Consider the following 72,089-nt stretch of genomic DNA (forward strand, 5'->3'; position numbering starts at 1 on the left):
TTGAAATGAATTTATTTTGTGTAATGTCACCTCAGACAACTGTGTTCTTTCAATTTGGCTTAAATTTCATTGAAGTCTTCGGTACAGACACCAGATTTGGCTCTCAATGCTAAAACCAGAAGTGAAATACTTTCAAAATAAGTATTTGAAATGGTTGGGACAGAAAAAGATGACCTGTATTCAGATAGTACAAAACCAAACAGAATTGTTATCACGGGTAGAATCCTTTCTCTTTTCCCAAGAGGTTTTAATTTGTTCTCTCTATAACATTACTGCCTGGTCACTCAAATGACATCATTATTGAAAACCAAACAATTAGTAAACCCAAGCCCACTGGTCTTTCAAAGCCCTTTAACTTCCTGAAGAATACATTTCCTTCTGCGGAATGATGTTGCACTTGTGTTTCATTGGAATTAGAGCAACATTTTGCATTTCCCCCATTTCCCAGCTTCAGGGAAACACTGGCAGGATCTACAGCCTCTCACCCTCCCACCAGCTCTGGCCTCAGCAAATTCTTGCTGCTGCCTTGTCTTCAGGGAAAGATGCCTTAGATGTGCAGGCTTATCTCAGTGATTTAAACCCAGCTACCTAAGGATGTGATGGATTTCCTTTGCTTGCAGCCTCCCAGGCAGGAGCTGATGGATATCTCAGGGACATGTTACAGCTCAGACAGAGAGAGGTGCCTGATGCAGAAATTACAGGGTCAGACTCCCAGACCTGTGTTATGTGGGAGGTCAGGCAAGGTGAGCTGGCACTTCAAACCCGTGCATCTGCACTGTAAATCTCAAAGATGTCTGCAGAAGGATGACAGGCACGAGGAATTTAATGGAAAGCACTTACTTTTTCTTTTTTGTCCGAGCTGTAACCTAAGGCTTTGCCTTTCCACCACGTCGTTTTGAAAGGAAATTAATTTCCCTGCTCACTGGTTTTACTGAAAATTATTCAAAGCACTTTTTCAGCTACCACTTAGTTGAGCATAAAAACTTAATGCCAAAGCTCTCTCATTTCAACACTTCCCTCCAGAGGAGCTCCACCTGAAACAAAATTAATTTCTCTACCTTTCAACTCAGGACTCCCTATTCAGCTTTAATTGTAACTCTAGGGAAGAAGATTTCCCTCCCCTTTTTCTTCATCTTTCTTGTACCATGCTTGTTATATCCAAACATCTTCTGAGCACCAGGCAAGGACAGCCTGTGCCACATTGAACTCCTGTAAAAGATTCTGTGGAGGAAGAGTGGGGACAGAGGAAGCTGGACCTTGCTGTGGGGTCATTTCTGGGCTTGGGGAAGCTCAAAAAGAGAAGGAAACAACTCGAGAAAAACAATTCTCCAGCTTTGTAACAAAACAAGCCAAGGAAGTGCCAGGTTATCATGACGTGGAAGTAGCTGAAAAAGTGTGAAAGAACTGACACTTGCAGTATGGAGAGAAGAGGTCATTCCAAACACAGTGCTAGGGGGGAAATAGGAGTCTTGTAACTCTAAACAGGAGTGGGACCAGGCTGGTTACCTGCAAAAACACAGCCTGGAGAGCTGAGAGCTGAGCAAACCTCAGTGGGGTGGCAGCAGCTGCCCAGATTTGTGAGCACTGGGCCTTTATGAGCTGAGCATTTAATGAGCATGTTTTCTTTAGTGTTTATTTTCACGGAGTCAGACTGATCTCATGTTCCAAGAATGAAACCTTGGCATGGAAGTGGCATATCTGCCAGTTAAAGTCAACAGTTGATGTGCCGAGAGCAAACAGGATTTCATGTTGTGGTAAAAGTTGAGTTACTATTTGCTCTTATTCTGTTTTCTTTGTGTCAGACATGTTAAGAGTAAATAGTGAAAGAAATTAATTTTTGCTTAAAAAGAAAAAAAGACAAAAATACCCTAATTCTACAAGTTGAAGAAAAATGTTGTGATGTTTTCCTACTAATGAATAGGTTGAAATGTCCTCTGCAAAAGGTATCATAATAAAAGACTGGTGATTTGCACATTGCTGAACTGTTAAGGAGGGGAAGAACACACTTAACTGTGGATGAACAGAATGAAAACCCTCCCTGACTTAAACATAGGCAAGGGCAGATTAAGTTCTCACACCAAGCAGGTCCATCCAGTGTCTAAATCTCACCAACAATAGAACCCCTGCCCTGTGCGAGCAGCCCGGCTCATCCCAGGGCTGATCACACGGATGATCACAGGAGATCACACTTCCACGCATGATTTCCCAGCTTTGGGAAGGACTGGGCACTCTGGGCTCCCACTGCTCAGAAGTGAGCTCAGAACCAGCGGGGTTCAGTCTGAGGCTGAAAAATGCAGTGATTAATGACACCCAGCACTGGCACAGCCCTTCTGAGACACCTGTGACACGTCCCACCCTGGCAGGGAAATGGAACTGCTGACCCAACAGCCCTTCCCACCCCCAGCTTCTGGGGTTTTATGGATTGTCAGTCACACCTCGGGCTGATAAGGCTGTAAAACCCCAGCCAGGCAGGGAAACTGGCAGAGCAGCTCTGTGGTTTTAGGCTTAGCTCTGAAAGACTGAAAGGAGGTAGAAGGCTTCAGGATTGCTGTTGACAGTTGCTTTCAAATATAGGCAAAGACAAAAATCCAGTTATGCAGACAACAAACTCACCTGGAGTTTGGAGGCTGTAGGACAGACGCAACTGAAAAAAAAAAAAAAACAACACAGAAAAAAGGAAAATAAACCAAATTCCCTCTAAACACCACCTGTGCGGAGGAGAGACTGACACAAAGGTGTTCAAAAGGTTGGCAAAGACTTCTCTGTGTTGCAGGAGGTCCCCAAAACAAGGCAGGGGAGCTCAGGCAGGCTCTGTACCCACTGCTGGCTCCCAGTTCAGTGGAAGCAATTGAACCTGGCTTATCCACACCACCTACCTGGGCACTGTGACCCCGACACTGGGGCAGAGCTCCCTCCTTAGAGCTTGTTTCTGCATGAGAAACCTTCTTTGTTTCAAGCACAATAAGTCTAATACAGTAATAGAAATACGTATGAAACAGAGAGACAGAACTGGTTTAATCTTCCCCTCCAAAATCCTGTAAAGGGAGACGGGAATGCTGGAAAGCAGGTTTTCAAACCATACACCAACACCCTAAACCTGAGACTGCCCTTCATCTCACTGCATAATCATCAAGAAGCTCTGTTATGTTGTATTTATGTGGCATGGCACCTGTATTTGTTTTAAATCGTGCTCTAGACGAGGGCCATTCAAACTGCAGAGCTGGAAAGCTGAGCTGCTGAGGCACTTTAAATGAGATTTCAGACCAGGTCCCTCTCCACCACCTTGTCCTGTTGGGAAAGGGTGTTCAGAGCTGACACGGCTTCCCCAGGTGTTTCCTACAGGGACAGAGTGTGGAGTGAGCAGTTAATCATGAGTGCATTGCAGTGTCCTGGGGTCCTTGGGTGAAAGCTGTCACAGACGTTGAAAAAGTGTTTAATAATCAGAGCCCCATGTCCTGAGTGCAGGCTGGGTTCACAGGAGTTCACACACCTCTGAAGAGCTTCAGGCCAAAATGTAAGGAGGAGCTGCAACTTCAGGGGTTGCACCTCGCTGGGACTCCCTCCCAGGAAAGCCCATGGGAAGTGTGTCCAAACTGCCCTTGGAGTGACCCAGGGAATGCTCTTGAGATGCAAACAGGTCTCAGAAGGTGCCCAGGGAAACGCCCCTGCAGATCACCACCCAGGGATCCCCATCCAGGGACACTCAGCTCGATTTTCATTCTGCGCATACAAAGTTAGAGTTGCTCAGTTCATAAAAAAAGAGAAAAATGCTTTTTATCACAACTAACTCACTTATAAATAATTAGTTTTGAGAATCCATGTAACGACCACCCTCATGAGAAATCAGATTAGGGGCTTCCAACTCTCTGGAAATGCACTGGCAAGTCAAAATGCCTTTTTGTGCCTCATCTGCGTTGTGCTCTCATAAAAGGGAACTGGACGTATGAAGGCATTTTTCCACTGGAGGAGAAGTGAGGATGAGGAGTTTGTTTCTCTCTCTCTCCTAATCTGAGGAGGGAACAAATTCAGCAGGTCCTTCTCGCAAATACAGATTGGGTTTGGGAAAGAAGGGAAATTAAAGCCCATCCAGTGCCACCCCTGCCATGGGCAGGGACACCTTCCACTGTCCCAGGCTGCTCCAAGCCCCAGTGTCCAACCTGGCCTTGGACACTTCCAGGGATTCAGGGGCAGCCACAGCTTCTCTGGGCACCCTGTGCCAGGGCCTGGGCACCCTGTGCCAGGGCCTGCCCACCCTCCCAGGGAACAATTCCTTCCTAATATCTGATCTAAACTTACTCTCTTTCAGCCTGCACCTTCTCTCCAGTCCTGGTCTGCACCCACTGCTCTCTCCTGAGGGTGGAGGTTCCCTCCTGCCCCAACCCCAACCCTCCTCCTCCTGCTTTAAAGGCTGGTGAGTGTTACTTGCAGGCATTTTTTGCAGTGTATGATGAACTCTTGCCCACCTGCTGCACACAGGTTTCACATCCCTGTAGACAAACTCCTCTACACCGCTCTGAACCATGCCATGGCACTGGCCTCGCTGGTTTGTTTTTTTTTTTCTTTTGCACATAAACCTATTAAGTATTAAGAGAAGTTAATCATTAGCTGGCTGGTTGGGCATTAAGACAGAATCCCTCCTTTGTCTCTCAGCGTTATTAAATGCCTTCTGCTTTGAAATGCCACATAAAAGTGATAGATGCCCTTTCCTTAAAAGCCAGGCTTCCAGTCAAGCTATGCCTGCTATTAGCTCAGCCACAAAGAGCCCTCCTTGTTTAAATATAGCAGCACGAGGCAGATAAGGCTCAGTCAGCCTGGCTGCTGTGCCAGGGCTGCCCTGATAAGGAGCTGCAGGGACAGGGGAGTGTTCCCTGGGCATGATCCCCATGGGGAGTTACAGCTGGAGACCAGGGGCAGCATGAAAAGTGATTGAGCTGAGGCCAGGGATGCAAATGGTCAAGTGCCTTTGTGATAAGGGGGTGGAAGGCTCTGGGCACTTTGAGAGATGGTTTAGAGTGGAAGCTGCTGCTTCAAATAGCATCAGAAAGAGCAAACTCCACCTGTGTAGACTGAGAAAGGGGTGTGTACTCATGTGTGGAGTTTATTCTTCTAGCTGGGTTTATCCTTCCAGTTCGATTTAACCTTCTAGCTGGGTTTAACCTTCTGGCTGGGTTTATCCTTCCAGTTGGGTTTAACTTTCTGTTCAACATCTGTGCTTTCAGAAGCACTGCCATCTCCTCAAAACACACACACACACACACACAGAGCCCTAAACAAGAAATGAGTGAACAGGGAGGCAGAAAATCTGGGCTGAGCGAAAGAGCAAGCAAATCCCCTTCCCAAATCACTAGGGAAAAAAAAAAAGTTTGTCCCCAGAGGAATGATAAACTATATTTTTTGCCTAGCAGCTTTTACAAGGCGAAAGTGTTGCTCAGGAGAATAAATGCCTGCTTTGTGTGGCCCCCCCTGGAACCAGGAGGCAGTCAAGTCTGGGCTCAGCTAATGTATAATCTATATTTGCATGTCAAAATCCCCCCTTATTTAGGTTCTTGATTTACAGCCCCTAGTTTTCATAAAAGTCACTCATTCCTAGTGAAAGAATGCAGAGCAGATTTATAGGATCTGCATTATGCCTTAAATCTTAATAGCATTTTTAAAGCATTTTTATGACTCGTCCTAAGTAATGTTTTCCCTCTGTTTTTTTCAAGGCATTACTGTGTAAAACCAAATACAAATCCTCACCTTAAAAACAAGATCATTTCAACCAACCCTGCTGGCATCAACCCTGCTGCAATGCCAAACCTTGGCAGCAATGTCCTTATAAGCCTCTGTTTTCAAGCATTCATAGCTTGAATGTAAAATGTGCTTTGCACCAAGGTTTGCCTGATAAGATCTCAACCTGCATGGGCAGTGAATTTGTTTTCACCATCACAGTCAAAATAAAATAAATCTCTGGAGGCTGCTGGGAGGGGGATGAAGGCAAAGGGTCTGATTCTCTGCCTTCTCCCCCACGCCAGGCTGCTCGTTGCTTTGATAAATCTGTTTGAAATATATGTCAGCTCAGGTTCAGCCCAGTGCAGAGCAGAAATATCCCAAGTCCATTAATCACAGGCACAGACACAAAAATGCTGGCTGGGCTCGTGTGTTTGCACCCATGGATTGGCCCGGCACTGCAATGTTGGTTCTTAACCAGCTCTCTCAAGAACTCTCAACCTTTAGACAGAAATTTAAATATTATCAAAGAAATCAATAGTTCAGTGGTGTGTCCCAAAGTGGTTTTGTAGGGAATGAATTTCTCGAGCATTTTTTTAGGAAACCAAGCAGCAAGAGTTAATATGTTTTGGGGAAGAGACCTCAGAGGTCCTTCCAGTGCCCAAGGGGGCTCCGGGAGAGCTGGAGAGGGACTGGGGACAAGGGCATGGAGAGACAGGACAAGGGGAGTTGACTTTAAACTGAAACAGGAGAGGGATGGGTGGGATATTGGACAGGAATTGTTCCCTGTGAGGGTGGGCAGGCCCTGGCACAGGGTGCCCAGAGAAGCTGTGGCTGCCCCTGGATCCCTGGAAGTGTCCAAGGCCAGGCTGGACACTGGGGCTTGGAGCAGCCTGGGACAGTGGAAGGTGTCCCTGCCCGTGGCAGAGGGTGGCGCTGGATGGGATTTAAGGTCTCTCCCAATCCAAACCATTCAGAGGTTCTGTGACTTCACCTGACAGAACCAACAGCGGTGGGGACCAAACGAGAGTCTCCAAAGTCTCCTTGGCCACAAGCCAAGGGTTTCTTTAGAGAATATATTCTAACCTTTAGTTACTTAACCTGAAAGTGTCCTAAGGAAATGGAAAATATCTGTTATACACTGGGTTATTGCAAGTTAAAGTATACGTCAAATACTATCAATAGAGAAAGAAAAATAAGTAGGGAACTGCAAATATTTCCAGTAAATTATAAATATACTTTAGGATATCTTGAACAACATTTTGAAGAACTCAGAATATTCTCCCAATATATCAAGTATTTACTCTGGATCCAGCCATATGAGAGTCTCATCCGCAGTAACTGGGTTCTGAAGGTAAAGACCACTCAGTTGAGTACACAGCTTTAAAGCCTGCTGTTATTCCCTTAAATGCTTTAAAATTAAAAATTTCCATTTACAATAGCATTGGATATGAGAAACAGGTTTTAAAACACCAGTGTCCATTCCAAGCTGATCAAAATTTACAGATAAAAATCAATCATAAGTGCAGCCATTACCCTGGTAATGGATATTTCAACAGACTTTGTTGAAGTGTATGAAATTTTGTGTAAACAAGAATTAAATTCAGTATGTACCATGCATAGAAAAATGCCATTAAAATAAACCATCGCATTGTGACAATTTATATTAAAAATACCTTCTCCTCAGGGAATTTATTAAATAGCCGTAAAGTCTAACCTAATGACTGGTAGGTACTGAAAAGCTGATCATGTTTTGGATACCTCATACCTCTTTTAAATCCCCCAAAGAGGTCAGCATCAACAAGTAAATAAACCCCAAATTCCTACCTCCTACATTCCCACTGACAAAAAAAACTTTGCTATTTGTATACAAACAGTTAAGCATATTCTAAGAGAAGCATAAATAAAGAAAGAAAAAAAGAAAACCCCGAGGACTTATCAACAGAGCTGAAATTGCTTCCAGACATCCAGCATTAATAATACACACCTGCTTTAACAGGTACCAACTTGAGCTGTGATTATACAACGTTCAGAGTTCTTGGCTTTGGTCAGCCACGGTTAAACAGACGCTGAAACTGGAATATGTGAAGAGTGGTGCTGGAACATCCTGACACTGTGTGCCAAACACTTGAGCTCTCCAGGCTGCTCCTCCAGACCTTCATTTTGCTGCTCTTCAGCAATTTCCAGTGACTAAAGTTAAAACCTGAGTGCAGTTTCTGTCCTTTGCTGCATCTTTGCGGTGAGCTGGAAACAAACAGGAAACCTGCCCCGTGTTTCCCGTGCAGGGCAGGCGGTGGGGGCCACACCAGCCAGAATTCCCATCTGCTGTCTCCCTAAAAGTGCCCAACAGGCTCTAGATCTTATATCAGTTGGATAAAGAGAGAGAGAAATCTTATATCAGTTGGATATCTTAAATCAGTTGGAACAGCTCCATTGGGACAGGCTGGATAAATAACTCTCCCAAAACAGAGGGGGCAAGTGACAAAGTTCTGCCCCCCAAAACCCAAAACTGTACATTCCTGCCTCTTCACAGAAAGAGAATTGCCTCAAAAGCCACCACTGGTCCCACTTTCTCCTGATTTCCAGTATCTAGAGCCAAGTGCCTGATAGAAATCTCTCCCTGATAAGGTCAGAGGAGCCGGCTGCCCAACAGGCTGTGAGCCTCCATCCTGTCAGGTTTCCAAGACCAGCTCTGCACATCCCAGTGTGATCCCAGAGCTGTCCCTCTCAGAGCAGAAGGTTGGACAAGAGCTCTCCTGGCATCCCTTCCAGCCTGAATTGCCCTGGGTGCTGAGAAATCATTCTCCCTCTCTCCCCTGTACTCCTTCTGCCCCCAAAATCAAGCCTTCTCTAGGTGTATTTTCGTTTGTGCCTTAATATTTTCTTCAGGAAGCCTGCTGACACTGAATTAAAAGTTCACTTTGAGAGGGAATTACGTCTTTATGAACGCTGTCAGCTATCTCACACTTTCACTGTTATTTCATTACTTTCACAATCCTTCCCCCCCCCCCCCCCAAAGTGAGGGCTGCCAGCTCCAGCTTCCAAATGACCATTGTAATGAAACACTTGATTTTCAAATGATCATTGGAGCAGGAAATATTATACACCCCCTGAACTTTCCGATAGCTCAGGAGCACACTTTTTCCCTCTTAACAGAAGTTTCTAGTAGCTCAGATGTGTGATCTGTGTGGAGGAGTTTCTGGCTGAGCACGTTGGGATACCTGGATGCCAACTGAAAGGCAACATCTCTTCAGATAAACTAGAGAACGTCATTTATACAGGCAGTGAAAATACATTTTTCAGACATAAAACTAGAGGGTAAGAGACCATGAGATGCCAGTCAACCTTCTGCCCTTGGACAATCAATCTCTGCTGCTCCCAGTAAATGTGCACCTCGGTTTCTTTAAAAATAAAACTTCTGTCGTTATAGATTCCAAAATCTCCCTTAGAAATTTTGAATTCAAGAGGCAAGGACATTGTAACATGCTCCGATGGTTTTGGCTGTTGTTGTTAGTTGAAATGTGTCGTTTTTTTGCTCTGTTTTCTACTTTTTGCCTGTGCACTATGCAGTGGGAGCTCGGACACCACCCGACCTTGTGCTAAATAGCTGTGATTAGAGCACTGCCTCACCGCCTGTGTACCTGGGGAAAGCTGTTCCTGCCAGCCTGGCAGCTGTGCACCGAAGGTTGAGCCTCTTGACCACTCAGAGCTGCACCTTCCCTTGGCAGGAGACAATCAGCACGGACAAGCAGGGGCAGGTAATGGGCCTCAGACACAGGACCTGTCAGAGCACGAGTTACTGCTGCTCTGGGACTGCATGAGCTCACACATTCCTCTCTTGAAAGCTTCTTTTTATTAAGTGTACACCGTGGATTCCTCGGAGCTAGCACTCCCTTTTCTGGCTCCATCCCATCTGGAGTGGGAATCAACCACTTCTGAGGAAGCTTTTCTGGGGATGATGAGGGAGCCGTAGGCTAATTCCTCGTGCTCCCAACCTTCACCTGCCGGCCCAGGGCTGACTCGGGGGCTGGGGATGTGCTGACCCCATCGCAGGAGCACAGCCTGGCTTTGCAAAGGTCTCCTGAGAGGTTCTGAGTCAGCAGAGGCACAGCAGGGCTCCAACCTGAGTCACCAACACAGCTACAGAGAGGCAGTCAGGGATTCCGGGCTGGGAGTGACAGACCACGGGAATTTGTCCTGCAAGAGCTTGGATGGGGGAATAAAAGGGGGTGGATGCAATGGCAAGGCCAATATTGGTCAGAGGTTTAACAGCTTTGGTGGCCAGAGTTCACTGTGGGGCTCCCAGGGACCTCCAGGCTTCCTGACCTGACTCTGGCATCCTCACCCACAGAGTTCCATCGCAGACACAACAGTTTTAGCTGCAAGATCTTGTTTCTTTGGGATGGGATGCCAAAGGAAACCTACAGGAAAGGTGGAGAGGGATTTTTTACAAGAGAGTGTAGTGAGAGAATGAGACAAAATGGCTTCAAACTGAAAGGGAGAAGGTAGAGACAGGATATTAGCAAAAATTTCTTCCCTGTGAGGGTGGGCAGGCCCTGGCACAGGGTGCCCAGAGAAGCTGTGGCTGCCCCTGGATCCCTGGCAGTGTCCAAGGTCAGGTTGGATTTGGCTTAGAACAATCTAGAATTTAAATTTGGGCTCAAAATGCTACCAGAGGAAAATTTTAAAGAGCAACAATCCCCAATAAACTCAGTTCTATAAAGATCATCCAATTGGTGAATTTCGTGTATTTTTTTGGCCAAAGTTGAGCCAGACAACACTGGAAGGACCAGGGCCAGCACAGTGGGCAGTGATTAAATGTGTGAGCAGGGGAATGGGGCTGCATCCACTGTGCCCACAGAATGTGGGAGCAGGAATTTGGGAGCTGGGTGTCCCTGGCAGTGGAAGAAGCTGTTGGGATCACCCTACCCAGGGGCCAGAGCTGCTCCTGATGCCTTCAGTTTGAGCTTTCATGTTTTCAGATTCTGTGCTGCCCAGGGGTGCAGTTCTGAGCCTCACATTCAGTGTCACTCAGCTCTGCACAGAGCAGGGAGACAAAACAAATCCTTTTCCTGCAAGGACCAAGGACAACTTTCAGGCCCAAAAGCACAAACAAGGGTGGGCTGGAGGGAGGAACAAGAAGGATGGGACCTCACAACCTGGAGATGTAACTGGACAATTATACCCCAATGTGCAAATGGACCAGAACTTATAAAAATGTAAGATCTCGTGACTGGGGGTCCATTTTGTGACCATTTTGGGTCCACCCTGGGTGTAGCCCTGTTCAGACCCTGTCCTGCCCAAGGTGTATCCTAAAGGCCTTTCAATAAATCCCTACTTTATTCTCCAGCTCTGTCCGGTCTCTGTTTCAGGTCAGCCTTCCCAGGCATCCCTCCCACCTGGCTTTGGCCAACAGAAGAATCCTCGGCTCCACTCAGGATGGATGGCTGCAAGCTGAAGCCGGGCCAGTCCTGTCTGGAGAGGCGGCACACAGGTTTTTAGCAGAAGTTGTCATTTTAAATGAGATTCTAAATCTGGGGAGGGCGTCTGAGATCTGACCTCCTGCCTGACCAGAAACGGGCAGACGTGGGATCGTGTGGCACCTTGGGAGACAGGCTGGCTTTTCCACCTCAGGAATTCATGTACATCAAATATGAACTTCATTTTTCTCCTCTCCCACTGTCCAGAGATGTCAGAAATCAGTATAATTGCACAGCCTGTCAAGACTCCCTGGGAATTATGTGTATTTTCTCTCTTTCTCCCTCATACAGAACCCATCTTTCCTCTGAATAATTACTGCCAGAGCTGAATCAGAGCCTGCCAACGTTGCAGAAAAGAATCCAACCCTTTTTCTACAAACTTTCAAAACAAATATGACTTCACTTTGCTGAATTTTTTTTTCTTAATTTTTTTACATCCAGTGTCATTTGATTCTCTTTTAATAACTTGAATGAAGCGTGGTACTCAGGGAATCTTTGGGCAGACCCTCAGCTGGTGTACAACTGGCTTCAGAAAAGCACTGCTCAGTTACATCCTGAAGATGCCTCACAGTGAATCTGAAAAGCTCTCTTGGAGATTATTCACCTCATGTGAATGCCACTGTTCCCACCAGCTCTGTCATTTTAAGGATTTTAGCTGGCAAGTCAGAGGACAGACAATAGGATGGGACAGAGCCCAAGCAATTAACTCTTCACTTGGTTTTATTACTGAATCCTGAACTGGACTCCCACAGGGAACCTGTAATATGTTAGTCAAAGGAAAAAAGGGCAAAACTTTAAATAATTAAAAGTTTGGAAGATGAAATGAAACAGCAGCCTATGATTTGCACGCAGAAACTTTAAGAAAAACCCAACAAAACAAAATAAAACCCCAAAAGACATTAATTAAAACCTTTAATCCTAGCAAAGTATTCATTCTGAGATAATTATGGCCATAAAAGCCTCTGACACTGACAAGAGAACTGTCTTCAAAAGTTCCATGCGTAAGGAGCTTGGAACCTGAGAGAGGAGCTGGCAAGGATGAAATCCTGCAGAGATGTGAAAAGGAGGGAAGATTTTGGAGGGAGCTGAGCCTTCCAGTGTTAGGTCATTCCTCTGTGAAAACATGTTTTCATCTATAAGAGACTGAAAGAGGAAAAGGATGGGGAAGGTTTGCCAGCAGTAAGGCAGTTCCTCCCATAAACAGGAAACCAGTGGGTTAAAAAAATTAAAAAAAAAAAAAAAAAAAAAAAGCAGCAACAAACTGGACCTTGGAAGGAATTTGGGACAAATGTCAGCAACACAAGGTGATTAAAACTGAAATCCCACAATTTCTTACTCATAGTTCATGAAGTGCAGCAATCTAAAAACCTCCTGCTGGGGTTCCTCTGCTCTTCCCAATTACAAACCTTTCTGAGATGCGCTAAATTAAGGTTGTTACCGTCCTCTGCTCCAGCCCTGCTCATTTTGGCAATTCCCCAAAGATGACAGCGACTCTTGGAGCACAGCAGTGTTCAGTCCCTGCTCCACAATCCTTGGGTTTGCTTTGTGCTCCTGGGAAATGACACCTGCTTTTAACAGAGACAAGGCTGGCTGAGATGTTCAATCACCTTCTCACCCTCTGTGTACTGGCTAAGAAGCTTCAGACTGACAGATAAATACTCCTGCCAAGATCCCAAAGCCTCTTTTCCTCTCCAGGAATATTGTTACCACCCCCCCCAAAAGCGCTGTCCATCAGTCCTGCCTGTTGGGAAATTTCCCTCTCCTGGGAAAATGCTCCAGTCCATGCTGATGTTGATTTCCTACTGATTAGTTATTCCTATATAAATTCAGATAAAAATGGCTTTGGCATCTTTTCCCTGAGCATTCCCTATGGCAAAGGGACGCACTCATCAGCAACTCATTTTGTTGACGTGTTTTTAAATGTTTTCAACAGTTACGTAGTGAAACACGTCTATAACAAATGAAAATTTGAAACAAAGCTATTTGGGTGTTTTCCCCTTTTTTTTTCATCGAGTGGGATTTTGTACTTTAGAAGTCACATAAATACTTGATAGACAGAGGGATGGTGCCCCAGGTTAATGCAGAAACAGTTTTCCTTCTGCTGCTCCAACACAGGACACATTTTGCAATTTCTGTGTGTGCATTAGATCTGCTCCCAGCACTCTAGGGAGCAAATCTCCCCTTTATTTTCAATAATTAAGAGGCACAAATCCTTCAGCACAAAAATAAACTGAACCAGACTTGACCACAACCAAGTTCTGAAGCAAACCCCATCTTTCTGGCATTAGACGCAAAACAAAGCTTTAAATCACACTTATTAATGCATTTTCAAGCATTTCCCTTTTGCCAAATCAGAACAGATTTCAAGAGAGGTGTGACCTTTAATGACAACACGAGCTCCTACTTCTATAAAAAAAACCTGGGCGCTCTTAATGCCCTTCTTTCCTTTCCTGTAGCTATTTGTAGCTGATGCTAAAATCCATATCTGAGCTCATTCCTGCTCGGTGCTGCCCGGGAGCTGCCAGGACTGAAAACAGGGAAAGAAAAGAAAGAGTCCTTCAGGACAGAAAATAGGGAAAGAAAACCCCGGCCCCTTTGGCCGAGGTGATTTCACCGTGCGAGATTCCAGCGTTCCCAATCCTCTCCATTCGCTGATCTCTGCTGCCCTCTCCTGCAGCAGCTGGAAACTGAAGAACTGAGTTATTCAGTGAAATAACCCGGTATTAAAGCTGGTGAGGTGTTTAAACTCCGAGGGGATGGGGCAGCAGTTTTAGGAGTAGGGAAAATTTAAGCTGGAAAATTTAAGTGCTCATGGCAGCGTATTGAGCACAGCAAGGGGAACAATAATGATAATTGCAATAATGCTAAAATTATGATAATGCTGATAGTAATCACAGTAATTATAATCAAAATAATAGGAACTATGGGAATAAATTAAATAATAATGTAAAGTTGGAAAAGACATCCAGGATTAACAAGTCCAGCTTTTGACTTAAACCCAACATGACCACTAATCCAGATTGTCCCCAAGAGCCACATCCACTTGTTTTTGAGCACTTTCTGGGCTGGTGACTCCACCACTGCCCTGAGGAGCCTGTTCCAGTGTTTAACCACTCTCTCAGTGGAGAAATCTTTCCTAATATCCGACCTGAGCCTCCCCTGGCCCAGCCTGAGGCCGTTCCCTCTCCTCCTGTCCCTGTTCCCTGGAGCAGAGCCCAACCCCCCCGGCTGTCCCCTCCTGGCAGGGAGCTGTGCGGAGCCACCAGGTCCCCCCTGAGCCTCCTTTTCTCCAGGCTCAGCCCCTTTCCCAGCTTCCTCATCCACTCTTTCTGGGACATACGTCCCTAAATTCATTTAAGATGTTATCACAAAGCTCTGGAGCTTCACAGAAACACAAACGTTTCAGAAGTTCATCAATCAGGAAAAAGTGGAGGAATGGGAAAGAGGAAAAAAAAAATGGGCTTTGCAAATAATCTTGTGGCCGAGCAATTTGCCTGCAAAGCAGTCATAGAGGATGAACAGATGGCTTCAGTCCAGTTCAAAGAATGTGCCTTGGCCTTTCTGATGAGATGGTTGTGGCATAAAATAAGAATAAACTCCCTCCACACTGGCTTGGTCCTACTGGGAGAGAAAGCTGCTACCAGAAAACATCACATCCAGGTGATCTCTGACAAATTCCCTCCCTGCTCTCTTTCCATATTAGCCAGACTGCTTTTCCTTGCATTAATCTGCCTTTCAGCTGCCTCTTAATCAAAGCCAGGCTTAACTTTGCAGTGGAAAAAGAAAGCAGATGCTGAGGTAAACCACAGAATAGAACTGGAAGAAACAGTCAGAAAGAAAAGACTCCTTGGCTTGATAAGGATTTAAGAACTATTTTTCTAGAGGGAAGGGAGAAAGAAAATGCTCCATTGTTTTCAGCCTGGAAAAACAGCTATGCCTGCCTGCTCTTCCCAAACGTAGGAAGCTCTTCCTTTGAACAGTATTTTGCATGTGCCAGCTCCTGTTTAGTAGTGCAACAGAAAAGACAAAAAAAAATCAATGCTGCCAATTTGAAAATCAATCTTCAGGTTGTGAAAATGAAATTTTTGTGCTGTCAGCAATGAAGAAACAAGCAAACAAGTACTCCAAACAAGCCAACAAGGACTCCAAATCAATCAGCTGTTCCAGGGAGGGATTGTGCGCAAACACCCAGAGACTGAGATCCACTGTTGCCATTACTGTAGGTGCCAGTTAAAATTCCAGATGCAAGAAATTATTGAAATAGAACATGGTAGGAAAGAAAAGACTCAGATATTTGAGGGGAAGGAGGGGCAGAGGGAGGGGTTTGTGTTGGTTTTTTTGGTTGGTTGGTTTTTTGGTGTTGTTTGGGGGTTTTTTTGGGGGGGGGTGTTTTTTATTTTTGTATTTTTAATAAATGTCCTCACGTACCCAAGGCAATTTTCTTCCACAAAAGAAAAGTGGTTGGTTACCAAAGACACTGAGCAAAAAGTTCATTTAGGAGCCACGAAGAAAAGACCAAAAGCTGGTCTTGAAAAAATGACATCTCCAGCAGCAACCTTGCTGGGGTTTCCCAGCACAAGCAGATGCTGGAGCAGAAGCAACACAAAAGAATTACCCAGTAAATCCAGAAAAGAGATACAGACCTCTGGAGAAGCTCAAAACTTTCTGAAATTGCTGGTCCTGCACTTTACATAAAACACCAGATGAAGTTATAAAGCATTACTAGAGACAGAAACCAAAAAGGTGAAAAGAGGTGCGTGTATGAAATCCACAAAATTCAAAAATGCTGGAAAAAATGTATTTCCAAAGGGTCACCAAATTACACCATTATTCATGAGCCTGTGGTTGGATTCCAAAAGCAGGGGGGAAAAAAAGATTTACTCTGCAGGGCCATAAATATGAAACCAGTTTGAAAAAATTACCACACCTAAAAACAAAAACAAAAACAAAAAAAAAAAAAAAAAAAAAAAAAAAAAAAAAAGCAGAAAGATGATCCTTTTTTTGCAACTGAAATTTGCTGCTTGTAGCTTTGTATTAGTTACAGCCAGTGGAATAAAAGCCAGACAAGCCTAATATAACTCTATTATCTCCTGCTACACCAGGGTGAAAAGTAGCAACACCGCATTATTTTTTTTTTCAAACCACCTGTTGGCACCTGTTTTGCTCAATGTATAACACTGCCACTCAATAAACCCCTGGAGAGCAGCCACAGAACCAGGGTTTGCCAGGGGGAACCTTCCTGACCTGCAGCCGCCCCTCACTAAATGAAGTAGCCGTGACAATGACACGGGAAAAAAAAAAATTTAAAAAATGTATTTTCAACTTGGGGATCTGATTTCCAGAAAGAAAACCTTTAAGTTGGGCCAAGAAAGTCACACTGGAGAAGTGTTTAACAGCCTCGCCTTCACCACCTGCTGGGTTTGGTCTGACAGGAATTTTGGATTTCCCCACAGCATCTGCTCATGAGCTGCTCCCATCATCCACAATTCCTCCTTTGGATGCTGCATTTGCAGGGAAGGAGGAGAAAACAGCAAGGTGGAGGGGGAAGTTTAACCTATGAACAATTTCAGCGAACAGCCTGGAAATAAACTTAGTCTCACCTAACTGTAATTGCTTCTCTAGGATTTTCAAGACCGAAATAAACTCACCTTCTGTGACTGCATTTTAAATGTGCTGCTCCCCTCCTCCGGGGATCCACACTTTTCCTTTTCTTCCAAATTGTTACAACCAAGCCAGAAAGCCATTTCAAATCTCAAAACAGAAAAAACCTCACACTAATAGCAAGTTAAACACAAAGAAATTATAGAATTTATTGAAAACCCCCACAACTTTAACAATTAAAATCTGGATGCTCTATTTCAGCTACATTTGCATGTTTCCTGGTTTTATTCGGCTGGAGCAGATGGATTCAGATGGATGAGGTGCCAGTTGTAATTCCTCAAAGTGTGCCTATTTTTTCCACCTGGATGTTAAATTTTACCTTTTCCTGTATTTCCCCCTTTAACTGGTCATTCCTCACCCAACTCATTATAATTTAATTTGCTCAGATGGGCTGAGGAGGCAGAAGGACAAGAGAGAACAGGGCAGAGTTCTCTACTCCAGGAGGCTGGGAGCTTTCTGATAATCAATTCTTTAGAACAGGCTGTGTTCACGCAACTCCAGCCCGTTACTGTTAAAATTTGCAGGAAATCAATTGTCAATTAAGTTGTGAGGATGCACTTTGGTAAGAGAGCTTGATTCACTACACATAGCAAATACTGGTCAGAAACCAGGCATGTTTCAAGAGGTGGATGGTGTCTTTTGACTAGAGCAAAATGTGTGAGAGAGGAAAGCACTTTGCACATGGACAGCAAAATTTGGCTGCATTTTCTGCCAAGCTCTGCCCATCCTTAGGGAAGGCAGGATTCAGAGCTGCAAAGGGAGTTTGTACTGTCCTTCCACAGAAAAGAACTTCAACGAGATCAAATCCACCAGTCTGCTTCTAAAAAAATTTGATTTCATGTTTTTAAGGTGTTTCTTTTGCCCTGGAATCAACAGGAGTGGACAAAATGCACTTTGCCTGTGAGGTAACTGTGACATCCCAGCTACACAAAGCAATGACAACACGCCACTAACTCGTGCAAGGGGGTGTGAAGTTGGAAAAGAATTGAAATCAGCTTGGGAAATGAACAGATATTGACTTTGCAATTTAATCTTTCAGTACTCCAACTTTTGCAGAGGTGAGAACACAGCTCTGCTGAACCCCAATGTGAGTACCTTGTATTAAAACTGTCACTTTTAAGCAAAATGCTTTTGCCTTGAGTATCTGCAAACACCTCCGCAGCATCCATCTCCTGGTTTTGTTTTTGCCATTCTCCCATCCTCCCGTTCCTTTTAATAAGGCTTCTTAATAAAAATAAGGATGGGGTAAGAAATAACTCTTTCCTCATCCTTATTTTTCCTCATTCTTCTCTTTCCCCTTCCTCATCTTCAGCGTTTAAGTAGAAACTGAACAATTTACTATCAGAATTCCCAACTCAGAAACACCAGTGGGTCACTATCAGTCTCATTAAAGAATTTTATGCCACTTCTTGCACCTATGGGTATAAGTTGGTTCACCCTGAACTCATTAACGAATGGTTCACATAAATATCGAAGTTGTGATGAATTATTCTGAGAAAGAAATAAATAATTACCACCCCCTCCCCCCCCCCCAACCCTGCTCTTTTGTAAGCTATTATTATTCTCCTTCTCCCCAGCAATTAAATTTTTAGTTGAACTTTTAGAACACGATTTGGGGCAGCAAGCGATCATCCAAACCAAATCCATTCCCCGTTGAAGAATCTGTGAATTGTCCTCATTTTCTGTCTCCAGAGTCAGCTGCACCAAAAATGATCTCTCAGATTATTTGCTCAGACACTCAAAATCAACACCGTGGGCCAGGTTTCTTGATGTATAATAAATGCCTCTCTCTGGCTGCTGCGTCTCTAAACTGGCAGACTGCATTTTAATGAAAGCAAATGATAAATAATTTGCAATACAGCACTAATCATTTTTACACTGCAATCAAGTATTTTGTGTTGTTGTTTTCCCTAATTATTCCCCCTGAACTAATTCTATGTATATGCGTGTAGATAAACACACCCACACACCATTAAACTGAATTTTTTGAGAAGTACTTCAGAAACTGACCCAAGTTAAGCAATTTTAGACACTGTTGGTCAATGTTTAATTTACAGGCTGCCTTTATTGTCAAACACAGCGTGATCCAATTAAAACTCTAATTAGGGCCTGCCTTTACTGAAGCTAAGCGGAAAGACCATTTTCTAGACTTTTCACTGACAGAATAAGTAAATCTCTTATCAAAAAACTGAAATAATTTGGACTTTTTTTGAGAATCACATCAGGAACTGAAAAGAAATAAGCCCATTTTTTAAAATTCAGCTCTGCCAAGAGAGTCCCATGACAATATTCACCGTCAGCTTCCCTGGGGTTGTACAAGCACCAGTGGAATGTGAGCACACAGAAGTGGAGAGAAACTGCCTGTGGGACTGACTGAGCTCCAGAGATGGACAAATTTCAGATGCTGCTCTGAAGACAATTTATGCATCCCTGCAGACTCAAGTCTTATGCTTTTTTGTTGTTGTTGATCATGGAAGGCCAAAATTACTCATATAAAACAAGGAGGGGGGTAACCAGCTCTAGTTGTGCTGCAAGATTTTCTCCAACTTGAAGATCCTCATCTAGACAACACAAATGGCCAAAAACTTCCTCATTTCCAAAGGTCTTCGCCTTTTGCAAAAGAATATTTAAACAGGTACTGAGTACTCTGCTCTGCTAATCAAACATCCCAGTTAATTAATTGTTAATTAAGTGGCTGGGGGTCAAAGACAAATGCACGAAGAATCTCTGTGTATTGACGTGCAAACACGATTTTACCATTTCCTCACTGCCAAGGATGGTCAAACACAGGTCCCAGAGTTATGGCTTCACTGCCGACAGAAGCTTCAAAATGCAGATTATAAACTGCAGGATTCACAGTGCTTTGAGGAAGGAATTCTCAAAGGGGTTTAAAGGAGTTAAAATCGTATTTATTTAAAAAAATCATTCAATCACTTTCTAGGCTGTGAGAACAGAAGGGGAGGGGGTTTCTTTCATCACTTATTTCAAAACTCAGGATGTGCAGACCGTGTCCTGCCCTAATTTAACCCACACAAATTTTTACGTTTGCTGCTAAAGCCTGGGAATTAATGCTGCTCAAACACAAAGTTTCATTAGAACTAATATGGAAAATGTGACTCAGATGTACAAAGGATAATCACTTCCTCTATTAAACCCAGCCCTGAGCATTGTTCCTGTCCAGAAGGCAAAATGACAACAGTTGCACAAGCAGCACTCAATTCCAGGGCAACAGATGATGGTTTGTATTAAATCAAGACACGCAGAGATTTTAAAAATACTTTTATTATTGTAATGAGACTGCAATATTATCTAAATAAACTTTTCAATCACTATTACACTCTATTTTTCTCATGAAGGTTCCAGTTGGGAATGACACAAAGTATCCTGCAACCTGCACACTTAAAAGTTTATAGAAACATTCAGTAATAAAAGGCCTTTGCAATATGTTGTTTTATTTTAAAAAAACCCATCAGAGTTATAAATCAAAGTGTACACTGAAGTCGATTTATTTCAGAGACCCACTGACAAACAGCTTCTGTCAAAGAACAACTCTGGGTGTGCTCACAACCACTCTGTGGGAGCCTTGACCACAAGGGCTGCTACAAAAGCAAGGGAAGGGACTGAGCAGAGTTGTAGCAGTCAGTGTGAGCCAGAATTTAGGCCACTGCTAATTACAGTTAATTTTGCTTAATTCTGTCGCTCACGTAATACTTAAGGCAAATTTCCTTGTATACTCGTTTTCCCAAGCTAAAGCAACAACATAAGCACAGTTCACAGCACACTGAACAAAAGGTATTTTATGGTTATTTTTGTAAGATGCGGCAAGAACAAACACTACACATTGCAGTTATAACTCCTACTTTTCTGCTTAGAATGATGAAATTCTTTTTCAGTTTGTATCCGAAAAGACTTGAACAATCCACCCTTTCCAATTTTATCAGAAATACTATTTAAGATTTGAACCAAAAGTTTTCTGGATCGGGAGATATCTCAAAGCTGATGGGAGTTCTCAATACAAATCCACAAACCCTCGAACAAAAGGAGAATCCAATGCACTGTTACTGCAAGTAGACAACACAAAAATTACATTCAAATGAGAGACATTCTACAGGATTCTTTTCACGACAACAAACTCAACTTCAGTAGCTCCAACAAGTTGGGAAAAAATGAGAACTTAGGTTTTTAGCCTAAATGCCACAGTCTTCAGTTTGCAACAGCAATGTACCATCAGCACCCACAACTCGGCTGTAAAATTTCTCCTCAGTAATACACAGAAAAGACACATCTGACATCAGAAACAGTAACACGAACAAGGATTGAAATACTGGCAAAAAAATCAGAAAAGAGGTTTTTGGTGGCATCCTTGTGTATGTGGACCATAAGATATGTTAGCAGGAGAAGTATCTCACGAAAAAACCATTGTTCTGGCTCTGCACAATGCTCTTTTCACCTTTTGTTAATCAGACATTCAATAACAAAACAGTGACTGGGGACAGCACCAGCACTGTCCTGACCTTGCTGCTCTGGAGGTAAAACCTTCTGCCATCCTTTGACAGGCAGAATTCAGTCCCCAGGGTGTGCAGGGAGTGCACATTGAAAATAAAATGAAATATAACAGTCCCTTAACCAAAAAAAGTGACATTTCCTGGATTTCTGGAATGTTAGGAGAGCAACATTTGTAAGTGAACCTGTTAAAAGATTCCATCCCAGGCAGTTATGGTAGTAACAATACAGTGAATTGATTTAAAATGAGAGTAATTTTAAACAAGAAACTGGACTGAAAAAACCATGATGGTCCCGGAAAGAACTGTGTGCTTTGTCATCCCTGTTTATTTTAAAATATATTTATATTTTTACAGTAGAGACTCAATCATTTTTTACATATAAATACAACAGCATTGAAGTTCGATTAAGATTTAATTCTTAGAAGTAAATGGACCAGACTTTTTCACAGGTGTAGAACTCTTTCAGAACTTTTTAAAATTTAATTCTTGCTACAGTTGAAAAAGTGGAAATATTATTGTATAATTTTATCACAAGCTTCTTTCCCCACTTGTGAAAGCGAAGACAAATTTACCAAAAGGCAACACCACAGTTCTTAGTCCTGACTTTGAACACATTTAACAGCATTTGCTCAAATCACACAGATCAGCTATTACAGTGATTCAAGAGAAAAGCGTATTTTCATCACCCAGTGGAATCCCAGTCTGCCAGAGAACCTCACAAACACGGAATCCTCACTCCTGGGTCACCTCCTCCTTTGGCTGTTTGAGCTCAGTCAGAAGCTCCTTCCCACTTTCTCCTGCTTTTGAGGCAAAGAGAGCAGCTCCCTCCTTAAAGCCCAGGAGCTTCAAGCTTCTGGCATAATCTGCATACACAGCATGGATCAGTTTATGTAAATGAAGCATTAAGGAAAATATAAATTAATAGCAAAATGAAACTCAGAATCCTTTTTTCCACCCTTCTTACTCCTTGGCTCTCCCCAGGTGAAAATGCTGAATATTGCTACCAATTGTGCTAATCCATTATTTGTCAGCACAAATAAGAAAAAAAAAAAGTTGGTTTAAATCCTCCATTTGAACTCATATTAGTATTTATAAATATGCAGAGTGATGTAAACCAAACCCAACATTTCAGATATGCTTAAGTACCTACCATGATATAACGGCAAAAAGTGCAACAGAAATTTTAACATCACAAGGATTTTTTCATTAATTAGACCAGAAGTTACCTACACGACTTATTAGTGGCATCTTTAATTTACAGGCTGATGACTCCATAGAACAGGATCAGGTGTTATTTACATATGCATTATTATTTATACTATATAATACAAAAGTTTGTGCAACTGCTCAGCTTTCCAGAACACCAAGTCAGATGTGGAGATTTAGTGAGCAAAGACATGATTTCAGAAAAAAGGATATTTGTATCATCATTAACTTCAAACGCCCCGTACTTCAGACAAGCTTCTACAAATAAAGCTGCTCTATCAAAGTACCTCATGCTGTTAAATGGGGGAAAAAAAAAAAAAAAAAGAGAAAAATTTGTTAGTATACAAACCAGATAAGTATTGCAGGACATCACACTAAAACACTTCCAGAGAGGCTTTCTGAATCTTTTTCATATCTCCCCTTTCTCCTTGCACTCAAGAACTGACACTTGCTATAAATTTTTCTGAAAGATCAGGCCTGAAGTTACTCAGAAAAAATCATAGATACTATAAATCATTACTGCTTGGTCTATGGGTGCAGGCAATCTTGAAGCCTGTGATGCCTTGGGAAGGCTGACCTGAAACAGAGACGGGACAGAGCTAGAGAATAAAGTAGATATTTATTAAATATTAATATTTCTTAAAAGGCCTTTAAGGATCCACCTTGGGCAGGACAGGGCCTGACCAGGGCTACACCCAAGGTGGACCCAAAATGGTCACAAAATGGACAAGCAAGGTCTCACACTTCTCTAAGTTTTGGTCCGTTTGCACATTGGGGTTTAATAGTCCAGTTACAGCCCCAGGTTGTGAGGTCCCATCCTTCTTGTTCCACCCTTCAGTCCACTGTTGTTTGCGCTTTTGGGCCTGAAAGTTGCCCTTGGTCTTCAGCAGAAGAATTTGTTTTGTCTCCCTACTCTGTGAAAAGAGCTGACTGGCACTTAATATGAGGCTCAGAACTACACCCCTAGGCAGCACAGAATCTGAAATACATGAAAGCTCAAACTTAAGGCATCACCTGTAGTGAAATGAAATGCCAGTTGCAGCCTACAGGTTAAAATTAATTAAAGAAAAACACCCTAAAACAGAAACAGACGTCAGAACTAAGCGTGGACAAGAGAAAACACAGGTTGTGCTGTTTCACCTTTACCTGTGCAACATCTCTGCAACTTTTGTGAAGCAGCCAAGAGACAGGAGCACAAGGATGGCCTTAGATTTCTGGTTGACCTGCGGGGAGCAGAGGTGATCGACCCAGCGCCGCAGCACATCCGCGCACTCCTCCGAGCTCAGCCGCACCTGCGGGACACAGCACAGCCTGAGCCCGTCCCCAGCTGCCACACACATACACTGCACTCTGCCCCTGCTGCATTCTCCTCAGGGCAGCAGTAAAAGCATCTGAAACCATCCTTTTTTTAATAAAAAGTACCCATATTCTTCGAATTAATACAAGGAAAATCACAGCTATCTGGGTATAAAAATACTTTGCTTGGGTCACTCCATTTTTACATGTGATTAACATCATTTTCAACCCAAGCTGCTCTGAAGTTTTTCTAAATCAAGAAGTTACTCTTCACCCTTCACTGAAGACTTAAGGACAAAAAAAAATCTTTATTTTTCTGAAAAGCAGCATTCCCTCATTTAGAAAATCTAAGTACAACTTTTTCCATTCTTTCTTCAGGAAACATAACAGAAACTTTACTTAAGAGACACTGAAAAATCCTTATTAACTCCTGCCCATTTATAATGTGGATAATTAATACTGTGTCTGGGTAGTTTTGCTGTAGTTATGGCTGCACACCAAAACAGAAGGTGATGCAAATTTATGTGGGTGGTGCTAATTTTGAAATCAGCTCACACATTACATAGAGCCCAGCAGAGTCTCTGCCCAGTTACCTATTCACATTCAGGAGTGGGTTTTTGTAGTTTACTACCAACTTTACACTGCTGCAGCTATATGGACCTTCCCAAACTGCTGAAAAATTAGGAAATTGAGCATTCTAAGGCTTTTTAGGCCCCAATCCTGTGATGTGGACAAGGAGGGCAGACCTGTGTGGTCAGAAGGTTGAAGAATCTGCCAGCGCTGATTGAATGGACTGGCTTCTCACAGCTGAACAGCATTTCTAATTGATGTTTCAGTAATTTAGAGAACTTCAGCACCCTCCTCAGCCTTCCTAAGCCCAGATGTTAAGCAGGTGGTTGGTGTTAACCAGCCTGGGAATTGCACACCTTGGCCAGCCAGGCTGCACGGTTCCACTCGCCGTAGGTCTGCAGGTAGCGACAGGCGTCCGCAGCCTTGTCAATCAGACACAGCAGCTGCACCCCCTCTGCAACACAAAAAATGCACTCCAGTCAGGAAATCCAGGGAAAAAAGAGAAAAAGAGTTGCTACCAAAGTGTGGAAAAGGATCTCCATATTCTCTGCACAATGAAGGTGTTGAGATTGCTCTCAATATAACCTGGGTGCCAGTTATTGCATCTTCGTTCTGGGCTGCAGAGGCCACACAAAGCCCTCATTTATCTTTGTTCTCGACACAAATTTAGGGGCTCACAGGACTTCTCATCATACACAGAATGATCTTTGTAAAATAAATAAATAGATTTCATAGGTAGTTTTTTAATTTAACGTTGTCCACAGTGCAATTATTAACAGTCTACAGAGTGGAAAGTAGTTTTTCCAGGCAAGTAAAGACTTTTAACTTTCTTGGCACGTCTGAGTATTTCAGTGATATGGTTCTAACTTAAATGTTTCAGCGATGCTTCAGCTCTTGCATTAAGCAACACTAACCTGTACTTGTAAGGAAATACATATTATGAAGAAAGTTCTGAACTGAAAAGGAGACTAAATCCGTGTTTCACGTTTTGTAACAGGACACCAAATTTTAGTTAAATATTTAATTAGAAAAGTGAAAAATACATATTATGTGCTCAGCTTCATTTTGTACAAACAACTGCTACAAGATTTACTCCAGAAGTAAGTCTTCCAGTGAAAATAAATCAAGACAAGCTGGATTTTATAACTCAGTTACTGATCTTTTTTTTTTTGTTAACTACTCTATGCAGTTACAGCACATGCAACATGTAAGGTTTATCCCAGCAGGATTCACTCCTATTTCCACTGGCATCCTTAAAAATGATGAGAATTATCAGTTTACAAGCAAAGAGGAGGAGATATTTCACCTGCAAGCTTTCCATTGGCTATCATGTTGGTTGCCACCAGTTTAATGGTGCTTTGAGATGGCCCTGACGAGGTGACAGTTGTGACCAGGCAAGCTTTGAGGGAATCACAGTAATAATGTGCATTCTCTGAACTGGTTTCTAGCAGTAGTTGCACTGCTCTGTCAGTCTGGCAAGAGAAAAAAATGCAACTTTGACCACAACATATCAATTCTGTGTAAAAGCCATTCTATTTTTAACCCTTTTTAAGACACGGAACAAATAACAATGAAAGTTATTCTAAAACAGGCTACAAAAATATCTCCCCATCTAGTAATGACTAAGATTCTATTTAATTGGACATTTGCAATAAGGACAGCATTGAAAACACAATGAATTTAACATAAGAATGCAAAAACTCTGCACTGGGTTCATACAACTAGGAAATAACAAATAAAGTTAGAAAGAGCTTTCCTTGAATAGGCTAAGTACACAAAAAAGACAGAGAAGAAGAATAAAAAACTCAAATATTACCCACAAACCTGGCCCAAGAGAAGAAGCTGATCAGCACATTTCCTGGTATGATCGTATGTTGATCTCTTCACTTCCTGGAGATTTACCCTTTCCAGCTGGAATTTCTGGACAAAGAAGGAAAACTATTTTAAATGTAAGCCTACCATAAGAAATAAAACCAGGCATTTAAAAGATATGTAAATATCTTGCCAGTTTTTGCAACAGCCTCTATTTTTAAGTACCAAGAATGTTTTAATCCAGACTGGTATGTTACTAAGTGAAATATGCACAGGGAAGTGAGTGTTTATTGTGCTGATGGCATTCCTATCAAATTTGGTTTTGAACTCCTTGACAAACCTGGAAGTAAGAATTTTCACACAGAATGTCATAGCATATATCCAGAGGATTGACCAAGTGCTCTAGGAGGATGGCTGTGTCTGGCTTTGCAGGCTTTTCCTGGCATAAGCTGTGCAAATAGTGGGCAGCAACAGTCCAGAAATGCAGCTCAGATTCGTCCCCATACAGTCTGAGAAGATACAAAGTAGGATGTGAAACAGGTTTGTATTTTTTCATACACCTCATAAAAATACGATATATTTCATTTTCTCAAAGACTGTGCATTCCTGTGGACAACACAAGTACTTTGGGAGAATATTACAAGATGACATTCAGCAAGGTTAAGCTACAACAGCAGTTAAACTCCAGGAATGCTCAGCATAGAAATAGGTAAAAATTGATATTTATTATTATTTTACACTTAGTCACTGATATTTTCTTTCAACCACAAGTTACTAAGTTTGAAAACCATCTCTGAACACAGACAGACCAGAACTGGCTCAGTTTAGGCAGAGGGACCACACAGAATGAATACACTTGAAGTAAACCCCAGGCCCTCCCCTGTTTGTACAGAACTATTGTGAAGTTCTAAATTACATTTTGGGGCATGAACAACTAAATGTAATGTGGCTACCAGAACTTCAGTTATGCAAGTGCCACCAAGGCTGAGGGAAGTTCCTTGTATCTAGCAAGCAAATAAAACTGTTTCAGTGAGGTAACATCTCCATTTTGGTCCTAAAACCACTCTACTAGGTGAGTAACAAAAGAGTTTAGGGTCTGTGCTAAGTTAAAGGACAACTGGGTGGGTTCCCAAACTTCAGCTCCTTCCTGTGTGTTATTAACATCAAGATTTTCCTAGGAAACATTTCCTATGTTTATCTGAATCTCTACTACCTGGCAACCAGGAGACATCTCTGCAGGAGAGTGAAATCTGGATCAAGCAGAAGTTTCTTAATGTCACTGCAAAAGAGAAAGTGTTAAAGAATCTGTAAAATGCTGGGCAGGATTTTTTTTGTTTGTTTGTTTGTTTTTGTTTTTGTTTTTGTTGGTTGGTTGGTTTTGAAGACAAATAGGATACACCACACACAAACTGAAAAGATCCCAAACCCCCAAAATACATGATTTCTTTTCAGAAATGAAAAAAAAAATGCAGCTAGGAAAATAATTACAGCAGGCATTATATAAAATTTGAAATATAACTGATTTCCAGGGGCAAATGCAGTGAATCCATCAGGATCTCTTTCTCCCTGCAATATAGGGAATTACCACCAGGGTGTATGCAAAGCTGCCAATTAGTCTGCAGTAATTCTGCTAATTACAATATTAATTGCAGCTATGTAGTGACATGGCAGAAGGGACGCACTTGCATGAATTTAGGTTTTCCATTTCTGCTTCAGACTGGATAAAAATAGGCTGTTACTTTTTCCATCCTACTAAATAAAAGGACAAAAGTAAAATGGACAAAATTTTCTGCTTACTAGCTTTAACTATCATTTTCAAGATTTAAATTCAGTGTCAAAATCTGTTTTCGGTGTAAATAGAGCAATGTGCATCAATATTACTCTGGAATTTTGTCTTCAACAAAGGATTTCTGAAGTCATCTTCTTTTCCTCAGAGCTCAAATATCCTAACAAACCTTGGAGTATTTTAAGTAGCAGTGTCCAATCCAGTCTGGATCAGCATAAAGAACCCCTAAATCCTTAAGAATTATTATTTTAATTTAATTACTGCTTAAAACATTTCAAATGCCCACAGGTCAGTTGAAATCATGTACCCATCAGTACCTTTAAAGCACCAAGTTTAAAATTACATTAAAATTACATAAAAAATAACTTTTTTAAAAATAAAAAGCTGTCATTACTCAAGAGTATCTTTAGAGAGGTGAAAAGAATTCTTTCTTCATTAATTGTGAATTGCCAAAAACTTCAGAGTTTTTGTAACCTCAGAATTTCATAGCTTACACAAGTAACAATAAGAAAACTCTTACTTGGACAATGAATTCAACTGCTCTTGAAGAAGGTTTTTAATATTTTCGTTCTCTGGATAATCACTGGATTAAAAAAAAGGGAAAATTTGAGGTTTTCTACATTACCAAAAGGACAGAATTATCTGAAATGGAAGAGCACTACTTGTAGGAGAAAAAACACAAGCACAAACAAGAAAACAATCTTTCACATTCTTTTCGTAAGCCATTCATGCAGCTTTATCCAAAATAGCAGTGAAAGATTTGAGTTTGCCTCCATTGAACCTCAGAGTCAGTGCCAATCTTCCTTTTCCCATTTTGCTTTTTTTCATTAACCTTAAAATGAATAAAAATGGCAATGCCTAGAGCATTATTGTGTGACATGAGTCAATCCAGGAGACAGAAATGTGCTCCTATGATGATGTGAATGTGGCTCCCCAAAAATACAGACTATTAGGATATCAGACTATCACTAGCAGTTACACTTTAGGAACAACTCTGGCTGCTGCATTAACTTCTAGAACAAAGAGAACACAATTTTTTTCAGAAGTAATACAATGCCATAAAAATATTGCCAGGACTTAAAGCAGACTGCGGTTTTTAATAGCCAAGTGCTACTGAAAGCCAGAAGAAATACCTGACCTTAGAGCCTTATCTATTTATTACTTTTAGCAATAAATAGTGAACTAATTATGTTTTTGACTGTCCCCAAGAGCAAGGACACAGCTATTTGCACAGAAAATCTAATAAAAGATGTAGGCTTTAAAAAATATGTTGTACACAGATATATATATTTGTTCTTACATGCTCATAATATCTAGAGAATATTTCTCATCCCACGGTTGATGCAGCAGGAATGCTTTTAAAGTTAATGAAGCCCTTGGAACAAGCAGGTAGGGACACCAGACAGGTTCTGAAACAAAAAGGAAAAGATTCATTGTCCAGAGGGTCGTGTGCAATAATGCTGTGTTCATTGAGCAGAAAATGCAGCACAGAAAATGGGTACCAGAAAATGTTCACCAGAATATGGACACCAGAAAATGTAACTCCAGAAAATGCACCACAGGAAATGTACACTCAAAAAGTGTGTGCCAGAAAATGTCCCAGCTTGTTTGCAAGCACCAGGAAAATCATTAATTAAGGTGTTTTCACGCACCCAGCACAGGCTGCTGGACATAAAAGCTTATCAAGTAAAAACATTTCATAGAAGGCAAAGGGCTATCAACTATATTTCACAGTGAATTTAGCCACAGACTCCTGGAGCGCATTATATTGGCTTTGGCAGAGCTGTGAACACTGATTATTGCCACTACATGGGCATGGTGCAAAGTAAAGCTATACCAAATATATCATCAAGCATGTTTAGTTTTGCTTTGTCCCCTTAATTCCTACAGTACAATACTGAAGGAATTAAGGGGACGAAGGATTAAACCCCATCATCTGGAAAGGCTGGCGGCAAGTTTAGTAAGATAAAGATTACACATTCAGTGCTGTCACACAGATGTAAAAGTCAGTAAGTCTGTTCTCACTCCAAGGTGTGGGTGGCAGGCAGTAAATGCTACCCAGCGACTGAGGAGTAAAACAAGTACCAAAACCAGCTCCATTATTAAATATTCACAATTCCCTGTACTTCGTGTGCACTGAGTGATGTAGGACTCTTGTAGATGCGATTTGGTAATTAAAACATTAGCACAGAGCAGAGGCAGGAGGACAGCTCAATCCCAGGCAGGCACAAGCCTCATTTCAGTGTGCTTGGCTTTACAACATTCATTTTTATAACTTCATATTGCGAAACACTCATTTGATAGCAGAAATGGCTGTGATAAATCCCATGTTTCCTCAAATCAACCACAGCTCCCCACATCACAGTTTATTACATGTGTCTTGGAATCTACTGGGGTTTAAGGAAATCTAATGTTTTAAGGAAATTGTATGAGTAAAGGTAGGATTGACTCAAAAGGCAACAACAAGAAGAGTCATTGGGAACACCAGCAATAATCCAAAAAAAAATGTAGCTTAGTTAACTAGTTAAATATTTAAATTCCCTTTTCAAACATATGGCTAAAAAGGCAAATAGCACTGATACTGCTATTTTAAAAGTTAGTTTGAAAAGCAATGGATCAGTCCACAAACACCTGGGAAAAAAAAATCAGAAAATACATTTTCACACGTCAAGAAATGCTTCAAAATCATGTAATCAGTACCAGTGATGCAGGTACTGATACCTAATTGATGTGCCAATGCTTTTTAAATCAATTTGCTAGATACCTGTACAAAAAGCTCTTATTTTGTTCATTTATATTTCAAATAAACTATTAAGAAGTACATGTTATTTAGGAGATTAAACATGTATTAAAAAACCCATGTATATGACCTAAGCACAAAAAGATTACCTGTATCTATGAAAAGCAGCAGAAAGGCATTGAAAGGAGTGACAATTCCCTGTTCTAACAGAAGTGCTGAGCTCCACTTTCCAAACAGGAGTGCAGAAGCATCAAGCAGTGGCCAGCACAAAAGGCACGAGCATACCTATTAAATCCTGCTCATCCATCCTGAAACACGAGGCCTTCATGGATAAGTCCAGCACTCTGATGCATCCATCATCTGATGCCAGCACCACTTTGTCCGACGTGCACCAGTCCACATCCAAGATCCGGAAATTCACATTTCTCCCGCTCCTCAAACTGCTCACCATTTGTACCTGGGGAAGTTGAGTTATTTGTTATTTTTAGCAGCCTCTCCATCACCCCGTGTGAGGCTGTGTCACACACCCAGGAGTCACAGCACGAAATTCGGGATGAAAGGTGAAGTTAGCCATGAATCATTTCAATAATGGTCTTTTCTGGAGAGCAGGGAATTTAGATACCTTGGAGTTGGTCACACAGTTGCCCTGGAACAATACTGTTTCCCAATTTAGAGCTGAGGGAAAAAATCCTTTTGAGCATAGTGTACAGCTGCCTTTTTGTTATCTTTTCTAACAGGACAGGATTAGATGTATAATAGAACTGAGAATATAAAATACTACTACAGATACTCTGAAAGACTTGAGACTGAAAATGTGAATTTAATTTAAAATGCTTTCATGTAGGAAACTCCTTTATCCTAGAAAAAAAAAAAGAGGGAACAGCTAGAAGAGGTGTATCTTGTGGCATCAAAACTATTCAAATGTGCCTCAAGGAGAGACTCATTGGGTAATATCCTACTCTGCTTATGTAATTCACAGAAGTTGTTCATATCTGCTGTCTATTCTTATCATCAGTGCAGTTTCATATTGCACTAATTAAGTGTCTGAGTTTGGAGCTGGTGCTGATTACAAAGTGAACAGGAAAAAAATTAAAATTCTTGCTTCATACCCTGAACTTATTCCAGGGGCTAAGTTAAAACAGGACAATTATATTCCCCTCCCCATGGTACTCTAATCCCCTGAAAGACCTACAAAGCAAACCCCAGAAGCTTTGTGAACATAACCACAGAGTTTCTGAGTAAGAAGAGAAGCAAGACAATATTAATGAACAAGTGTCTGGTTTTCTGGTACTCCCTAACAAATTAAATCTCTTGACCATACACAGAGGAAACCCGCAGTGAAAGCAATCTCCTGTCCACAGACTGAAGTCTCAGACTGGGGACTCCCCTTTAAATTTTCAAGGTCTGCCTCAAAACCATTACAAGAGGATGGCAAAGAGGATCTCAGACATTGTCAGCTTTAAGAATGGAAGACAATTCTCATTGCTGGCAGCTCAGAGATGCTTTATAGGGAGTAAAATCTTCTGAGAAAAGCAATATAACTTTATCACACAACTGCCAGCAAGAAATCCTGACTCAGTAAAATTCCATCCCTCACTCATCCTGATTTTCAGAGGTGAGGTGTGGGCTTTGAAGAGAAATTATCAAACTCACAGCCACTTACCTCTTTTGAATCCCAAATTTCTGCCCCATCGTTGTACATGGCAAGAAGTTTTTGATTTCCTTTCCCTGGGGCAAACCGTATTTTTTTCACCCAGCTGCGGTGTGTAGGAATCCCCCTAAGGAAAGACAAGGCCAGGATCTTCATCACCTATACCCATCTATACCCATCATCTCCATCATTCTGTACCCAATATTGTAGAAAATTGAATCCTTACCAGGAACTTTTCACATCCTGTTATTGCACAGAATGAGGAGCAGAACAATCTCTATTTATGCACACACGAATGGATGCCCAGATTATGAATTTATTAAACTAAAATCATGAAATGTTTGGAATAAACACTACAACACTTAATGTTTTACCAGAAGCCATTGCAGATTTAATGCAAAAAAAGATATCTAGCTGCTTTTAAAGCCTTGATTAAATGTTAATTCTTCTGAAAACACAAGAGATTAAATGTAGGGAATTGCGACACGGTAGAGATTTTCTGGATTTTTATTCCAAAATACTTGCATTTTTCCCTACAGTGAAGAATAAAAATGAGGAAGGATGAAAACATTCCACATTCTAATACTCATCATCTCTTGTTTGACGGACTTAAGTTTGCATTCATACCTGGATACTCGAGCTTTCAAATCCCAGAAGTTTAAGTTTCCATCAACATCTCCAAGAACCAGGATATCCCCTTTCCAGGCAATACAAGTAATGCTCCCCATACTTCCCTGAAAACATTTAAGAAGCAGAAAAATACCTCGTGGTTAATAGACTCAAACATATGAACAAATATTTCAACATTAGTATTAATTTAAAAAAAAAATATACAACATGATAGACCAAACTTTACTTAGTTAAAACAGGAAAAAATAATAAGACTGTGAAATAAGTCTGAAATAAGACTGTGAAAACAGAATTGCTATCAGTTTTTAAGTTGGAATTCATATTTCAGATTTCAAAATACTACACTACTGACCACTTGCTGCTACAAAACTTATCCCTGATTTTTTTTCTGGCAATCAAAGCTGAGTAAAAAATTAAAGCATCAACGATACAGAAAAATTGGAACTCACATCTGGAGGAATTCTTGCACTGTCTTTTACTGAGTTTCCCTCTACTGTGAGATGATAAACCTGCCCATCAGCACCTGTGAACACAAAGTGCTCTCTGGCAGAGATGTTCTGGCTCAGCTCTGATTTACTTTCAGCTTCCTGCAACAAGCTTTAAAAAGAACATTGTGAGAAACAATGGTTTTGTTCTTGAAATCAGAATTGCAAGACAAATTCTACCTCATGCACAGAAACAGCACAAAAAAACCCCAGCCTATATCTTCCAAACACTTTATTTAACAGTTAACTACTTATTAGTTCCATTCTAGTGGAAATGTTCAAGGGCAAGTAACAGTTTTACTTAAAGAACCGGGTAACCAATGGACTGCCACAGACACACCTGAGAGAAACAGGGACACCAAAGTACACTGAAGTCCCACTAATAAAAACTAAAGGGAGGCCCATAAAGTTATTTTGCTTGCTCTGTACTCATGAATCAGTTCCAAAATCTTCTTTTCATTAGAAAAATGAGTGGGAAAACAAGAATTGCTATAGCACAGGACTCCACCAGGAGGAGGGATGGATACCTGATCACAGAGGATTCCACACTGCTGACTTCAGTGTCTGACACCACAGTCTGCCGGGCCATGGCCTCCCTGGCTGCCAACTGCTTCTTCCTCAGGCTTTTCAGGTTGTGGGAAGGGGACCACTCCTGTGGAAAATGGCCCAGGAAAAATGGGAAAGACAAAGGTTTATTCCCTGAATTTATTGGAGCTTTGTAACACTTTCCAAGAAAGCTGCTTTCTGTAACACCTCCCTCCATCACCCAAGGGGCAGAGCAGATTTCTTCACCAAAACCTCGTTTTTTCCTGCCTCCATTTGGTGACATGAAATGTTAAAGCACTCATCTGTATATGCTACAGCAACACTTGCTGCAAAATTGTTCCAAGATTTTATACTATTTCAATGTATTACATTTATTAAAAAGTAACAGAATCTATTCCTTACCAAAGCAGTGGCTGTAGGGAAGTTTTTAGACATTTCTCTGAGCAGAGTGCAAGTTCTGACATCCCAGATCTCCAGTGGTTTGTCTTTAAATACCACAGCCAGATACTGCCTGAAACAAATGAGAATTTACTCCAGCAAGAGTCCTTTGAGCATTTTACTTCACACCAGCACTCTGGAGGCCCTCAAGACTTAGCAGAGCAAATCAAAACCCCCTCTGAAGCTCGTGATTCCCTTGAGTTACTGAGGAGTAAAAGAATGTCTGGAAAAGAGCTCTCTTCAAAGCTTACAGAATTATAAATTTCTGCCAGGTGGTTCTGCACAGTTACTGTGGAGGAGACAAGGGAATAATTCAGAGAGCAGCAGCACCTCTGATCTCACCATGTTCAGCCTGAGCTGATGGCACAAAATACCAGGAAAACACACAAGACTGCAGGCTGGAGAGAGTTTTTTCCCTCCTGCAGATCCATGCCACTTCCTAACCCAGGGATAAATGAGCATAAAATCATTCCACACTAAACCATTGGTCAGTCACATCTCCAGATTTCTCATCTGTGGAGCTGGATGAGTGTAAACACCTTTAATCTACCACTGATCACATTTAACTTGAAAACGGAGAGGCCATGCAGCAATTTGTCCTCTCAGGCACTGCATTCCTCTCTCTGCAAGTGAACCTCCTTTCCTGTCCCACTCAACACTCTTCACCTAAGTCCATGGCTGTTCTTAATTTTTAATGCATTATTAAGAACATTGTATGGCTGAACTCTTCCAAATTCTCTGGAACTCCTACACACAAAAATATTCCTGTGCAAGCTAGAGGACATTAATTTTTCTCCTCCACTGTAAAGAAGAAGCTTTGAAGATTTAGGAGACAATGCCCTATTAAATTCAACATTGCTCTAATTTCATTTATATAAGAAAGTGAAATAATTTTCCATAGTACTACAATGATTATTTTTGATACAAGGAAATCAGGGCCTCCTGTCACAGGTCTGAGCTCAAAATAATGAGGACTTGAAAAGAAACGATTTGGTAATTTATCAGCTGACTTTTCAAACAACTGTATCTCACATCTAGTTTTTCAGCATACAATTTTTACAAAGGTGTGAAATACTTACAAAAGCTAAATAAATGTCAATAATTATCCAATCTTTTCTTTAATGCCAAACTTCCCAGTTTTAAGTAAGGCTTAAGTTATGGGAAAGAGATTTAACTTATAACGGAATCTAAGCTGAAAAAAGCAGTTCAGCACTTTTATTCTCCTTAATACTATCAAAAAGCCTGTTCAGTAAACACAGTTCCTGTAAGAAATAAAATATTAGCTACTGATTTTGCAATGTGATTGAATCCTGAAGTGACAAAGTCAATCACAGAACCATTCACAGCTTTTTCACTTGGAATTAATGTTTTGAAGCATTTTTCTCTTGATGCTGTTCACTATTTTTTCTATACACTCTGAAGTGCTTTTTTTTCTTGGAATATCTAGATGTTACGAGGATTTTCATGCAGTACAGTGAAATTTATAAACTTGCCAAGGCAGATGTACTTACTTCAAGTGAGACACCTTTATCATTTCGATGGCTGGCTCGTCATTACCTCTCTCCCCACGGAATGCAACACTCCTGCCTGGAGCACACCACAGGGGCACAACAGAAACAAACAGTCAATAAACTGAACAGAAATTGAGAAATAGCTAATGAACTGTTCTGTTTGTAAACAGAACCACTTTACAAACCAACCCGGAACGTCTCCAAGTCACCCGTCATCTCTAACGTTACTCTTGTCATTGTCAAAGTTTTACTGCATTTAATTTTTCTGCCTTTTAGAGGTTACATTAAATTTATTGTAAACTCTTCTGTCAAATCTAACTCCTGACTCACTTCCAGAGCACAAATTATAGAGAGACAGTTCAAGGAGTTATTATTTTCCAGAGCCAATGAGAGATTCTCTCCATTCCCCAAAGAAGGAAATTCATTAATAGATTTCAAGGTTTGATAAGAGAAATTAACTCTGCCATGAACTGTGACAGAATTTCATGGTGTAGTTCTACACTTATCAGAACCATTCTCTCTTCCTTTTCAGCTAAAATCATAAATCTTAAGAGCTTGTAATCTCATCCCCAACAAAGTTTTCATCCACTTACAGGAAGTGCTGCAGAATTATAGGTGTTAAGAGACATCACTGAAATAAATAATGACCTACAAACAGCATCTTCTATGCAAGTTTCATTCTCCTGAGCTTCCAAGGAAAATTCCAGCTATAAACTTTAGCTCCTCTTGTAGCTCACTGCTAAATTACTTACACCAGCTACATGAATAAATCTAGTTATCAAGAACATGAGTTAGAGCTCTCCTGTCAGAGGCTACTGGAATTCTTTCTCCTTGATTTTCAACGTCTTAGCAATTGTCTTTCATGTTTTTGTTCATTTGTACATGTGAATTTTGTTCATTTCACATTTGTACATGTGATTTTTGTTAAGGTGAATCTGAATCAGCAGAGTTTTCCCAGGCCTAAAATAGAACGTTGGGCTCTAAAGTGAGGGAAAAAGCAAAAATCAAACAGGTAAATTGCTGTGCATTTCTTGAAAGCTTTAAAAGAGGAAATTTACCATTTTTAAGCAAACCAAAGGCTTGCAGATATTCATATTTACTCAAACCTTGGTTGCCTGCAGAAATTCTGAACCTTTCATGACTCCTGTCTATAAATGCTGAGTGAAAAATCAGATTCCCATTCTACATGAGATCCATTTCCCAATGCACATATCTTTTCTGTTTTGATTTTAAACAGATGAACAAAAGACATTATATGAAAAAACTTTACAGTAATATTATGCTACAAGAATAACCTCTCTGTGCAGCACCCTGGAAATACAACCAGCTTTTTCCATAAGCTTAAAAACACTCAATTAAAAAAAATCACTTTACATAGAGCAATTTAGAAGTAGCCATGTGCCACAAGATTCAGGCTCTTCCGTTAGAACTTAAATGGCTCCAGCTTCTCACATTCCAAAATAATTAAAAATTACTGAAGTGCTTCCTGTTCTGGGCTGTCAGTAATCTCCCCAGTTATACCTCCTTATATTGTGCAAATATTGAGTACATTACAAATGTATTTATCATCCATTATGAGGCCAAAATAGTTGGAAAAAACACATGTAACCTGTTAATTTTGCTGTCAACAGTTTTTTTACTTTTTAGCCTTCCTAATTCATTATAAAAGTATCAGATTTTATTGTTTAAAATCCCTTTTATACTCATTCATACTTAAGCTGTGACCATCCTGTTGCTGAAACAAACCACAACAAATGGCTCAACACTACTTCAGGTGCACACCAAACAGTGGGTGCAGACTATGACAAAACACATTTGGAAATATGGAAATATCTGTATTTTGTGAACAAAATCCACCACTAATACCCTGTGTGGCTGCTTCTAAACCCCCTGCTGACACATATTGTTCTTTTAATAAGTGCAAGATGTTTTTGCAAAGGTGTTGGTTCAGGTCAGTCTGAAGAGCACCAGACAAAACACATCTTGTGGCTTCACAAAGAAGAGCAGAAACAGTTAAAGCTCCTCTATTATATTATTTTGTCATAACAACAGAAGGAATTAAAAAAAAAAAATAGTCAGAATTTGTCGCTCCCCAGCAAATCTGTCAGCTCCTGGAGCAGATTTCTCAGGAAACACAAACCTGTTGGAAGGTCCACCAGCTGCAGCTCGTTCCTGACCAGTCCCAGGTTGTTGGGTGTTGATGTGGCAAAGGAAATGAACCCACTCAAACTAATCCACTCAATTCCCCTGGGATCAGAAGGAAATACATGGAGCATATGAGCCAGACTATTTGAATTGCTAGAAGTCTGAACTTAAGTGGTTTTTTTAATGTATATTCTTAAAAACCCAGCACAGATGTAATTTTCTACACTTTTTGGAAACATCATATTTAAGCATAAAAAGAAGCTACACATTAACAACTATGGTGTGAATATAAAGTTACTGAATTAAATTTAAGAGCAGCTTTCCTTTCACACTGCATTAGCTCTACTTTGGTTAAAATAAAAAATTCAGGTAGAAACACAGTTAACTTTTACAAAAAGTCCTCACAGATACTCAGCACTAGAGTGAACTAAAAGCCCTGCTCTGATCAAACCAGGGGTTACTATCAAACAACTCCAATTTCCCAGCACACAGGAAAATACTCATGTGGGTGGCAGTGTGGGTAGACTTAATTCTTTCAGTCCAGAGAGAGGAGAAATAAAGATGACATAAAAAGAGAGGCCCTGAAGAGATTTCACAAAAGCACCAAAAACCTGGTCTTTTTGTTGTTGGTTTTTGTTCTTTTAGATCACACCAGAGCAGCTCCCAAGCAAATCACGCTGCAGCCCTGCAAGGATGTGAAGTTCCAGTGCTCAGAACATATTGGCAGCACAGATGGACTCTCAGCCAATTCCTGAAATATTGAGATATCCACCCCAGGGCAAAAGGGACAGAAAGTGGCACTGGGTGGGATTGTTCCTAAATAAGACCCTTCTCCAGCCCCATTTCCCACACACACTTGGTGCCTGCAGAAATTGCTTTATCTGTGAAACAAATCAAGGAGCTCCTCTAAAGAAAATTGAGCTCTAATAAACACACGTGCTCAACTTCATTTTAACACACAGATAAAAGGATTTAATGTCTCCTCAAAGCCTTCAAACACAGATTACTTAAGAACTGTTCCCAGGACAAGTATTCTGTTACATCGACTGCGTGCTTTGCAAGAATACTTGTGCAGTATGAGAAAGATAAATACCTGTATTTATGATTTACTGTCAGTAAATCCAACTCACACTGCATTAAGTAGAAGTTACCTAAATACAATGTACATGGGTGAAACCAAAAAGCATTCCCATAATATTTTGCGCATTCAATTTACAGCCATATTTATATTATTTTAGTTTAAGCTTTAAAAACGTTGAACCTTTATTCCTAAGTCCTCAAAAAAAAGTGAAAAATTTAGGGCCCAGTCTTTTTCCCAGCAGGACTTATGGAAGTTCAACCATTAATTTCAATCAAAATGAGAAGTATTCAATTGTTAATTGAAACATTTCAGGCATGATTGAATAGGAATCTACAACTGCAGTAATGGGTGACACTGCAAGTCTCCAAAGGGTCATAAATCCAGGGAATTTTTGAAATGGAAGAAATGTGAATTCTGACACCTTTTCATTTATCTGTTTTTGGGAAAAGCCCACTCCTAATGCATTGTTATTGCTGGTAGTTGTTCACAATTCTCCTGCAAAGACCTGAAGCATTTTCTACACATCTTTCCTCAGCTCAGATTTACCTGGGCAAGTCCTTTTTCTCGGCTGCTGCCTGGCCATCTGTCAATACCAATAAAGATCTACAGAAAACCAAGACACTCAAAATCAAAAGGAGACCTTAGCTCAGCTAACTGCTTGCACCTGAAACAACAGAACTTTTGGCACTGCCATACACAGAAATTGAGAATCTGAAGACAAATTTTAATGATGGAAACAAGTAATGCCTTCCCTGTTGAAATAGCAAATAATTCCTCATAAAAATCATCTTTGCCCGCCAGAATGAAGGGTTACATTCAGCTACATTCATTCTCAGACTGAACCCACTCTTTCAAAATGCAACATTTAGAGGTTCTATACATTCAACTTGTCTCAGTTACTTCAGGAGTGAGACTCCGTTGTTTTTGATTAATGTTTCCAATGCAAACAAATCACAAAGTGCACTGAAGTGGATAAAAACACAAATTACATTTCTACTTGGGAAAAAGATTGTTGTGACTTTATGTCATGGCAGCTGCTACTTAAATTTAAGGGTTGTAAGAAAAAGAGAAAGGCAAAATGGGAAATTAAACCATATGTGCTCCCAAAGTGCTGGTAGATATTTTTTCATTCTAATTTCTCTATTCAAGGAAAGTTTTTTTTTAAAGAGGTGATGAATGTTTGCAAAGCAGTTTCCCAAAGAGCAGTCAGCTGAAATTCAAATGCTAAAACAGCTTCAATTCAACTGCTAAAAGTTGGATGTAATGTGGTAATTTTCAAGTCGTGCCTGCAGGCCATAGACATTCTTGTAACAGTCAGTGAGATTTTAATTTTAAAAATAAAAGCTGTTGCAGCCTTGAACTTGCTGAGCTTCAGTGAAAAAGAATGAGCAGCACTGCTCCAGTCACAGCTATTTTGCTATCAGAATAAGCAGAAGCAGCACTGAGAGCTGCAAATGTGCCACTGAACTGAAAGCTGCACTGCAGGCTTTTTTTTTTTTGCATGTCTCAAATATATTCTTCTCTGCACTGAAGATGTTTGATTATCTCCTGTATTGCCTGCTGTCCACAGGTATCTGACTTGGTTATTTCATGGTTTCTCTTAGTAATAAGAATGATTTGTATTTCTCTCTGTCTTGAAGGAATCCTGACCTCCTGCTCCCAGTTTCTGCCAGGACAAAATCCCCTTCTTGATTTTTCACCTCACTTACACTCCTGGCAGCGGCCTGATTGATTTTCCCTCTTTGTCTGCTTTAAGCATTTCTGCCGCATCTTGCCTCAATCTCCTTATAAAAATAAAATTTAACACAGCAGGGAAGTATTTACTTCCATAATTCTAAACAAAGAGTGAAAGTTAAGTAATAATAATAAATAAAATTATTTTTTGATCAAGTAATAATCATAAATAAAATGAATATTCAAGGTTACTCACAAGTACAAACTATCTTAAAAGGAAGGACAGAAAGGCAATTCTTCCTCCTTCTGGTCACAATGGAATTTCAAAGTTTAAATAAAAACAACATCAAAAAAAACTAACCAAGCAAAAAAAAAAATCAGCATGTGACTACATATGTAGAACACCTTAAGCTCAAAAAACCCCAAAACCCAAAAAACAAACAAATAAACAAAAAACCCAAAAAAAACAAACAAAAAAACCCCCCAAAGAAATCATAATTGCTAACACCCAAACAACTCAGCAGCCATTAATTTAGAACACTTGATTTGTAAAGGAAAATTGCCTTGTTTTTATTACATTCTCTTCCTAAATATGGAGAATTCTGCTGGCCTTGAGTTACAATTTCAGAGTATTCTCAATTACATACTAAAATAGTGATGGCCCTGAAGGTGCTCTTTCAGATAAAATGGAAACAGAGGATTTATTCAATCCATCCACATTTTAGAGGTAAAGTAACAATTCCCAGTGAAAGAAAAACTTTCTCAGTCCATGAAAATCAATTTAAAAAAGAGAAAAGAATCTCCATGCCTTAATTTTAATCGCATGAAGCATTCCCTTGAACTTGTAAAAACTATGCACAAAGTCATTCAGAAAACTGAGGAAACTGTAACAAATATATAAAAGCTTTACCCTGATAACAGCTTATGGCTAAAGAGAATTCACAAACATTTTATATGAATTCTAAAAAGACTTGTTAAGGACTAGAAAGTCAATATATTCTTTAAGTTTTTCAAAAGCTGCAAATTCTTTACAAATTGAAAAGCCCAAACTAACAATACTTCTAGTAATGCACAAAGATTTTTTTCAAAATTGTGTTTACTTCCTTCTCCCTCTCCATCTTACTTCCTTTTTTGACATGTGAAATGTGAGTAGGGCTTTTCATTCTGAGTACTGTAATCACTGTAATAAAAAAGGACTCTCCTCTTGTGCTGCACAACAGAAAGCATAAAATGAAAATCATTTCACGTGTAGTCAATGTTATGAAACCAAGAGATCCAATAGTTTAGAAGAGAAAGGGGAATTTCATTCTTAGACTGCTGAGCAATCACACCCCAGACATAAAGAAAGTAAATTCATTTTGGTGTAGATTCCAAGCAGGTTTCCATGATGAACTCTCAGAGCTGCCTATTCTCAGTAACCTGTAGTTAACTTTTTGTAGATTGCACAGTAAAGACAAAGGCTTCATGACACAATTCCGATACAAGTTTTTACTAATATTTGTACTAGAAATAAATATTTTATTTTCATGCTTAAATCTGCCTGGAAAAATGTATCCAGCAAGCACCACCTTGAACATCCGTGCCATCAGTTAGCCAAGAAGTTCTGCCATGGTGTGCACACAAACACACAGCACAAAAGCTTTAAAACTTACTCTGCTCCATCTTAGGATGGATAAATACCTATATTCAGTCCTTTAAAAATTATCTTTACTTCCCTTAGGACTAGAACTGTCTCAACAGCCATTTCAACCCCCAGGGGATAAAGTAAATAAACCCTGACACACCAACCAGCATTATTTCAAAGGACTCAATCGCAATAGTAATAAAATAAATCAAGTTTCTTGTCCTAAAAAGACTTCTTTGTCCTGCAGTGCAGTGAAGAGACTGGAAGTAGTTGATATGCATCCCAGGAATAGGCATGCCCAGCAGGCACAGATGCAATTCCAGTATTTCCCTCAATGCAATTTTCAGGACAGTTCTGTCAGGGGGTTTCAGCAGGGTGGAGCACTCAACAGGCAATTCCCCTGATTTCATCAACAGCAAGGCCAGACACCCACACTGCTGGGTAACATCACCCAGGCGTTTCAGCAGTTGGTTCCTAGAAGGATTAGAGCAGGAATGAAAATGAAAATCTTACTTGACTTCACAGGAATGGATGCTCAACTCTTTGTGGAGGAGCCCACTTGTAAGGTGAAACACCAGGACGGAGCCATTGCTCGTACCTATAAAAATTGATTAAAAAAATATAGGCACACATTTTTTTCTTCTCTTCCATGCTTTAGTGAAAATGCAGGATTGACAGCTATTTCTCTCTCTCATTTTTAGATACTGTAACTATTATATCTTACAATTTTAGAAAAACTATGTTAATTTCTAGCACTTAAATCCCAAATATTAAACCCTCTGCAGGCACTGACACCCACCTGGAACAAGACACTTTCCCAAACATTCTTGTAGAGGCTGTAGAAAAAAATGATTATTCTTCTTGCCCTTCCACAACACACCCACCCAGCTGAAGAAGAAAGGAATGTTTCTTTTTTGCTTTGATTAGTGGAGATGAGTAAATGCCTCAAGGAAATGCTTTAACTGTTATCCCCCAATAATGCCAGGGGAGAATCCTGGGTTTATTTTATGGAATCATTAAAGCAATTCTGCTTTCTCATCCTGAAATAATGAGTTCTTTCAAATTAGAAACCAGCAACTTAGTAGCTTTGAGCTTCAATTACATCAAAAACCTCCTGAAACACTGAAACTTACAATTTTCCATTAGACACTTCTTTATATTCATATCAACTCTATGAAATACAACAATGGATACCTAATGGATACCAATCAGGTATGCCAAGTTTAAATTAAAGACCTTGCTGTAAATGTATTTTACACCCGTTTGTTTTCTAATCTTCATATTTCACCTTTTTTAAAACCACAAGTTACATTTTAGCAGCATCACATCATGTCATGATGGACTGCCTGTGGTTTAGAGCACAACTCTGAAAGAGGATGCCAGAAAAATCAGCCTTAAATAGGGAAAATTCTGAGTTAATCCATCAGGTGCTCACTGGCAACTATTCTAATAGCTAGATGGGTTATCTCCATCTGTGGTAAGATAGAATAGATTAAACCAGAAAAAATAACGTGCCACAAGTGTAATTTTAGAAATTTACTTTAGAGCAAAAATAGAGCCTCTGTAAAGTCCATTTACTTGTTCCAGGAATGCAGGGCTGCAGAAGTCCCTATTTCCTGACATTCAGAATGCAGTGAGAGCAACATGTAAAGTGCTGAGTGCATCAGCAGACTGATATCACAGTAAATAACAGGATAAATAAAAACTTGCTGCTATGTTGCGTTTTTCAGGTAGCATTGCTTAAACCCAAGGCAGGAAAAAAGAACTCAAAAGACGCACAGAACCAAACCAATACAAGGGTCACTATCTGCAATAAATTACACAGGATCAACACACAGATTTTTTTTTTCTTCTATTACCAACTATATTTGAATTTAATACAGAATCTATTATTCCAGAGCAATGGATAAGCTGCTGAAGGCACTCACCAACAGCAAGGATGGGCTCATACTGTTTGATGTTTTTGGTTGTGAGGGGTGGGCACATGCGGATGGCGAACGGGGGCAGAGGCAGCCCTGACAGGAGCCCTGTCAGCAGGAATTTGAGATGCACTTCCTGCAGGAATGAATTCCTCAACTCTTCTCCAGCGCTTGCACCTTGCCCTGCTTGAAAAATGAAAGCTCTTGTTAGTATGAAGTCTTAATTGGAGACATTTTAGGTGGTTTTCAGACAGAAATGTATAGAAGAAAAAATTATGAGCAATGCATAAGACACATTTCTTCCTCTGGAGCTTTTCTGAAGACTGGTTGCTGTCCAGATTTCACTAAGAGGGGATGTGTCAGATAACCTGGCTTCTAAGATTAATAATGAAAAAATCAAAGTGTTTCATCCAAATTCCATTTTAAAACACTTCTTTTTCTCAAAGAAAATGAACTTGGAACATTGGTCCTCAACATAAAATCCTCAAGAGGATTCATTTGATAATTTCTTTAGCAAAGAGGAATTCTTCCACTTCAGAGCTACTACTGGAAAATAATTCTAACAAATACCTTAAGTTCTTAAGTAAGGCAAGATGTACAATGCTACAAAACCACGAGAAATCAGCAGCAGTAGTATCAATGAAAGAAATTCTTACCAATCATGTTGTCTAATGAGAGGTCTGGGAGTTTATTTTGGAATGCTCCCACAGGGATTCCACAGAAGGAGACTGGGGAATACAGAGGTGAGGCACTGGAACTGCTGCAAAAGGAATGGGAACAAGTTCCTCATGCAGGCACAATCTCCATCCCCAAGGGATTCAAACAGCCCCTGAAGGGACTCAAAAGCCCCTGCAGCCTTGGCAGCTGTGTCCTGCTGGGCTGGGGCAGCTCTGTGTCATCAGCAGAAAACAGAGACCTACCTGGCTCTTACAATATTCCATCTTTCCTGACAAAGATCAATGTTTTAGAAATAACTCGTAAGAACAGAAGTGAAAACCAGGAAGATTTGGATTCTAAACAGCTTTCCTGGGTATGCAGCACAAGGAATCCATCTAGCAGTATTTTTGGGAACACAAAGAATAAAAACACTAAATCTCTGATGAGCAACAGGAGGATCTATGTTGAAAATCTGGTACTATTGACATTAAAAAGAATTCTATTTCTTTTATGGCAGTAAGTTATTTACTTCATTCCACAGTACTTTAAAGGGTTATTGCAGCAGAACAACCTTAATACATTGACTGTTCAAAGCACTGTATTGATCCACACAGTATTTTGAGAGACTGCTCCCAATCTAAAATTCCAAAGGCTCTGTGTATAACAACATCATTTATACCTCCATATTCCAGTCACCAGCTGTGCAGCTTCACATTGCTCAGTGTCAAATTCACACAAATCCAGCAGAAAGCCATACCCCTCCTAATTTTTCCTAAGGAAAATTATGTGGTCTGAAGAAAGCCAAATGACAGGAAAGTGCTCCCCAAAATAAAACAGACAGTCATTCTAGCTTTTGTTTGCTTAGTCCAGACAGTCAGGATGGAACTGCCTTTAAATAAATAAATAAATAAATAAATAAATAAATAAATAAATAAATAAGAAGTTCTTGCACTTCCCCAAAGAAAGGGAACTGATCTATCTGGATGACACATTTTGTTCCTCCTCCTTCACTCACACACATGCAGAGCACATGAAACACTCCCATGCACAGAAGGATCACTGTTGCCTTTAAAATACAATGAAATACTGAACACCATTTGGAAAAAAAAAAGAAATTCAGGTAAGAAAAGCAAATCTCATTACCTGTTCCTCACATTTCTGCCAGAAATGCTGGATTTCAGCTCCCAGATCATCACCCTGCCATCACTGACTATGAGGGCTGCAGCATTCTCATTCACTGGGCAGCACACCATGCTGAAGGGTCGCACTGTTTTGGTCACCCTGATGGCATCACACTGACTTCTTAAATCATAAACCAGCTCCTGAACTGGCTCTGGATCTGCAACACCAACACCCACAGAGAACACAGAGTGAAAAACATGGGGTGTGAGCAAGCAACAGAGGGAAATGTGAAGCATGACTGAGCACTGGGAGTGAAATCCATGTGCTTCCTGTGCAAAAATTAGGAAAAGCACTCAAAAACAACACACTCTTGATCTTACTGAACACAACAAAGCTCTGGGAAGTCCTCCAAAATGTAACTTTGTAATATATTATTCCATGTGAATCTTGCAAAACCTAAACCAATAACTGTTTCACAGCTGGGCAGAACCTGCATCTGCTCTCCACAACCCAAAACTCCAGGTTTTTTGGTAAGCTTGGAAGCCAGTAATGTAGCTCACTAGAAATTAGCAAACTGTCCAAACCAAAATGAACAAACTAAACTCCCCATGTTTTCCCTTTTTTCCAGACTCCACCATTAGATTTAAAAGACCATTCTTAGTAACATTTCATGAGACAAAAGTTTAATAATTCAGATTTTAATCTAAATTTAAGTCCATATCTTAGGTCTAAAATCAATTTTTCCAATTGACCAAATTACTTCCAAAATCTTGTGTTTGCCTAAAAAGGGTTTTTTTCTTAAAGATAAAAAGAACACACTAACATCTTATTTAAAACATTATGCTATATCTGACTGTTAAGCCACTTACTAATTTAAGTATTATTTAGCAATAAAAGGATAGTCAGGAGATTAATATTATCTATTTTGCACTTAATATCAGGGAATTCAAAAACTTTTGGAATTTGTTTTGGGAATTTGTTTTGGGAAAATACATAAATTAAAAAATAAATTAAATAATTTAATAATAATAATAACATAATAAAAGCATAAATTTAAATTTAAATTCAACATGTAAGAGACAAAACACTAGAAGGGCACTAGATTCACCATCCTGTGTGAGGTGATGATTGGTGTTAAATTATTAATTAAAATGTATGAAAGTTCATTTGTGGACATTTTTGGTGCCAAACTCACCTGGCTCCTCATTGGGAGTTGCAGGGATGTTGCAGTTGGACCTGCGAACCCTCAAGGTGATACAACCATTTTCATGCAGGCAAAACAACCCATCCCTCTGAAAACAAGGGATTACCTGGGCAGAGAGATGCCTGTTAGATTGCACATTCAAAACCTGACCCTTTGCAAAGGACACTTGCAAGGGAGCCTACAATTCCTGATGTTTAAACAAATCATTAAAAATGTTACCATTGAGGCAACACTTCCATGAATTTCTACAGGATTTGTGACGAAGGAAGACAATTAATTTGTAAAAATAACTGAAAGGTTTTGATTGAATTATTACAATGATAAAACCCAACCAAATCTTGCTCACCTGTATGAAAGGCACCCCTGTCCTTTCAATGGCAATCACACCCACTGTCTGATTCACTTCCAAATCAAGGATCAGAATTTCCCTGGGATACAGTAAGAGCATGTAGTTCCTTTTGGAAGGCAAATATGACAACTGAAGACAGTCGTTGAGTGTTACAGATTCAGCACTGTAAAATCAGACATGAACTTTATCAGGTTGTGTCAACGAACAGATCATTCAAAATAAAATTAAGCTTCATTTTTCCTGCCACTGCATTTTTTCAAGAAAGCTCTCTTTTGATCACAAGGCCACTGCAGATTTCCATTTATCTGTCAGAGCAGTGCAAAGCCTCACTGACTTCCAAAACCACATTCTGTTGACTTTTGTCTAAATAAGATTACGGAGTAATTTTAAAAATTGCACTTCATTCAAACGGAACAAGTGTAATTCTTGCACATCTCAAATCCAAAGCAATTCACTTAGGAACAGCACTGGCTGCCCTGACATTTACTGGCATTCATGGGAAATTACCCTTAGACACACCGCTTACTTCAATCTTTATACGCTTTTCTCTATTACCTTACAGGCTTTCACCTAAGTCCATTGATAAAATCAGATACACAAAGCATTATCTGAGAAGGAATATTTGCAACCTACCTTGGCTTTTCATTACTGATTAGGATTTTTACTTTATCAAGGGCCTTTTTGGCCCCCGTAGCAGCAGCCAGCTTGTTGTGAGAAGGACTGGAATGGGGACTGGAGATGTAAACTTTCTTCCCTGAGCTGGCAGGAGCTTTGGACGGGGAGAAGTCAGAGATGAACACTATTCCTTCACTGGTGAGCACTGGACCAAAAAAGAAAAATAGCACCATTCAGTCTGCAATTTGATTGTGGCAGTCCATTTTAATGACATTTTAGTGAGGAGAAACGTTAATAACTTTGGTAATACTGTATCAGATGGAAAACTCACAGTGCTAGACAATCAGCACTTTCTGACTGAAAGAGCAGCAGATGGTCCATTTAAAATCAATTAATATCCAAAAAACTCGACTTTTCAAAATTAAGTTTATATTAAAAACTACTGTATTACTGGCAGAAGCTCAGTTATTCTCTCTCACCAACTGTTTTTCTTTAAGACTCACAATACAAATAGAAGACAGAATACACTTCTGACTGTATCACCACTTTTTGTTCTCATGCAGAGCATTACTGAAACAATCATCAATTCACATTATCTATGTTGCAGCACAAAGCTCAGCTGTACACCTGAAGTGTTTATAGAAGGTTGAATGATATGGCAGATAAAAAAATCCCCAAACTACAAAGGCTGGCAACTGCACTGTCTCATTGCAGATCAGGAGTGAAGAAGCTGAATTCAAGAATAAAATGGTGACTCTCCTATTTCTCTGAGTTTCTTTTTGCTAAAATTAATAAATCTGCACTACAACCCCCTTGACACCTGCATTGCTTCTGGTACTGATCTCACACTGAGTCCTCTGAAATCCTTCCTGTTGAAAATAACATTTATTCCTGGTCTACTTATCTCCCTGGTTTCTCCCTCAGCACCCCTCCCTTTACAGCCTTTTACATTTCACAGGCCTCTCTGTCCTTGGCTTTCCCCAGCTCCCTCTGCACACTTCACACTTTCTTTTGTGAAGTCTTAAACGTTTCTTTTCAGATCTCTAACTTCTCCACTCATGCCTGCTTTCCCCGCTCCCACACAACAGTCCCTTCTGAAATAAGATTCCACACTGGCCCAAGGCTCCCTGTCTTTGCTTTCCAAATTCTTACTGGCATTTCTGACATTATTCTCTCCAGTCCATTACTTTTAATTTCAACATTTACACTCCAGTTTAACGATTTTCCTGGTCACACACATGTTTTATATATATAAACTTACAGGCTAAATGTGAGGGATCAAAGGGGTCAAATGAAAAAGACAGGATGTTTTCAGCGTAACTTTTCTTCCAAAGTTTGGTGCCTGTGTCTGCATTCCACAGTACAATATAATTTGGTGGGTGAACTGCAAGCAGTAAATCTCTGGAAGCATCTTGATTCCACAGCCACTGCATGTCTGTCAAAAGAAATAAGGAACAAAATTAATATTTGGGATGGTATCAGTTTGGACCTGGACAAAAATGTCTTCTCCACTCTAAAACCTTTAAATCAGTCTCAAGTTCAAGAGCAAAATGAAACTGAGTGTAACACTCAGCTCTTTCAAAGCTGGCAAGAGCTTTCCCTGATTTCATAGAAAATAAAAGGTTTCATTTGGTCTGAGAAAATCATAGAAATCTTCAAATGCCGTGGTCAGAACTTCTTTAAAGCTCCAGTGAAACGATGTCAGGAGTAAATAAAACCCAATTTATAATGCACATACAAACAAAAAGTAATAAAACTAAAATGAACTGTAGTAAATAAACAAATTTTCATTGGCCCAGTATCAGACTTAAAATGTTGCATTTTCTTGCACAGAATTTATAAAACAGAATAATAACAAAAACCAAACAACCTGATTTCATAAGGGGACTTTTAGATAATAGATTTAAAGAGCCCACCAGGTATAACATAAGCATCATCACAAGTTTTTAAAAAAACTGAATTGCCCCAAAAAAACCCAACTCCAGCTGAAGAGCAGGAAGGTTCACTTGACATAGTAAATGTTATTATTTCAATCAATAACATTCATAAAAATAGATTCAACCTTTTTGTCACAACATCATGGAGAACATCACCACAATGAATTAAATCACCCAGCATTCCTCTGGGGGACAGTAAATCTTCCATTTACTCATAAAATGAACAAGCAAACATAGAGAGGGCTGGTAATTCCAACAGGAAAACTCCCTGTCAGAACTGAGCAGAGTTTATAAAAGGCATGTGATGGATTTGTACACAATGCTCCATAAAATAAATCCCATATAAACATGGGATTTAGGGGGAAAAAGGCACTGTCATTACCTTGGATAGGCTTTGAGTGCTCCTGGATCTCACAACGAGCTGCTCCTGTTGCCACATCCCACACAATGATTTTCCCCGTGGCGTCAGCGGAAGCCAAACGTAAGGAATATGGAGAGCCAATATTGTGGTGGTAATTCTCCTTAGCCCATTTAACCTGAAAACACAGATGGGAATTGGTTAAAGGACACAAATATACGGCACAGACGCTATAGTCCATGTTTTTCAGATAATGAACTGAATAAAAAAGCACAGTAATAGTTAATGTCAGCAGCACCTGTAACATACCTTTAAGCCACCGTCGCTTGTGTAAATTGAAGGTAGGTCAGCACTGTGCTGCATGACTGCATGGCTGATATTCTCAAATTATATAAACAAAAACCCTTGCTCCTGTAGGTAACTACAATATACACCATGGATAAAGAGAATTTACTCAAATATTTAGAGGAAACCAAATGGCAGTGTTTAAGCTTCTGTGGGCACCCACAAACCTAAACCCACTGACTTCCAATCAAATGAAAGGTGAAAAGTTATCATTCCATTTTTATGCACAGGTAATTTTCCTCATCTGACAAATATATAGTGGTATTGGTGAGGAAGGAAGGTTAGTCTTTAATTTATGTGTTGTCTCATAACAAAACCAAAACAAGTTCCTGCTGATGGAACATTTGTTATCTTTTTGGTTATTTTCAGCACGTTGCCACCACTGATTTCCAGGTGCTACTTTCCAGTTTGGGATTTCAAGCTGCACAGGCTTGTGAACTGGCAATACTTATGAGAAATCACTGTCTTGAAATCTGAAACACTCTGTCTACAACTCCTGCCAGATTCCAAGGGGATGGGTGACACTGACTCCTTCCTTATCTATCCCACATGGAGCTGTTTCTTGCTATCTGCTTTTAAGGTGAACTTCTGCCCCAGGAGGGACTGCAGACACTGACAGAATAAAGATAAGTAACGGGAATTCACCTGCTACAAAAAATCCACCCTGTGTGCTGCCACTGCCTGTCACAGACAGGGTGAGGCAAACACAGGACTTTCTGCAGATGCTGAGAAAGTGACATTTAAAAGTTCAGACAGGATGATCATGAGGCACCACTAACTTTGCACCATGAACCAGATTTACAGCAGCACCCAGAGCCCTGCTGGCACCTTAGTGCTGCCCCTCTCAGAGGCGTGAGCAGGATGTGTCTCACAAACCTGCTGAACAAATTAAACAAATGGGACACATGCACAGCACACAATCTCTAGCTATAAACTCAAAGCAGGTTTCTATCAGAATCACAAAGAATTCTTGAGAGACTCTCCTCTACCTACAAATCTCATTTTTGCAATTCCTGCTTCCCTGCTGCTCAAGAAAGAACTGCCCCTGAGGATATCTGCAGGTGGCTATGGAACTGTAATTGTAAAAACCTACAAAGGTATTTATTTCTCAGTGAAATGTATCTTACTTCAAAGCAAATTCCAGGTCTGGAAAACATCCTTTCTCACGGGAGGAGCTGTCACCAAGTTTAGAACAACAAAAAAGGAGATCTTTACAAGAGCAGCCCTAACCAGAGCCCATGTGCTGCTCCCACACCATGAACCTCTTTCCTCTCTGCAGTCACATTGATCCAACAAGTCCCCACACAGGACCTGACCTTCTGCTAAAAGAAATTATTTTCTAGCAGTATTAGCCACAGTTTACCCTTATTTCAAAACACAGCAGCACTGGTTAGAAACAGGAACCAGAGGTGACTTTCTTTTTACTTTTCACAATCCACACCTCATTTATAAAGCCTCACTATTGCTGCTTATTAACACATCAGAAAGGACATAAAGGTCATTTCAATCCTCTCCTTCTTGTGAGGGATCAAAAAACTCCTCTTATAATTAGATTTTCTTCTGGAAAAGCATGTTTCAACACTCTCTGTAAAGGTAAAATCAGATATAATCCATACAAACCCATCTGGATAGATGGACAACTAACACAGATCCATTTTCAGTGCAGCTTTTACCTATTCCACAGATAGTTACAGCAGCCAAAGGAGAGGATGGAAAATAAATGAAAATAGCAAAGTGGACTGCAAAAAGATGATGAAACAACAGGTTTTTTCTTTGTTTTCTTCATAACAGATGTGATGTGTTTTGGAATTTTTCTGAACTGAAGCACAGGTTTTTGGGGAGAAGATCCCCAGCGGACTGAGTCTGCTGGTGTGAGTCTCTACTCCAAGAAGTTTAGGCCAGACTTACACAGCAGATTTCTTACAGCTCCACTCCAGCTTATCTGTGCTCTTAGCATTTACAAACTCTTAAAAAAAACCCTCCAATTGAGGAATTGAAGAGAATTTCTTAGCAATGTAAAGGTATCTGGAATAATCATGGCCTCGTAACTATTTCTTAGATAATGCTCACTTCTTCACAGTAGAAAAACTATTTTCTCATTCTTCCACCTCATAATTTAGCCATTTTCTCACAGCCTACTTCTGTTCATAAAGCTTCAGGGAGTGGCTTTGAAAAATTAACTTACAAATTATTGGTCTTCAGCACTTCTTCTCCTGTTGAAATAATGTAACTTCTCAAAGCTACTGAATGTAACCAAAACTTATTAAAATGCTGTCTCTGCATGGACCAAAAACTAATTTTGCTACAATTTGTTACATGAGCTAAGTGAAAATATTAAGCCCTAAGTGAATCTGCCATTGTCCACAATCAAAGAAATTATGAATCAAAGAAATACATCCTGTTCCACTCTCCACCCAAAGTCAGACTCTGCAATTCCAAGTCAAGGACCTTCAAAGGAAAGTACAGGTACCCTGCACTTAAACTAAAATTTTAGACATTTTTATATTACTAACATAAATGTTCAGTTTTGTCTGTTATCGTTCCTTTTCTAAGGAAGAAGAAAAAGGTTAAAAGTAACTTTCTAGACAAATGGTGCACTTCCACAACAGGGAGGATCAGGAAAGGCAGCAGCAAAGAGCTCCATTTGGCATTTTGTAATGTGCATTTGAAATCCTCTTATGTTAACAACTTTCCTAGAAACATGTCTATGTTCTGTAACAAATGTCTCCAGATATTCTATCTTTTATATTCTATATTTTCTAGAAAGATACACCATCAACCTCAACTCAAATTTCAGCATGGATGAGGCGCCTTAGCTGCAAAAGAGACCATGCAAAGCACATGTATTTTACATCAGATTTCATGTGAAAATCACGTGAAACATCATGTCAAGCATTCCCAGTGATTCAGAAGGATGACATAACCCCCAGAACCAAGTCACACACCATAAACCAGGTACATCTCACCTTGACAACGCTGGCTTTGTGTCTCTCCAAAACCTGCAGGGTCTGGGCAGAGTTGGCATCCACCACGAGCACCAGGGAATGGCATCCATAGGCAATCAAACCTTGCCAGCCCCTGGAGGAGCACACAGCACCATCAGCAAGTAAAACAGAACAAAAGCTCTTCACATCAGGAATGAGGAGGTTTTGGTAAGCTGAATGCATGCTACTAGACACCGTACTTGATGTTTATCAGATGGTAAATACTATTTAGTAACATAAAAGCATTACAGAATAATATTGCATTGTCTGCTGGAAGCCTAAGCCACCACAAAGCATCTCTCTGTGTCCATCTCAGAATCTTCTTCTGTAAGTTTAAAACACCACACAGGAATTCATGAAGAGCGTTCCCAAATCGTACATGTAAGAACAGATGCAAGAAATACATTTGCAATGTTAAAATTAATTGCATATCTTTTTATTTATTAAATTACTTCTTTATAGACAAAAAAAGGAGCATGTAAACAATGATTATGGTAACTGAAAATCTGCTGAGGCCCGTCTGACTTCAGAAGTTAACCACAGAATCACAGAACGGTTTGGGATGGAAGAGACCTTAAAGCCCATCCAGTGCCAACCCTGCCATGGGCAGGGACACCTTCCACTGTCCCAGGCTGCTCCAAGCCAAACCTGGCCTTGGACACTTCCAGGGATCCAGGGGCAGCCACAGCTTCTCCGGGCACCCTGAGCCAGGGTCCCCTACTCTCCCAGGGAACAATTCCCTCCTGATCTCCTGATCTAATCTCAATCTACCCTGCTTCAACGGGCACCCGCGTGTCACTGCCGGAGGGGCCGGGCCACGCTCGCCGCCGGGCTGTGTCCCTGCCCAGGGCGGACAGCGGCAGCCCCCGGGCTCCCCGCCCGGCTCCCCGGCTCCCCCAGCCCCGACTCCCGGCGCTGCTCGGGGGCTCCCGGCCTCAGCCCGGCCCGGGCCCCCCGCCCGCGGCCCGGCCCTCACCAATCCGCCGCGCCCCGGTTGGGCGGGCTCAGGGCCCCCGTCAGGGTCCGCGCCGGCAGCTTGATGTTGACGGTGAAGCGCTGCATGGCGAGGCCGGCGGGGCGCGGAGCGGGGCGCGGAGCGCGGAGCGGAGCCCAGCGGGGCCGGAGCCGGTGCCCAGCCCGCGGCCCTGCCGGCACCGCCCCGCAGGAAGCGCCGCCTCGGCGCCGCCGCCGCTCGCAGCCCGGCCGGGGCCCCGCGGCCCGGGAACGGCAGTTCCGCCCTGCCCTGCCCTGCCCTGCCCTGCCCTGAGGGGTGTCAGCGGCCACACGCCCATCTCAGGACGGTTCGGGTTGGCAGAGACCTCCGGAGATCATCCACGGCAGCCTCAGGCCGGGCAGGTGGCGCAGGAACGCGTCCAGGCTGGCTTTGGGATGTCTCCGGACAGGGAGACTGCGCACCCGCCCTGCTCGGCTGTTCCAGTGCTCGGCCACCCTCAGTGGGGAGAAGTTCTTCCTCACGCTGAGGTGGAGCTTGTATTTGAGTTTGTGGCCGTTGCCAGCACTGGATAGTCTGGCACCATGCTCTGACACCCCTTAGAGATATTTATATGAACTGGTGAGATCCACTCTCAGTCTTCTGTAGCCCGAACGGTCTCTCCTCATCAGAGAGATGCTCCAGAGCCTCATCACCTCTGTGGCCCTGCTGGACCGTCTCAGCAGCTTCGTGCCTTGCACTGAGGAGCCCAGAATTTGACACAGGAGGGACCCCACGGAGCTGCCACCCGTGGCCAGGGACACGGTGCTGCTGCTTGGTTGTACATCCATGGCTGGGACAGGGCCATGGGATGCTGGATTCCAGCTCCAGGGATGCTTGTGCTTCTTGTGAGGCTGCAGCCTGGGACACCTCACTGGGAAAAGGGCTCCCTGTCCCATCTCCAGGTGTTTGGATGCTGCAGGACAGCCAGAACATTTGTTCTGTCAGTTTATGTTGTGCGACTTTTATTGCACAATAGAAATAGAAGTTCTTGACAGTTTTCCGTGGCGATTTCTGCTCCAAAGTACCTCTTCAGTGTCAAAACACAGGAACAGACCTCTTTAGTGCCCTCAATAGCAGCACACGTTGCACCACAAGGCACCAAGCCATCCTCCAAGTGTCCCCAAGCTGTCATTCACACCAGGCAAAGCCACCAGGGATGACACATCCCTGGACACCTGCACTGGAGCACACCAGGCTGCAGAGCATTGAGGTTGGACTCAAAAATCTCTTTTCCAACCCGATCGTGTGATCCTGTGAAGCTTCTAAACCGATTTTCTCTGCCGCAGCATTAATAATATAATGGTTAATAACAAGAATTATGTACTTGCAAGCTCCTTATTTAACGTACATGGGGTGTTTGTTTCTCTTTGAAAAAATAATTGTTTGTTATGTTTTGTGGAGAAAAAGATGCCACTAGATGGCCAGAGATGGCAAGAATGTAGTGCCAGCTACTCGCTCTTAGATTGCCGCGGTGTCACTTTGTCACAGAAGATGCCACAATGTGGATCCTCTTTTTCCCTCTTTTCATTCTAATCGCAATTGAATTTGTGCGAGTGGGAACTCAAGAAACAACCTGCAGCTGATGCCTTTTCCAACTGTCTTCTAAAGAAATCTGCTCTTGGGGCACATCACTCACTGCCACTTCCAGGTCACTGTAACTTTGCAACTTCTTTCTTGAAACTGTCTCGTCCCAAAAGATCTCTTCTTTACTCTTAAAACTGAAAAATATCTCTTTGGAGAAGTAGAGAGCTTTTTGGTTCCCTTTTCTTTGTCATTATTTGAGGACTGTGTGATCTGGAGATCAATGTTGTAAGAGCCTGAGCAGCTATTAGCTTCATTAATTTTAGTTATTTTTTGCTAATGATGGTTTTTTTACTCTGTGTCCTTGGGAAACGTGCTGCTGCTCATATTTTTGGAGGAATTTGGTTATTTTCTTGCTTTGTTGGATTTAGGCTTTGTGAGAAGGGTCTTTTGGAACTTTTATTGCACAATAGAAAAATAATCTCTACTGTTTTCCATCCGCTTTCTTGACATCAGAAAACCAAGCAACACATGAATTGCCTAAAGGAAATAGATACTTTAAGGTAGTTCATAAGCACAGATGCCAGAAGAAGGGAAGCAAAGGAGGAAATGAGGGCAAATTGGTTGAAAGAAAAATAAGAATCTGAGTGGTTTTCAGGGTCAGATAGGGTGAAAATCAGGGTGAATGAACCAGGTGAATACATACTGAAGGTTCATCAGAGGGATAGGGAGGGGGTGAGGAAAAGGTTTTTGAACAATGATAAGGGTCATTGGAAAAGCTGAAAGGAACAGAAATGTGAGCTGTCAGAGGGAAAGCAGAGTGTGCACTGGATGGACTTCTGATTCCACTTCTGATCCACAGCTACTCACCAGCACTGAGTGCTCAAGACTGATGCACAGCAAATGGATGGGAACTCAAGATGTTCAGAGATGTTAACTTCTCTTTTTGGGGTGGTTAATTGGATGTCCTCTTTCACATCTTATTGTTAATTTAAACCACTGCCAAGCAAGAAGGCAAAATACATCAAGGCACTTTGTTCTCTCACTCTTCTGTAAATACAACGATACATTTTTGGCTGTTAGAGAAAAAGCAAATACCAAGCTTTCAGCTGTTTAACTGGGTAGTCAGTAATGCAATTAAACCCACCCAAACCTCTCAGGTATCCAAGTTGTGATACCCGGTGGGAGAGACTTCATTCCAGACAGCTCCAATAGTCCTCACTAAGGACATATGGAGAATAAAGTTCTGAGTGATCAAAAAAAAAAAAAATTAATAAATTAATGATTAAATAAATAGTGAGAAGCATGATTTTTACATAGCTTTTGGCTCATGACTGTAAATGATTTTTCTGTGAGTTTGAACAAGAGAAAGTGGGACTGAAGTCTCCCTTTTAGGTTTCTCCTTTACATAGTAATTATTGCAGGAATATTCCTGTGAAAGCTTCTGGGACCTCTTTGATTTTCACGGCCTTAAGTTAGAGCTGCAGGAGCTCCTGGGATCCACTGGTGAACTTTGGATCCACTTTGCATTCCTTTATACAAGCCCCAGTTTGAGGTGGGGGTGTGTAGCCAGCCCACACGTGCTGTGGGGCAGGGTTCTATTTGCATTACAAATGTCGCTGCTCTTGCCCTGGTGGTGACATTTCTCCTCCGCGCATTTAAAGCTCCTTCGGTTTTCTGCTGGTTAAGTGTCCCTGGTTGAAAGGGGGCTGGCTCAAAACTGGTGCCATCATCTCTTATCAGAGGTTTTGCACAGGTGAGTTTTGCCTCACACTCTGGGTTTTTTCCCTTTTCTTTGCAAAGGGAATGTATCTAAAGTCAAGATTCATTTAATCACAGTCTAACTTCATAATCCCAGTAGGGATCTTTTTTTTTTTTTTTTACTTCATGTTGTATTTTCAGAAAAAGATTAAATAAAAAGTATTGATGGAGGAGATTCTATTTCTGGGGCATCAGAGTTCCGCTAAATTTAACACAAAAATAAAACCAATATATGAATTTCAGAGTGTGGAATATTTAGCTTCGAGAACTCTATCAGCTTGATGCAAAACCAGATGGCTTTAATCAAAGACTCAAACACTTGGCTCCCTTTCCAAATGCTTTCAATTGAAAAGTTTAAAATTATCCAGAAACTTCCCTCCAAGTGAGCATGGGCTAATCCTGTTCCACTGAACCTGCTGGACATGTAAATGTAAATTCTCAACGGTTGTGAAGTGAACTGTGAAGAGGCTCTAATGCCTGCTTGCACCCTTATTTTGTTTTGACCAAGTTTCACCACAGGAAAAAATTCTTAAATGCTGTTGTAGGGGGTTTTTTCTGAAAATATTTTCCTTCCCCTTTATATATTTCTCTTTTTCTAAGGGTCCAAAAAGATGGTGAAGTGAAGGATTATTTAATTCACATATTAAACTGTGTGAATTAAATAATGGTGCCGGGTTTGTGCCATTTCTTTCTAATTTCATCCTAGCCACAAGTTTCCATGTCTGATGTAGCACAGTCACTGAGGAGCCCTGGACCTCACATTTCTTCCTGGTCCTTTCTTTGAATATTCCTGCAGATGTACATTTACCCACCTCCCTGAAATACATTACTGCAACTGAGGGAAAAATCCCTCAGGAAAAATCCCTTTTCTGCAGAGAAATACTGCAGAAAAAAAAAAAAAGAGACAGAGGTCTGAAAGGTGTGTGATCCAGACACAAAGAGGGAACGAGAATGCCGGTCCCAGATATCCAGGATTAATTTGATTGGTTTGGACCTCAAAAACTGGGGATTTTCCTTAGAAGAGAAATCAGGATTTCCACTAGCAGAACCCTGAAGGTTTTTAGTGGTGAGTATTCCTGGAGTTCAGACACTGGCTCTTGCTTTAGGAAAGCGTGGAGAAGTGCCAGGCACTGTGATCCAACAAATGGGTTAAAGGGGAGAAGTTTGAAGCATTTCAGAGCTTTGGAAACATCCTAGCAAACTGAGAGACCGTTTGTTTATTATTTTATTAGGTACCAATGAAGGACTTTCTGATTTTTTGGGGGTTGTTTTGTAGCTAATAAGTAATTTATCAGCATCAGCGCATTATGCTGTAAGATACAGGCTGAGAACAACAGTGGTGTGAAGTTGGGATTTGGAATCTGTGTGAAACAATGCAGGATACTCAACACTGATGAATCAATCAGTGCTCCTGACAACATGAGGTTCCATGACATAAATTTTTAAAGAGGAAGAAGTCTCTAAGAAGACAGGCTTCCTGAAAAAATAATGGAAAATGAAGCAAAAACTGATTTTAAGAGCCATCTGCAACTCCATGACTACAACTAATGAAAGTGTGAACACAGTAATTTACTGAGTTTGATAAAGTGCATATTGAGAAATAGAAGTGTCCTCATGTATATTGCATATTAAACAGATGGAAAAAGTTTTAACCCGTGTTATTAATGTTTTGGGTTGTGCAGCGTTTTATAAACTAAATTAAAAAATTCAAACGTCCAGAAACCATGGTAACCATGTATATCCTGTAAAGTGTTATTAATTTCTGCACATTATATAACCTACACATTAATATTTAAACTTGGATGCTGCCCAGGAATAATTCTGATGAGAGCATAAACCTTAATTATTTAATGATGTGTAATATTTTCATTAAATGGTTTTCACATTCTTTGGGAAAATCCATATTAGGACTTGTTTGTATGCAATGTCCAGTGGAGTTTGGGAGTCAAAGTGTGGCCCTGCCTCAAGGCTCTGGATGGAAGACCCGCATGGAAAATAAATGTGTAGAATTCAGCAGGTAGCAGTACAATCTGCATGTGGGAAGTAAAAAAAAACCAAAAAAAACTAGCCTGGCACATCAGGCACTGGAACCACAACAATTCCTTCACCAGTGCCTCTCCTCCACAAAAAGGAGTGGGAATTCTGTGTTCTCGTGGGTTCAGATGCAGTGAAACTTTGAGTGTCTTATAAGCTCAAGGGACACGGAAGATACTAAAATCCTGATTTGATAAAACAAGATAAAGTATCAAATACAATGCTCATGTGACCTGTGAAAGACAAAATCCCTCTGCACATGCAAGGAGCATTATCAGGCTGACAGTGGTATTAAAGTGAGGTTCTGTTCACCGCTTTTGCTGCTCCTCCAGTGCTCCTGGGCTGTGTCAGTTGTTCCTGTGGCTGCCCAGGTGATGGATGTGTTCCCACAGTCCCCCTGAGAGGCAGGTAGTTGTTTCTGAGAAGGCATCACATATTCAGTGTTTAAAGAAGCTTTATAATCACCTTTTTCCCCCTAATAAAATACATTTTAAGAGCGTTAGGCAATGTTTTTGCCGTGGGATTTGGGTTCCTTGGTGGATTTTACTGCTCTTTTTTGTAAAGAATCCTGAAAAATGCTCTGATCCTTTTGATATACTGATATATATTAAGTGGAAGGCCCGAGTATAGCAGGTAAAGAGGAGCAAAAAATAGAAGTTCCAGGAAAATTCCACAATTATGATGCACAAAGCTTGCTTTCCATCTCAGCACAGTGATGACCTGTGCCTTCCCTCTGGCTGTGCATGATTTCATTTTCCTCTGGAGTAATTATAAATTGATCACAGGCAGGAAGAAGAGATGCAGTCTTTGGAACACCAGGTTTAATTGCACTACAGTTCCCAGACAACTTGATTTGGGATTTTCCACTTTTCCAGCTTAAATAAAAGGAAGAGTGATCACAGAGGAACCAGCCTTTAAGAAGCAGAGTATCATGCAGCAGTCTGGCAGAACAAAATTATCATCTATTGCAATCTGTATGGTGGCAGCAGAAAAAAAAAAATACACAGATTTGTGTCAGAGAGCAATTCCACACAGCTGCTGGGATCCAAAAATTAAATAAAAATATTTTAAAAATCAGCTTCTGAAGCTGGTTCACTGATGATGTTTCAAAGATGGTGGCTCTTGTTGACAGCAATAAAGTCTGAGAGCCATAGGAAAGAGAAAAATCTGTGGCCAGTGCACTGAAGGGAGAACACAGGAGCCTCTTCTTCAAGGCTGCTTCCTGCCAGTGCTGCCTTTCACACTTTAAACTGTTTCTCGGGGGCCACTGAGTTACAGAAAGGAATCAAATGAGTCTTAATGCTTTTTCAGATTTCAGGTTTTAAAGAGCTTATGTAAATATTTCCCACAAGTACGATAAAATATTTGATCTGACTTTGAAATAGTGCTGAAAAAGCAAGTTTTATGACCACTGATAAAGGCAATGTAGAGGTAAAAATCCTCATAAGGCACATCACTTTTGACATATTAAGTGTCCTGTCCTTAAAAGTATCTGCAGGGTAGAAATTACTTGGCTGAAATACTGAATCTATTAAGAGACAAATACAATGTATCCATGTATATGAAAATCATCCTCAGAAGAGTCCATTAAAAAAAAATGGATCTTCTAGTAAAGATCAGAACCAACCATGAATAAAATGTATTTCTTTACAGCCCTGTCTGAGCTGTAAATGTTGGTTTATGTTCTGTGACATTAGCAGTACCCATCTGACCATGTGGTTTCAGTAGACTTAAGGCTTTCAGAATTGGAATAAACACTTTCCTAAGACTGTCAGTGCTTTTGATGGATGGTGGGAGAAGAATATTTCTTGAATTCTTTGGGGGAAAAAAAAAAAACCAAGAGTGGTTTTCAAGGTTTATATATCAGTATTATAAGCACAGGATCTGCTGTCAGCAAAGTTCCCATCTTCAAAACTCCACCAAGTGAAAGCAGGTGGCTGCTTATGGTAGCAGTGGAGAGAAATTGGAGAGATGAATGAGCACAACAATGGAGATCCCCATGAACCTGAAGAACACGGCTCAGAGCTCAACTGCTGCCAACCAGGGCACATAGTCTGTGGTAAACACAATTTTCACAGGCTAAGTGTCCAGCTATTCTTTAAAACCTTCCTTCCTTTTACCTCCCATTCTGCTGCTAACTGTTTCTTCCAGCAATTCTGGAAGTTTTGCTATGAGAAGGAGCTGATATTTAGTTTTAATACGAATTTAAAAGCCACTTTTTTGACTGACAAGGGCAACGGATCTAAAATGGTGAGCCCAAAGCACTTTTCCCCTGCTTATCAATTCTGTTCCATCTTCATCCCTATGTTTTCATGTTCCTTCTCTTTGTTTCTCTTTGCTGCATTTTGCTCATAGTGAGGAATAGAGATGTTTTTCATATAGTGGATTACTGTAGATGAGTTTTCCATAATAAAACAGTTCTCAAGCTCACTATTCTCCACAGAATTTTAAATAAAATATCCCTGATTTGATGACAGAATGATCAATCCAAATCAGATCCCAGATATGAAAGCTTCAGAGCAGAAAACATAAAAAATAATTAAATATTTAGCACGAGTTATACAATATTAAAACCAAAGGAGACTCAGAGTCAGAGGAATGCTATTTACAAAGCATTCTTCATTTTGACACAAGAAAAATGTTTAACCTATTAACAAAAATATTCCTCAAATACAACCACAAGTTCCTAGACCTAACTTGCCCACGTTTTTGTAAATGGAGCTTTAAAATATCAATACATACTACTTAAAACTTCTGAGTTGCATTTTTGGTAATGAAACTTTTTTAAACCAAGTAGAACATGTGACAGCTCTTTTCAGCCTAGTGGGAGCCACAATCCTCCTATCCCCAGCAAGTTCCTTCCCTCTGCAGAAAAGGAGGAGAAACCTTCCAGAAACAGAGAGTGCAGCACCTCAATTAATCCTCCTCTTACTTGGCCTGCATGTAAGAACCTTTTGCACACCCTACAAATGTAAAATTGTTGAGCACACAAAGTGAGTTGTAGAAATTAGACATAAATCCATGAGGTTCTCTATTTGGCAAAATTGTTTTCCAGAGGATTTTGAAGTCCCCTAAATTTCCACGGATTGGAAATGCTGATTGGCCTGTAAATGTCAACAAATTGGATGGATGCAGGTGATTTCCTTGGCCAACGGTCATTATTTTTTGCATGTTTTTAAGGGAAAAAGAGAGCTTTGGAATGTAATCTTGTAGTTTATAATATGTTGTAGTCCTTTGTGAAGTAATTTAAACACAAGTAATCTCAAGGGCTGGTTTCTTGCAGGATATTGACAGACATGACTAATCCACTGTGCCACGATTTACTGAGGGATAAGTGCTCCTTTAGAGATAAAAAAAACCCAAAACAAACCCAAAACAACAACATCAAAACACACACACACAAAAAAAAAATAGTACTTTTTCCCCTTTAAAATATATCACCTTTCTTCAGTCTTTGTTTTATTTTCCATGTTTTAAAACTTTTGAAGGACTGGTTATGTGACTTTCAGGAAAGCATTTTTGCAACAGGTAGGACTATTTGACACTGTGAATATTTGCATTGTTCTAGCCCTCTTTGTATTCTTATTTATGCTCTGACTGTTGGGCAGTAATTTAAAAATTATTGTAGCAAGATTAGAAATTATACAAGGAAAGTGGCAGAGAGAAATAAGGAGAGAATCAAATAGAAAACCTGATTACTTCAGGTATTACCACTGGGACTGTGTAATTAAGTGCATTCCTCATTTCATTACAAAATTCGATGAGAAATACAACTGAATTATTTTTCAGCCAGCAACCTTTTTTTTTTTTTTAATTCCAATTTCCATATTGATCTCCTCAGTCCTCAGAAGGAGGCAAAATGAGTTCTTGCATCTTTGATTAGGTTTTAAAACAATCTGATTTGTGATTTTTTCCATATCTCTTCAGACCAGTGAGTGAGACATAACAAGATTCAGCAATGGGGAGCACTGTCGGGTTGCAGACAGATCAAAAAAACCTGGTAAATTTTTAGGGGTGGGAAATGATGAGTTTGTTCATAAATAGTCCTGAAGTAGGAGTAGATAAACGGTGCTACCCAAACATTTTGCTTTTCACTTACAGAAAGAAAGCCTTGACTGATCCAAACTCAGTGGTCCCCTAAATGCCAAGAAGTTTTTCCTCTGATTAATGGAGATTCCTCAGAAGATATGACTGCAGTGCTAATTAATCCTCTTAAGTGTTTGCTGCTGATACCCATCAGCGCTAATGGCCTGGCAAAAGCATCCACAGCAAGGGATCAACCACGGACAGCTGCCTTGAAAAGTTTATCTTGTTATAACTGAAATAACAATGCTTACGTGTTGTGGGGCGCTGAACACTCCTCCCCATGCAACTCCTCAAAAGAAAAATTACCACATTTCAGCTTATTTTGCTTAGGAGTAAATGGGCCACAGGAAGATGAAGAAGCTCATCCAGGTCACCCAAGGAACTGGTGGCACAGCGAGGAAAAATGTGAGTTTGTTATTTCCCAGTCTGATACCCTGTGATCCTCAAATAAAAGGATTCACAAACAGCAGCAGGCTTCACGGCAAAACCTCCTCATTAACTGATACATCGCGGATCTCACATCAACCCTTCTTTGAAAATCAGTGTTCAGCTGTGAACAACCGGTGTTTCCCATGAAAGCGCTTGTAACGCTGAAACCACTTACAGCTACTGGGACACGAAGCACATCTGTCAAAAGAAAATCCTCATTAATAAAGGATGAGAATTCTGGCTCTCCTACAAAGCCTTAATGTGGCACCAAACCCTTCTTGCTGCTTTGTCATAATTTTGCCTTTGAGAAGAATGAAGATTTCTAACGTGGGCTCACATCAGGGCAGTTACTGCGAGGAGGAATTTGGTCCTGCCTTTCCTCTCGTAACAGCAGAGAAGAAAACAGGTGCAGTGAGAAGAAATCGTGGCAAAAGGCCCATGAAAGCAGAGCAGATGTTCCTGGTCTGCTGGTGTTTGCACATCTGGTGGAAGAGGCTTTGCACAGACTGGGATGTGGATGCTCTGGCCCATCCCTCTCCCACTGAAAAAGACGGTTCTTGGAAGCAGCATTTGATTTATTTGCTCCTGGCTCACCAAAACACAAGCCTACATGTTAATATTTATCATGTTAATTAATGTCAGATTGATACTCTGCTCCAAAAGTAAAACAGCAGCAGATCAATTATTTCGGTGAAGAATTGTTGCCTTTTCGAACAAAGCTTCCAGATTTTCACAACAGCCACCGGTGTAAAACTAGAGGCATTTGCATTTTTAATTTCCCCTTGCCATGACTGATTTTAATTAACAAAAATTACAGTGGCAATGATTGGCATGGATAGATACTGAAACTAATTACTGAGATGGCATGAGTTAAGATTTAAAATGTTGATTTGATTTTGGAAAAAAACAAAACAAATAAAAAACAGCTCTAGAGCCCTTACAAAGATTACAGATGGCACCAGTGAGCTGACCTGTCTCTTACAGAGAAGGGGATTTTGTCAGTGTATTTGCATGCAGTGCTCTGCAGTGCTTTCCCAAAGGCCGTTTCTCCTACGTTTGTTATTCCTCTCCATCTCTTTGATGAAACAATTGAGCCCCCTTGTAGCTTTTCTGTTTCTACATGTTTTGATCCATTTGGTCACTGTAGGGATGTGTTTTCAAAGCTGCCTCGAAGCACACAAAGACTTTGGGTTGTACCTCCTGCAGTGCTCAAAGGCAATGGCATCTCATAATTAGCAAACAGCTCTGAGAATATGAAAAATGTATTCCCACAATTTCATGGTTGGGGAACAAAAAAATAGATTTAGACATTAGCTTGACTTGGGTTCTGTTATGTTTTATTGCTCTTGGGTTTTTATATGGTAGGTCTTCTAAAAGTCAAAGAATAATGAAAGAAATATCAGAAACTGGGAGCAAAGCAGAAATGGAAAGAAAAAGAAGAGAGAAAGAATTAGAGAATGAAATTTCAGGCCCGTCCAGTAGTGATAAATCAAAGGTTTCTGAAAACCTGTGGTGAATATGTCTGTTGTTTTTCCCTGCTCTGTTTTACACTTCAAGTGGTTGACCATTTTTCTGTGTAATTGGTGGAAATTATTTGGGAAAAAAAAAACCCTGTTTTGTGGACTACAAAATGTGCAGTCTTAATATCTTAATAAGATAATTTCTTAATATCTTAGAGCTGAAACTTTTCCTTACTAGAAGTCTCCTTCTGTTGAGTTTCAGTCCATCCTCTGCTTCTATATTTCACAACACATGCTTCACATATTAATTTTACATTAATGAGTTTTAATTAGTTTTCTCTGTTTTGTAGGTAACTTTTTTAGTAAAGTTCCTTTTAACTTAGGCTTTAAAATAGCTGCTTTTTAAAAAGCAAACAGTAGTTTCACCGAATCGCTCCTGTTCCTCCCCCAGGTTTGAAGTCCAAGAGGGATGATGGGATCTGCTCTGTCTCCTTCTCGAGTCACAGGGACTCAGTTCCCTCAGGCTGGAGATCAAATAGGCTCAAGTGAGAAAAATGGAGACTCCACATTTCATTTTGAATACAAACTAAACATCTCTCAGCAAATCAGAGGAGAGTTTTCTTTGAAATGATGGGAAAATAGCCAGCGTGGGCTTCAGGGCATGAATTATTTCAGGCAGTCTCGTTCTAATATTGAGCAAAGCACCAAATTCTACAGACCTTAAAGTGTGAAAGAAATAAAATTGTAGGAAGGCATGTCCTCTCACCAAAATGACCAGGCAGAGGAAAAAACCAGCAGCTCCCTGCAAGATTTTTATTAACATTACTCTTGTAATAATAATAATGCACATGATGGCTGTTTTCAGCCGAGCTGATCCTTACACGGTGTAAAATGACGCTCCTCTACTGAAATGAATGCAGCTCTGCTGAGTCATGTGAGGTGTAAATTAGCTGCTTGTTGGGAAAGTGGAGAAGAGAAACGATGGTGGCATTTCAGGATTTGCTCAGATTTTGGGGATGCCGGGTTTAAGATTCCAGTATGGGCAAAAAGTGAAACCCAGCCTTTCCTAAGCACAGCCCCTTGTGGACTTGACATCTCCCACACTTGGTAAACCCCTTTAAACCCTTCCCTTGGAGCAGGAAGCAGAGACAAACGTGCTGCCCCTGACTCCAATACTCTTTACAATTTATTTCCCCAGCACATTTTCATTTCAGGAAGGGGCTGCAAATGCACAAACAGCACTTTTGGGATGGAGACAGCCTTTAAGTAGGGGTGTTTTCAGCCTTCTCAGTTAGGAGCCTTCTCAGTTACTCCAGTTAGGCACCACTGGAGACCCCCAAGAAATCCTGAGCTTCCTAAGCCTGTCTATCTTTAAAACACACATCTTTTTAACTGGAAAGCAAAAATCCCTTTCAAGGGCATTTCCTCAACCAGACATTTTGTCCCCTGCTTCCTCTCCTCTGCAGGCAGAGTTCAAGGTGCTGCTGAGGATTACAGCCAACCCTCTGACCTCCTTTAAATAAAAACCTGAATTTCCCAGTGTTGTGAGACACAGCAGAGACTTGTACCATTCACCCCTGACTGGACCAGAATAAAAACTCTCCTTTTGTTTTCCAAGTGTTCCCAAACATCCTTATTTCCCTAGAAGAATCCCCTGAGCACTCATGCTTGTCTTGTCATTTCTTAAGCACCTGCAATGAGGACAAACATCAGCTGGATTACATTTTTAGATGAGCCTCACTTAAACCCTAAAGTTTTCTCTAAATTACAGATTAGTCCACTGAATCTGTGTTTCTTCCTTACTGGCTTTCTTAGGGATAGAGGTGTGCTCACAGTGCAAACACTGTCCTTATCTTCACTCACATTGTGTAAAATGCTTTAAATTTCACCACAGAGCTGGAAATTGTGTCTGTCTGGCAAATTTAGTTGAAACATTCCAGTTTTCTTCCAAGAACCTGGTTCTCTCCTCAGACTGCTGACACTGGAAGGAATAAATCATAGGAGGTGCTAAGAACTGCCAACAGCCAGCACCTAAACCCTACAAGACTCTTTTCTTACAGATAAAGGTCTGAACATCCTCCAAAACAACAAATAAAACCAGGATTCTTACTGCAGATTTTTAAACATCTTGGAAAAATGACTCAATTTCAAGATTCCTAGAGAAGTTTTGCACTACATTTACATTTACTGCTATACCTGAGGAGTAGTTGCTCCCAAGTTGCCCTCAATAGAAGTCCACTCAGACACATTGTTGGTAGAATACAAAATTTTGGTTAAGGAGCTAAGTTGTCCTTAATTTCAGTACACTGCTGTACAGCTCACTGAGGTTGTTGTAATATGCAAGTAGAAATTCAGCTGGTGCACGATGCTGTTGTTGTGATTTTCAAACAAATTCAGGAATAAAGTTTATAACAGCAGGTTAATTTCTAGTCCATGTAATTTTCTGAACTGAAAAAGAGGAGGATGGAACTGTTCAGAACTGCTGCTTTTCATTCCAACACGGGTCTCCTGCAGGACCATTACTTTGTCAAGCTCAGCCCAGGCAGGGATTTCAGCCCAAGCAAACCTTGCAAGTGAGGTTGACCACAATCCCACTGATGCTTGTGCTGGCACAGGGTGAACCCAGGAGAGTTTGTTCCTCTGTTACCTTTCCCTGCACTCTTTGCTACCAATTCAGAGCATCTGTCTGTCTGCTGGAATCCACACCTGATTCCCCAGCCCAAATGACCTGATTTTCCCTCAAATGAGAAGATGCTGATTTGCTTAATGCCTTTGGGAAACAGACTGTCCTGTTTAAATACACGCAATTTATAAGTCTTCAATGCACAAGCCTGAGAAATGTTGGCTTCCTTCCTTGGCTGAAAACTGGGTTAATGAGGAGAAACATCTGCCAGTCTGGAGATTCAGTGGTTCTGGCCATGTGGCGAGCATCTCAACAAAGTAATAAAATCCAACAACTTAAATTAGGAAGAACACTAGGAATAAAAGTTATTTACTTATAACAAGACTGTCCAGAAAAATCCTCTCTTTTTATTTCTGAGCAGAGCTGCTAAAAGTCTCAGGACATGATTTGTGTGCTGCACTGAGGGCAGGAGACACTGGAAAGGCAATGGTCCAGGGAACAGTGGCTGCACACAATCCCCTACTCAAGGCCTGTGCAAACAGGGAGCAGAAGATGGAGAGATGATGCTGATGAATTATTCATGAATAATAATGCCCACTCTACACGGGGTGGGTATATGAAGCCCTCATCTCCATTCCCTCTCCTGCAAACAGCTCAAGGAGCAGCTCTCTCAACTGTCAGCTCCAAACCCCAGCGTTTTGTTCTGTATGGGATGAGCAACAATGTCCAAACAGGTTTGTAAGTTCTCTAGAAATGCTTCATAACCTCCACGAAAAGAACACTTGTACATCCCCAAGCAGCACACAGTTCTTTATTGAACTGCTTGGTTGAAGTTTTGCAGTCTATTCCTCCTGCAAGATGCTGCATTGACAATCTGGCAGTGACCTTGGGAGCTGCTCTGCTCTGTCCAGGCACAGATTTGTGCTGGAAGCATTGGTGGAGATGGGAGAAGGCTTTTGTTCAATCTCAAGCTAAGGACAGCACATACTCAGTGTCAGTCTTTTGCTAAAAAATCATCAGAGGTTCAGTTTTTAAATGGTGACTCAGAGTAATTTGCATATAGGGAGTAGGAATTTAAAACCTTTTATTTCACTCTGTGATGTCCAGTGGGTCCTAAATAAAAGCCCAGGTAACTTATGTCCTGAAAACTTCTGTAAATGCTTCTAAAAGGTAGACTGACCTCCATGTAGGACATCATCCAAAAGCATGAATCCAAAACCATAAACTCCTTTGCAGAAGGAACAACATAAAAAAAAAAAAAAAAAAAAAAAAAACCAACAGGTGAAAATATAATTCAAAATCTTGGCTAAAGCCCCTGAGTCTTGCACAGTGTCTTGAGCTTGTATCCATAGTGATTTCATCTCAATTTGAATATTCAACAGAAGTCTGTTTTGAAAATCCAAGAGCAGATTTTGATTTCTGAAACAATTCAGAGTCAAACCAAGTTGAAACTTTTTTTTCAATGCTTATTTTATTTTAGTCTACTGGCTAGGCAGAAATTCATGGGGAAGGCTGGGAAAGTGGAGGGCATTTGCTACAGATGACGTTGCTTTATAAAATCTGCCTTGGGGCTCTTTGTGGTGGCCGAAATGATATCAGACATGCAGGAGCTGCTCAGTGTTTTCCAGGGATGCTTCACCAGGGCCACTCTGTGCTCTCAACAACTGGAGCAAACATTAACCAGTTCGTTAGGAATACCCTTTCTTTAAATAATGAAAGGAACTCTTACATCCACTGAAAAAGTCCCAAGGAGTGAGTAATTAATTAGCACATTTTTCACTGTGAATCATAACCTCCCCATGATAAAATGTAGTAGGATTGAACTTAATTCTTTGACAAAAATGTACAGTGTTGTTAGAAAGGTGCTAAATCTTCAGTTTGCAGGATTGGTTAGGAGTTTTATTTTTCTTTAATCTGATACAGCTGCTGTTGAAACAAATTGTAGTCCCAAGGGGTTTCAAAGTGAAAAAAATATAATTAAAAATTAGCATAATAATTTCACTAGAATGCTGTCATAGTTTGGATGTTTATTCCTTTTCTATTTAATTTCCTCCTTATCAGGGGCATGACACACACACCTCTCTGAAATATGGAAAGAGAAAGGGGTAATATTTCCAGAACATTAAATCATTTCTGACAGGATGTTTTCTATCTTGATGCTATGGGCAAAATTAGGGGTAGTGGGAAACAAACACCCATGTGGGTAAAATTAAAACTATTTTCCACCACCACAAAGACACTTACAAAGCTCGGTCACAAGGATGATGACTTTGGCAGCATTTTAATTGCATCTGTTATCTGTGGGCGTGGGCAGCCCAGTGAAACTCATCTGAGAGCTGCATGGATGTGTCTTCATTAACTGATGGCATTAAGCTAATGGCAAAATAATGATCTGTGCAGGACTAGTGTTTTTACTGTAATGTGATAACCCATGAAGAGTATGTTTTGGATTGCTTCGGTGTTTCCTTTAAATAATTCCTAAAACTGATTTTTTTACAAGGCTGTTTTATTCGCCCAGGATGTCCAACGAAAGGAAACTCCACGGCAGGTGGCATTTGCAGCATGCAGTCAGCTGTGCTTTGATAAAGAGTTGTCTGTGGTGACATTTTTCGTTGGGAACCTCATCCATTTTTCAGGCTTGAAGGGACCTTGCCACAGCAGTTAAGTCTGGGCTTTTACAAGCTGCAGTAGAACTGCAGCCTGTGAAAAGCTGAGTGTCAGCAATTTCAGGAGTGATGAGAACCAGGGTGGCACAAAGCTCTGATGGCATCGTGGGGCCATGGATGGTTGTGGAAAGGTCAGAGTGCACTCCAGAAACATGAGACAGTCACACGATTAAACCCCTCAGCTTTGCCCAGCACTCCCAGAGGCAGAAGCTGAAGTCTTCCCTAACTCCCTGTGCTGTAAAGGAGGACCAAGAAGTGAGGCAAAAGGCAAGGACTGAGATAAAACCTTCACCTCCAGCTGAGCAGGGAATGACCTCTCATTTTCAGTGTCTGCACATGTCCCAGCTACCAAGCTCTTAATGCTTGTTCTCCGCCAAAGCTTTTCTGATCTTCCTAATCCACCTCATCTCTTCCTTACCCAACCACACAAATTGTTCTGTCACTGTACTCCCTTCCATCATTTTCTCACCCCACT

General features: G+C 40.8%; 1 protein-coding gene across 4 annotated transcripts; it reads right to left on the minus strand.

Moving 5' to 3' along the window:
* Positions 1–20,114: 20,114 nt before the first annotated feature.
* On the minus strand, positions 20,115–55,180 carry WDR11 (WD repeat domain 11). 4 transcript variants are annotated; one of them, XM_066190817.1, is made up of 29 exons: positions 55,017–55,180; positions 54,023–54,134; positions 50,736–50,889; positions 49,678–49,851; positions 48,435–48,621; positions 47,799–47,964; positions 47,444–47,558; positions 46,270–46,465; positions 45,126–45,226; positions 44,479–44,655; positions 43,064–43,148; positions 38,167–38,273; positions 36,027–36,102; positions 34,480–34,588; positions 34,059–34,183; positions 33,496–33,643; positions 33,044–33,150; positions 32,429–32,543; positions 31,051–31,222; positions 29,326–29,434; positions 28,546–28,608; positions 27,453–27,518; positions 26,580–26,748; positions 26,252–26,347; positions 25,734–25,899; positions 24,784–24,881; positions 23,708–23,853; positions 22,772–22,854; positions 20,115–22,242 (listed from the first exon to the last, which is right to left on the minus strand). In XM_066190817.1, exons 1-29 carry the CDS (start codon positions 55,100–55,102, stop codon positions 22,088–22,090), a joined length of 3,663 nt encoding a protein of 1,220 aa, XP_066046914.1. In that variant the 5' UTR covers positions 55,103–55,180; the 3' UTR covers positions 20,115–22,087. The 4 variants fall into 4 exon arrangements, with proteins under 4 accessions (XP_066046914.1, XP_066046913.1, XP_066046912.1 ...); XM_066190816.1 differs by having other exon boundaries at positions 44,479–44,652; positions 45,126–45,229; XM_066190815.1 differs by having other exon boundaries at positions 45,126–45,229.
* Positions 55,181–72,089: the final 16,909 nt, after the last annotated feature.

Source organism: Chamaea fasciata, unplaced genomic scaffold, assembly GCF_029207755.1.
Source record: "Chamaea fasciata isolate MVZ Bird 193981 ecotype frontalis unplaced genomic scaffold, bChaFas1.0.hap1 SCAF_9, whole genome shotgun sequence".
Classification (NCBI taxonomy): domain Eukaryota; kingdom Metazoa; phylum Chordata; class Aves; order Passeriformes; family Sylviidae; genus Chamaea; species Chamaea fasciata.

What these genes read in the sequence shown, in the direction of transcription:
- WDR11 (XM_066190815.1), bottom strand. Translation starts at nt 55,102, where the DNA reads ATGCAGCGCTTCACCGTCAACATCAAGCTGCCGGCGCGGACCCTGACG. An exon ending in AACTCCCAATGAGGAGCCAG is followed by an intron (nt 46,466 to 47,443) that starts GTGAGTTTGGCA and finishes TTGGTGTTGCAG; the next exon opens with ATCCAGAGCCAGTTCAGGAG. An exon ending in AAATTTGGGATTCAAAAGAG is followed by an intron (nt 31,223 to 32,428) that starts GTAAGTGGCTGT and finishes CAACTTCCCCAG; the next exon opens with GTACAAATGGTGAGCAGTTT.